Source organism: Lasioglossum baleicum, unplaced genomic scaffold, assembly GCF_051020765.1.
Source record: "Lasioglossum baleicum unplaced genomic scaffold, iyLasBale1 scaffold0533, whole genome shotgun sequence".
Lineage (NCBI taxonomy): Eukaryota > Metazoa > Arthropoda > Insecta > Hymenoptera > Halictidae > Lasioglossum > Lasioglossum baleicum.
Window position 1 is genome coordinate 29,055 of NW_027469593.1, and position 64,173 is coordinate 93,227.

At 37.3% G+C, this 64,173-nt stretch overlaps 1 protein-coding gene across 1 annotated transcript; it reads left to right on the forward strand.

Annotated features, from left to right (window-relative positions):
* Positions 1-42,677: 42,677 nt before the first annotated feature.
* LOC143220249 (uncharacterized) lies at positions 42,678-43,324 on the forward strand. The gene is made up of 2 exons (XM_076445935.1): positions 42,678-42,738; positions 42,987-43,324. Exons 1-2 carry the CDS (start codon positions 42,678-42,680, stop codon positions 43,322-43,324), a joined length of 399 nt encoding a protein of 132 aa, XP_076302050.1.
* Positions 43,325-64,173: the final 20,849 nt, after the last annotated feature.

The following is a 64,173-nucleotide window of genomic DNA, read 5'->3' on the forward strand; positions in this document are numbered from 1 at the left end:
TGTACTTTGCCAGCAATATTGCCAATAATGTACAGGGCAACTACTCCCGGAATACATGGTTTGGCGCTCCAAATCGCAGGATAGGTGAAGCTACTGACATAAGTGTGCGATTCTCTCCGAAGGTGGTAATGTTCTGGAACGGTTCTCCACTCGATCTGCTTAATCATTAATGATATTAAGGTGCCCGTCACAACAATGTAGACTAATTTGTGTCTCCGAACATGAAGTTATACTCTCGATACAGCGGGTTAGTTTTTCGGAGTGTAATTCATTCTGTAAGAAGTTTGAACCTACACCTATGGGTAATGATCTACAACGGCATCACGGCCTGCTTCAATTTTCAATCCGTGAATTGAGGTATTTATTCCCAATTCTGTACAGTTCATTTGCTCCTGAAATAACTGGTATCATTTTCGGAATAACAGGATATGTGAAGCTATTGACTCAGTCGTTCGACTATCATATAAGGATGTAACGATCTCGAACGGTTGGAAACGCAATCGCCTAATTCATATTTGAAAATAAGGTGTGCTTCTGCTATAATGTCTACTCAATTGTATGAGTGAGCCCTAAGCATGACGCTCGCAACAACTGAAATTATTCTAGGTTTTTCTACGTGAAGCGATTCATATGTTGTACATAAGGCCGAAATTCATGTACTCTTCTCGGGTATTGTAATGCACTTGTTACTAGTTTTCATGGGCACAAATGTTCGGTGATCTATCAAGAATATAGCCGTGCTTCATTTCGATTTACATACATTTTCTTCTTTGCCGTATCGTACCGGTTGATTATTTCTACAAGCTAATCCTATACTGGTGGTTTTACATAGTGTTCGCAATTGCTCGTTGTCCATTGTTATGTGTGCGGATGTTCGTATTAGCGCATATACGTGGTTCAGAATTGGGACCATGAATATTTCTCCTTATTTTGTGGTTGCAGCGTAGTATTTTGCATGTTTCCATGGTTCTCTTTCTAATATTGGAGTTTTAATTAGGTATATCAAAGTGTCTTCTTTCGTAGCTAGAACTAATTCGCTAATTTCGATTATTGATTGAAAGTTGGATATGGTTGGTTCTATGAATTGATAATGGAAAGTAGTTAATTTCAACATTGTACTTATAAATGTATCTGTAGGTATGAATATTATGTCTATTACACCCTTTTTGTGTTATGAACATAAGGTAAAAGTCATCGATTCTATTAACTAGGTCTACAATATTATATGTATAAATAATGATGTATCAATTAAATGATCTTTATTTTCTATTTGTCCTATCCTAGTATCTCCTAGATACTAGATGAATAAGTGTTGTAATGCTTCATCATGAATGAAACTTATGATCAATGATGCTTGGTTTTGTATTATTTGGGAGAATGTATTCGGTTGTTCTGAGAGTTTGTCCAGATTTTCATTCACAAGTTTGAGGTCAGTTCCGTCCAATGATCCAAATAATGATTTGGATACTCTACCTCTGACATGCAGTCACATGTATGTCCACTTTTTGGTCTAAGGTGTAGCAGTATTCGTAGTTTGTCTAATTGTCGATGGGGACTATTAACTTTTGTCTTCATAGTTTGATAGTCTGTAGTTTCATAGTCTCTTTCTTGATGTTTTAAGTATTCTTTTAGGTTGCTTTGATGGTGTATATTTGTTCCATAGCGTCTGGTAATTCTTTTATAATAAATATTAGTGTAATTTTTGTTTCTGTGTGATATGAGTACACAGTTTTAATTTCTACCGTTATTATTTGGCTGTTTTCTACCTCTTGAATTATTAGGTCTTTCCCTTTGATTAGTTGGATCTGGAGTAATATGGTTTGATTCTATACCCGTGTACTGTAACTAGTTTATCATATATAAGTATAACATAATTAGGGGTTTTGAGTTCAAATATCTCGTACGGTCCTAACCATTCCTGAGCCAGTTTATTAGCTTTACCTTGAATATGCAAAATTACTAAGTCTCCTTTCTTGTATATACTTTTAAGTTTGATACTACTATCTTGTGTAGCTTTGTATTTCGTTTCATTTTTTTCAGTTATTGTTTCCGCGTGTTCTATGTATTCTAGATGTCTTTGTGTCGAAAGATCTGCCAAAGTGTCTTTAGATAAATTAGGGGTAATTGTTATAGTGGTAGGCAGTTTGCTTCGTCTTCAAAACGTTAATTGAAAATGTGAGTAACCTGTTCTCCTGCTTGAATCGTGGTCGTATAAGCTAGGCTATCGTTTTCTAGCTTTTAATTCCAATCATTTTGTTTTGGACCAATATTAGATCTCAGCATGTCCATTATCATTGCATGAGCCCTTTCGAGACTACCATTTGACTGTGGATGAGAGCTGGTGGTTTTTATATGCTTTATGTTAAACAAGTTTTCAAACTCTGTCATTAATTTATATATGAAGTTCTGTCCACTGTCGGTTAGTATGTTTTTTGAGGAGGAAAATATGTATATGCAATGATCTACGAGGGAGTTGATTATTGATGAAGCTTGTTGGTCCTTTAATGGTATCAGCATTAGGCATTCTGTTAAACAATCTTGTATTGAGAATATAAACTGGTTTCGTGATTTGTTTTTTGGTAACGGTCCAATTATGACGGGTCCCACTTTGTCGTTTGGGTTTTCTGGTGTATTCGTGTTGATTGCCTCATCTCTTGGTCTTACCCTTGTAAGTTTGTTGGGCTGACAGGTTTTGCAACTTCTTATGTGTTCCGTTACATCTTTTTCTAAGCTTTCCAATAACATTTGCTTTTGATTAGTTCAATCGTGCGGTTTTCTGCTATATGTTCTTATAGGACGACGGGTTCCTTTAGGATTTGCATGATTTCTTCTTGATTAAATTCCTGTATACGTTCTGTTGCAAATTATAGATTCTTACCTTCTTAATCGTTCATTAAGTATCTAAATATTAGTTGCATACTGATCAACTTCAGTCCCTTTATGTCTCGACTGCCGAATTTTGTGTTCCACTGGCATTGATGCACACCTACGAGTGCATGTAATTTGAGTAACCTATCTTTTTCGTTAGATGGTCCTAGGAGGTCGTAACATACTTGGGTCCAATGTGGTTTGTTAGCTTCCAGTTTGATTGGGGTATTCTTGCCTGGCGATATCATCCAATCTTCATACGCTACGAGCAGTTCATCTTCTTCATCTATGTTCGTCATGGTTGATGGACTTCCTCGTTCGTCTGGTAGGGAATCCTCTATTTCATATGGGTTTATTATTGGCAATTTGATGTTTACTTTTTCGTCTTTCACTACCCGCGCAGGGAATAAGTGTGATAATCCGTCTACTACTACGTTATCGTTTCCTTTCTTATATTCGATCTGATAGTCATATTCTTCTAGCCTCAATCTCCATGCCATTAGTCTCGATTAAGGATTGCTGATACTATGTAACCACTTCAATGCGTGATGATCCGTTTTTATTATGAAGTGCCTTCCGAGTAAGTATTGAAGTAACCTTCTGATCGCCCAAACTATATCCTATAGCTCTTTCTCCGTGGTAGTATAATTTCTATCTGCGGAATTCAGGGTACGTGTGATGAAACTGCATGGAGGTCCGTCCTGTGAGAGCACAGTTCCTAACCCTTCGTTGGTGGAATCCATAGTCAGTACAAATGTCTTGGTAAAACCCGGGTATTGCAGCATAGGTTTCTCGAATAGTTTATTTTCCAAAGTGTTAAATTTTTGAGTGCTGTTCTTCTTTCTAATGAATGGGAGTTTCCTTTTCAGTTAAAATTATTAGGGGTTTCGCGATATTGTCGATGCTTTTAGTGAATTTACGATAGTATCTAACTAATACAAGAAATAATTTTACTTTTGTTATGTTTGTAGGATTACTGAAGTTTTTCACTGATTCTCTCTATTTGGGATATGGTTCAATTCCGTCTTTAGTGATGGTATGCCCTAGGTATTCGAGTTCGGGTTTCAGGAATTCACACTTGTCAGGCTGTATCTTCAATTCAACTTACGTCAATCTGTTAAAAACTATTGCTAGGTTGCGATTGTGTTCCTCTATATTGTTTCCATATATTACTATATCGTCTGAATATACAAAACAGTACTTGTCAATCAGTCCTCGTAATGCGTTGTCCATCATTCTTTGGAATGTGTCTGGCAAATTCTTGAGACCGAAAGGCATTCTTTTGTAATGAAAATGTCCGTCCGTCTTGCTGAAGGCAGTGTACTTTTCGTGGTTAGTGTTCATAGGTGTTTGATGGAAGCCTGAAGAGATGTCCAGCGCACTGGAGAATATGTCATTTCCTAGGTGGGCAAATATGTCATCGGCTTGCGGAAGTGGATATGCATCCTGATCGGTGATTTCATTTAACTTCCGATAATCAATCACAATTCTCCATTTCTGTTTGCCAGACGCATCCAGTTTTCTGGGCACTACCTGGACTGGTGCATTATGAGGTGAATCTGTATCTTCTATTATACCTTTGTCCATCATTTCTGTAATTTGTCTTTGGATCTCTTTTTTGTGGCATTTCGGAGCTTTGTATGTTTTATTATTGACGGGCCTGTCTGCTTTTGCGAATATGTAGTGTTCGGTTACTGTCGTACAGGGTAAAGGTTCATTGTCAGTTGAAAAGATATGACAGAAGCATATAATTTTCTTAATCGGTTCTCTTGAAGCTTCTTCTATGTGATCGAGTATAACCTTGCTCAATATTTCTGTGATTTTGGGATTATCTGATTCTATCTAGGTGTGATTCTCAATGTGAATATCATGTTCACCATTATTAACACTTTACCGGCCGCCCGTGGTTGAGGCTGCAACTCACTATGTACCGGCTAAGTGGCACGCACATTTACTCCCAGTTCCGGCTAATTTTTCGCTACTTGTTGTGCTGTACTTTTACCTTCTGTTTCAACGGAATGTATTTATATTAATGTTTATACTTTAATTTGCTTTTATCATATATAATAAATGGGTTTGTAAACTAACATTCATAAAATAAATTCAAGTTAATAGTAATTAAATTCTTTAATAATTCTGTAGGGTGTGATATCTTTCTTAACAGTCACTCTTGTGTATCGGAATATTACAAAATTTACATGCGAAATAGTTCGACTTCGTATCATTTTCGAAGCACATACTGTTCATTGTCTTTAGGGTATACTGCATTTGCAACTAGTCACTCTTCCTTTTGTCAAGACCAACAACAATCCACTGTACGAAAACCGTCGATAGCTAAAAGCCGATTAATAGGCTACCCGTCGATAATCCGTTACAATCGAGAAGCCGATTAATGAGCTTGCGGTCAATATGCGCTGGCAATCGAAAAGCCGATTAATTGGCCAGCGGTCGATAAGGTGTTAAGGAAACAAACACGAACAGGTTCATCGTCTAGCATAACTACGTGGGTAACTGATCGTCTGCTGGGGACTCTCTGGGTTGTCGGAGTCGTCTGTAATTCATGGACATCGTTATTGAGATGGAGTTGCTTTTTACTGATTGTTTATTGATATTTTTCTAGAAAGGGTAATCCTATTATTCCGTTATTTGTCAATGGGAAGTTGTCCACTGCTATTCGTAATTCGTGTGTCAACTGTCTATCCTTTGCCGATGTGTTGCTCGAGATTTTGTATTTCGTGGAACCTAATTGCATTATTTTATCGTGTTTCAACTATATCGGTTTTCTGACCAATCCTCTTTCGATGAGATTGGCTCCTGCTTCGGTGTCAATGAGAAATCTTCCTCGTCGGTGGGTTCCCGGGAATCGTGTTTCAATGCATCGTAGCTCGCTTGAATTGTAGGGTAATTTTCTAATCCCAGGTTATTAGCTTATTATTCACGGTATATGCTTTGGGTCGCGGATTTCTCCTGTATGCTAGGTTTGGTCTTATCATGGGTCTTGATGATGATGGAAGTCAAGGTACATTCTGGTTTCGTTTTGATTCTTTAAGCAATGTTTCTGTGTTTCGTCCTTCTGGTTCGGCTTCACTGATTGATCCGGGATTGAAAGGAAGTACTATCTGGGCTATTTCTACACGCAGGTTGCAAATGAAGTGTCTCATAGCCTCATGTGTCTCCACCTCCGATGCTATGTTCATAGCAGTCGGGTTATAATGCGTATCTTGAATGGCGTACTCCAGTTCTCATAGACTCTGACGAAAGCGATTTGCATAAGACAGCACGCTTTCGGTCTGTCCTTGCTTCGTCTGTTGCATTCTACTCCGGCTTCCGCTTATGGTAGATGGTGTCGAAAGTTGTGATCGTAATGCTTCGTATAAATCTTCGTAGGTATTTATCTGACAGAAACTGATGGCCTTCTTTGCCTGACCGACCATTTCTTTCTGCTATTATCATCCGTAGCAGCATTGGTTGTTCGAATGTTCTGTTTCTCGCGAAGCTTACTGTTCTGTTGAACTCATCTGTCCCGTTATCGTCCTCATCGTTATGGTTTTTCGCGCTTCGTAAAGCTTTGGTCTTGTGCATCAGTACTGGTTCGTGCGCTGTGTTTCTCGTTGGTTGGTGTTCTGTAGGTAGGGCGGATGGGAATGGTTCGCTTGTTTCATACCCAGTTATGGCGGTCGATGTTGTTTCCTCGTCAGTGATACTTGGTCCAGTCCGGAGTATGCTGTCCCGCGCGAAGATCCTCATAGTGCTTGCGATTCCCAGTATTACCTGAGGTTGGGCTTGGAACTTTACATCTAACTTCTTTATTGCTTCTCTCAGGTTTGATATCGCGGAGTTGAGAGATATAGTTCGCTTAGCGTTAGCCTCTGGTCGTGCCACTGTACCTCGTATTGATTCTTGCATTCTTCCCAGTTGTTTAAGCATGGTCTCTTTGATCGCGAGTATATTATCAAATGATCTTTCGGTTATATCATCTTTGGACATGGTTGAAAGTTTTTTTACCTCGGTTCTCTGCATGTTCCCTCAAGGTGCGACCTTGGTTCGGTTTTCTTCTTGCTCCGTGGAGAAAGTTTTTTCGTTGCACCTCAGGTGGATTTGCTGGAGTGATATATCCTATCCTCGCAGGATAAAATATATACCAATTTTGTCACGGGGAAATAAGTGGCAACTATTAAAATAAAACATAAATTGGCGGGTCTTCAACCTTTGTGGACGAGACCCATTTCAAGAAGAAACTAGATCTTATATTAATACCTATTCCGAAAAATAAGTGTAATACGGATATTGAATAGTTTCAAATATTTAACGTAAGTTTTCAGGATAGGTATACGAATGCAGAAACGTTCTGATTGAGGTATAATGTGGATCTGCTTTATTCGTTTGTGCTCGGATTATGTATTACAATTTTCTGGTTGTGTAGGCGGTATCTAGTCATGTGTTGTCTGGTTTTGGCTGATTTTGCTGCGGTTTCTCTCTGGGGGATGCGTCTGGTAATGCGTTGGCTGGAATTTGGCTGGCGTCAGAACGTCATCATCTTAAGCTTATTGTTATTTTACACGATTGTCTGTGTGCGCACCTTCGCTTCCGGATCGACACGGCTGGAGTGATCTTGTAGTTGCGTACGGCAGATAGGAGCGGAACTACTGAATGGTCTACGTTACTTTCGTTAACCTTGATTTGTACTGTCTGCATTGTTGTCCTAATTAGTCCATTTATTTATTCATTCTGTAATTTACAGTAATGGTATTTGCAATTTCATTTGCATAATTTTCAATTTTTATTCTAAGGAATTGTATTATGCAGTATAAATACCTTTGGAAATAGATGAGTGTATGCTTATGACAATATCTTCTCAGGTTTGTTGTTATTTTATATAACTGCCTGCATGTGTACCTACGCTTCCGAACGGCAGGACTGTCAAGGTCTTGCATTTGCGTACGGCTGATCGGAACGACATTACTCTATAGTCTTCGCGAATTTCATTAAACTTGATTTCGAAACGTATGCATTTGTCCTCAGTTTTGCATTTATTTATACATACTGTAATTTACTGTTGCAGCTGTTTCCATTTTTTTGATAATTATCAGTTTTGAGTATAAGAAATTGTATTTTTCAGTAAAAGTGACCTTGGAATTAGGCGAGTGTACGTTTAAGACAATATTTTGTTAATCATATTGTTATTATACATGATTGCCTGTACACGTGCCAACGCTGCCGGGGCGACGCGACTGTTTAGGATTTGTCGTTGCGTATGGTCGAGCTGAGTGGTACAACTGGATGGTCATCGATAATTTCTTTAACCTTGATTTTATCCCGTTTGCATTTTCTCCATGTTTTGTACTGATATATACATACTATAATTAATTGTTATATTTTCCATTAATTTCAAAATATTCAATATTCAGTTTATAAAATTGAAGTTCTTAGCAAAAGTGTCATTGGAATTAATTGAGGGTACGCCTATGACAATAGTTTGTTAAACTTATTGCTATTTTATATAATTGTCTGTATACGTACTATCCCAGCCGGATAGATGCATTGTCGTAGTTTTGCAGTTTCATGCTTCAGATAGGTGTGACACAACTGCTGAATGGTCTTTGTTAATTTCCATAATCATAATTATGTACCGTATGCATTTTATCCCAGTCTTCCATTAAGTTATATATACTGTAATTTAATATAGAGATACCTTCGATTTTTTTCATAATTTGCAGTTTCTAATTTCAAAATATGTATTTTTTCTCATAAGTGCCCTTGGAATTAGTTGAGTGTACGTATAAGACAATATTCTCTTCATCTTAATGTTATTTTATAGAATTGCCTCTATACGTACCTGCGCTGCCGGAGCGACACAACTGGAGTGGAATAGTAGTTGGTTACGGTATATAGAATAGACAGTATACAGTACTTGACCGAATGCGTAGCGGCGCATATGTGCGACACGACCGGAGTCGACTTGAAGTTGCGTACGGTACTTCGAAGAGACACTCCTGGATGGTGTTCGTTAATTTCTTTAATCTGGATATAGTACCGTACGCATTTTTCCCACATTTATATTTATTTATACATAGTGCAATTTACTGGTATGATATTTTATATTTTTATCAATATTTTCAATTTTTAGTTTAAGGAACCGTGTGTACGCATTTTTTCGCAGTTTTATATTTATCTCTATATACTGCAATTTATTCTTCTGATATTTTCTATTTTCATCAATATTTCTAATTTTTAATTTCGAAAACGGTATTTTCTTGTAAAAGTATCTGGAATTATTTCTGTGTACGTTTATGACAATATTGTGATATATTCGTTGCTATATTTTTCGATTCCCTTTATGCCCACCTTCGCTTGTGAGGTGACACGGCTGGATTGGACTTGTAGTTCCGAACGGCAGATCGGGGAGGTATACGGGACCGCCTTTGTTAATTTCTTGAACCATGATTTTGACCCGCATGCATTTTTTCCCAATTTTTAGATTTTCTTGTACATACCATAATTTACTGCTATGACATTTTCCATTTTTTATATAATTATTAATTATTAGTTCAAATGATTGTATCTCATTGTAAAAGTCTTTGCAATTATTTAACTGTATGTGCATGACGATAATTTGTTAAGGGTATTGTTATTTTATATGAATGTCTCTATACGTACCTACGTTACCATACGCGACACGACTGGCGTTTGCCTTGTAGTTGCTTCCTGTATATCGCAGTTCTTACTTCTATGATATTTTTCATTCTTTTTCATAATTTTCAATTTTTAGTTTTCAATAATTGTATTTCTTAGCAGGAGTGCCATTGCAACCAATTGAGTGTACGTTTATCACATTTTTTTCTGTTAAACTTACTGTTATTTTATGTGATTGCCGGTATGCGTCCCTACGCTTTCGGAGCGATAGGCCTGGAGTAGTCTTGTAGTTGCGTATGCCAAATCGGAGCAGCATACTGTATGGGCTTCGTTGAATAGTTTAACCATAGTACTGTACAGTACGCATTCTTTCCATTTATTTACAAATATTGTAATTTACTGTTGTGATTATGATATTTTCCAGTTTCATCAAAATTTTCAATTTTTATTTTATATGATTGTAATTCTTAGTAAAAGTATCTTTGGAATTAGTTGAGTGTACATTTTTGAAGTTATTGTGTTAAACTTATTGTTATTTTATATGATTGTATCTATACGTACCACCGCTTCCAGAGTGACGCTACTGGAGTGGTCCTGCAGTGGCATATGCTATATCGGAGCGGAACTACTAGATGACCATCGCTAATTCGTTGACCTTGCTTCGGTACCGTATCCATATTCTCCCTGTTTTCCATTTATTAATACAAACTATAATTTACTGTTCTGATATTTTTCATTTCTCTCAAAATTTCTAATTTTTATTTTCAAAGAATGTATTCCTTAGGAGTGTGCCTTTGGAATTAGTTGAGTGTACGTTTAAGACAATATTTGGTCTCGCTTGTTGTTACTTTATATGATTGTCTGTATGCGTACCTACGTTGTCCGAGCGATACGACGTTCGAGGATTCGTAGTTGCGTACACCAGAATGGAGCTGCACTACTTGATGATCTTCCATATTTTCTTGAACCTGGACATTGTACCGTATGCATTCTATCGCAATTTTCTATTTCTCTCTACATACTGTAGTCCACGGTTATATCTTCGATTTTCTTAAAACTTTACAATTTTTAATTTGAAAAGAAATGTAGTTCTTAAGGAACGTACATTGCAATTAATTGAGTGTACGGTAAGTACACTATTTTGATAAACTTAATGTTATTTTGTACGGCTGTCAGTATACGTGCCTACGCTGCCAGAGCGACACGTCTGGTGTCTTCTTGTAGTTGCGTTCGGTAGAAAGGAGCGACACCACTATAAGGTCCTCGTTAATTTCTTTAACCTTGATTTTGTACCGTATGCATTCTCCCGGCCTTCCAATTTATTTATGCATACTGATATTTACTGTGTGATATTTTCGATTTTTGTAGAAATTTACATTCTATTGTTGAAAAAAATTGTTTATCATAGTAACAGTGTCTTTGGAATTAGTTGAGTGTGCGATTGAGACATTATTTTCATAAAGATACTATTATTTTATACCATTGTCTGCACATGTACCCACCGTTTCTGAGCGATAGGGCTGCAATGGCCTTGCAGTGGAGTACGGTATATCGGAGCGACAATATTGTATCATATACGTCCATTTCCTTAACCTTGATATTGTATCGTATGCATCATTTCGCAATTTTCTATTTATGTCTACATACTGTAACTTTCTGTTGTGATATTTTCTATTTGCTTGAAGTTTCCAATTTTCATTGTAAAAAAATGTATTTTTTAGGAAATGTGCCTCTGGAATTAATTGATTGTACGTTTATGACACCATTTTGTTAAACTTATTGTTATTTTATATGATTGTCCGCATACGCAAATACGTTACCCTGCGCGACACGACTGAAGTTTGCCTTGTCGTTGCTTTCTGTAGATCGGCGCGCCACTACTCGATGGACTCCGTTAATTTGTTGAATTCATAACTTCGTATCTTATGCGTTTCTTCCAGTATTCCATTTACTTATATATACTGTAATTTACTTCTATGATGTTTTTAATTTCCTTTAAAATTTTCCGTTCTTTGTTTTAAAAAATTGTATTTTTTAGTAAAAGTGTGATTGGAATTATTTGAACGCACGCGATTGACACTCTTTTGTTAAACTTATTGTTATTTTACACGATTTCCCGTATGCGCACCTGCGCATCCGAGGCGAATCTGCTGGAGTGGTCTTGCAGTTGCGTTTGGTACATCGGATCCTCACTACTGTATTATCTTCGTTAATTTCTCCAACCCTGATATTGTACCGTCTGGATTTCTTCCCAGTCGACCATATAGTTATACATACTGTAATTTAACAAGTTGACTCTGGCCTGACTCGCCGGTGGCCGATGCTTGTCTGTTCCCTGCGGCGGCATGAACCACCGGTGTTCCATGCTAGATTGTTCCGTGGGGCGGCAGTACACATTATACACTAACATTTCTACCTTGTAATCAAACATTTAACACAGAACACATAAGTTATAGTTTAATTTATACATTAAATATAACAAAATATAACGAATAATGTTACCGATGCAATTTTTTAAAACATTTCAAACAAAGTCCCGGCTTATCCGAACAACTGCTACAAAAGGTCATTACTGTTTTTGATTTGTTTGTAGCGTACTGTGTACATGCTAATTTTGTTAAGCGTTTGTAGCACTTTTCACATCTTTTCCTCACCTTCCTCGCCTGTTCTTGCTGTGAAATTAATGAATGTTTTTTCCGTCTACTTCCTATTAGCTCTTTACCAGTGGGATTCTCAATACTCTTCAATACATAATCAATAATTTTCTCTCTAAATTATATATTTGGTGACGCTCGGCTCCCCACTGTTTGTGGATGTACCATGCATTTACTAAACAGGTCCCGAATATTAACTCCATGACAACTTTTCTATACCATTTTACCGTTTTCCGTAAACATTTACAATAGGAACAAATTTGATCTGATATATCAACTCCCTTCTTCGCACTATTGTAAGAAGAAACGGTGTCTGATTTTAATATATCATCTTTGCCACGAAAAATGGCGCAATTGTGAGATCTTGAAGTGGTTAACATACAGAGGGGTCTTTTGTCTATCCACTTTAAGAATCTCACGCCGCTACGACTATCAAGAGATATAATGTCTCCCCGTTTCTGTTTCTGCTTTGCCAGTGGCTGTAGATACTTTCTATTCATTTCGACTGTATAGCAAATATATGTTTTTTTGGTGAGAAGATCTTCGGCTAAAGGAATACTTGTATAAAAGCTGACGGTAAATAAAATCCGGCCCTTGAATAATAAATCTCGTATCAATGTCATGACTACATCATAAGAATGTGCTGTTAGAATTCTAGTTCCTTTATTACCGGAATAAATATGCACATTATATGTACATCCGTCCGGACGGCAGAGTATGTACAGTTTTATTCCGTACTTGTGCCGCATACCTGGTATATATTGACGAACGCTAAGGCGTCTTTTCCACTGAACCACACTTTCGTCGATTAGTATATTTTATCTGGGTTTTACTGCACCTTGGAACGCAAGAAGTATTTTATCCACTACATTTCGGATTTTGTGTAACCGATCCTCGGTTCTAGCCGTAGCATTACCAGAAAAGTGCTAGCACTTCAATATAGCTATGAATCGATCGCGTTTCATTGCTGTTATTATACGCGCATTCGCATACATCGCGTTTTTGGCCCAATATCATCGAATTTCAGTGCCTGCACTACACCTATAACAAGCAGGATATCAATAAAGGTATTTAATTCACTCTTTGTGATGGGGTTCTGTGCTTGTTGATGTTTTCTCCTGCCACACGGTGCATTCACTATGCACTGAACAGCGTATCTATTGGTCTCTTCAACGATGATCTCCAATATCTCGTCCATGATGAATAATTTATATAATGCAACAAGATCATCGCAGTCCGTCTCCTTGATCAGTAGCTCTACTTCTCCTGAATACTCTTCCTCTGACGCAAATTTTTCTGCTATTTTCCGCCATTCCGCATCATCATCTTGATCCCCAGCACCAGAATACGAAACTTCTTCCTCCGTGGTATTCCTATCTGTTGCCGTGACCGACGATGATGATGAAAGTATTCCATTTCAACGTCCCTTTCGCATGACTCCTGATACAGATTCATCAGTCGAATTACTGAATTCCATATCTAATGTTTAGATGGGCAAAAATGAAAAATGAGAAATGTTATCCGCCTTTTTAGTAGGAAAGAAACTTTTTACTATCTTTATACTTACTGGAAGAAATGTGTACTCGGCAAACTTTCAGAATTATACTGGCCTCGCGCCTAATAAAATCTTCGCACAAACCAGAATACACACAACGCACGCTATCTAAACTCTTCGTCACTTGCCGTCAGCTCTATGCTCTCCGTGAACCTCGTGACGCTGTCTAAACTCTCAATTTTACTAGGTCACACATTATATAAGTAGTGTCAGCTGGGTGGTAATCGTTCCCTCAGAAATCTCTGATTTCCCTCATTACAAGCGGGTGGTCCTAAACGTCTAGTTGAGCCGCCGATGGCCCAGAGACTGGTCAAAGTTAGCATACCTCAAGCTCATCCCTAGGACCGCTATCGGCCATGGGAAAGAGAAATTTTCTGGAAAATCGCACAATGGTGCTTGGCCACTTTGTCCGGCAATATAATTTCTTTGGCGATACTGAAAACAAAAGTCTAGTGCGAAGCCCCAAAGACCTTTTGCATGTTACAAGTTGCCAGGCCGGCTGGATATCGTCAGTCGGGGCTTCGACGAAATTGCAGCTCGCACACCATATAATTTACGCATAAAACTTACACTACGTCTTAGAACTATTTCCGTCGTGTACGACAATATGTCGCAGTGTTTCTAGAGAATTCTTGCGCTTGAAAGGGTCCTATTAATTCTGTTCTAAACTTCTCGTGGTCCGAAACACGAGAAGCAAAAACCCTGCTTGACCGAAATTAGGCTCTGGCACCGATAACTTGGCTGACAATGGGTCAGTGGGAGAGCCACGTGCTCTACACTCGTGGACGTTCCCTAGCGCCGAGTACTAAGTATCGAGTGTCCTCAAAAATGGAAAATTCTCCGGTCACCGCGCTTGGGTTACATGTAATTTATATGTATTACATGCCAGAAGTATAGGCACTTCACCTTGTAGGAGAGGATTCTCGCCACCATCCCCTCGCGAGAGAGGACTTTTCCTCCCTCAAGATGTATCATACGAAGATCAAGGGAACATCCTTGGTCCCAAAACTCCAATAAGGGACGATTTCCCCTGTTTGTCCGTCCCCACAATTTTTCAAAACGCATCATGGAAAATTGTGGAGAAAGTATAAAACATCCATTAAAACGGTAAAAAAGTCTTCGAAACGTCGAATTGTGCAATTAAATCTTCGAAACGTAGAAGAGTCAAGGTCGAAGTTAGTTTCCTCCTAACGTGCTAGTGGGAATTATGGCGCAGGCATTGAACAGTATAATTTGGTGCCGCGCCACCCCATGGAACGAACCGTTAGTTGAAGCGCGGCGCATGAAACAGACACCGAATATCCGCGCCGGCGTCAGCGTGTTAATGTTATGACATTTACGATTAGGTTTAAAAATTTCCAAATTTTAATTTAAAAAATTGTATTTCATAGTAAAAGTGTCTTTGTATTAGTTAAGTCTTCGATTATGACAATATTTTGTTGAATTTGTTGCTGTATTGTGTAACTGTATACAATCCTACGCTCCTGGAGCGACACGAATGGGTTGGCCTTGTAGTTGCCTTCGGTAAGTCGAAGCTACACGTCTGTACGTTCTTTGACAATTTCAATAACTCCTATATTGTACCGCAAGCATTCCTTAGCAGTTTTATATTTATTTTTGTATACGGTAAATTACCGTTACGATATATTCAATTCCATTCTAAATTGTCAAACTTTCAATTAGGAAAATTGAATTTTTTACGAAAAGTGTCTTTTGAATAATGTGAGATTACGTATATGACAATATTTTGTTAAGCCTGATGTTCTTTTATATGATTGTCTGTTTACGTACCTACGTTTCCGGAGCGACACGGCTGGAGTGGCCATGTAGTTGCGTTCGGTAGATCGGAGCGACACTACTGTATGCTCTTCGTTAATTGATGCAACATTGATATTGTTCCGCCTGCATTTTTTCCCAGCCTCCTATCTATATGTACATAGTGTTATTCACTGTTACGATATATTCGATTTTTTTCAAAATGTTCGGTTTTTAATTTAAAAAATTGAAATCCTTAGTAAATGTGCCTTTGATTTAGCTGAGCTTACGGTTGTGACAATAATCTGTTAAACCTATTTTATTTTATATGATTGTCTATATACGTACCTACGCGGTCGTAGCGACACCACTGTCGAGGCCTTCTAGTGGTGTATCGCAGACCGGAGCTGCTCTACTGGATGGTCTTTGTTAATTTCAGTATCCTGTATTTTGTGTCGTATGCATTTTCCCCAATTTTTCCAGATACATATAACTACTGTAATTTGCAGTTATGATATTTTAGATGTTCTCTAAAATTTTCAATCTTTGTTTCATAAAATTGTATTTCATAGTATAAGTTTCATTGGAAATAGTTGAGCGAACTTCTATGACAATATTTTGTTCAATTCTTGGTTATTTTGAATGATAGTCTGCATGCGTACCTACATTGACGGAGCAACGCGTATTGGCAGGTCTTGTTGTTGCGATCGGTAGATCGGCGCGACACTGCTGCATGGTCTTTGATTATTTCATTAATCATAATATTGCATCGTGTGCATTCCGGCGCAGTTTTTTATTTATCTTACATATTGTACCTTGTTGTTATGATATTTTCAATTTTTTTCTGATTTCCCAATTTATGTCTAATAAAATTTAATTTTCTTCCAAAAGTGTCCTTGTCATTCGTTAACTGTACGTTCACGGCAATATTTTGTTAAACTTAGTGATATTTTATATGATAGTCTCTATATGTACTAACGTTGCGGGAAGACACGGCTGGACTGGACTTGTAGGTGCGTACGGTAGATCCGAGCGGTATACTGAATGATCTTCGTTAATTTCTTTAGCCATGATTTTACACCGTATGCATTTTTTCCTAATTTTTCTATTTATTTATACATTTTGTTATTTACTGTTACGATATTTTCGACCTTTTTTCGTAATTTTCAATTTTAAGATTAAAAAATTCTATTTCCTAGTAAAAGTGTCTTTGAAATCGGTCGTGTGTACGTTTATGACAATATTATGTTATATTCTTTCCATTTTATATGATACATTGTATACTTACCTTCGCTTCCAGAACGACACGACTGGAGTGGTCTTGCATTTTCGTTCGTTAGATCGGAGCGAAGCTGTTGTATGGTCTTCGTTAATTTCTTTGACTATGATATAGTGCGATATGCATTTTTTCCCAGTCTTCCATTTAGTTATGCACACAGCAATTTAGAGTTATGATATATTCGGTTTTTCAAAATTCAAAATTTTTAGTTTAAAAAACTGTTTATCGCAGGAAAAGTGTCGTTGGAATTAGTTTAGTGTACGTTCATGACAGTAGCTTGTTATACTTATTGAAATTTTATACGATGTTTTTAACTTCAGATATTGAATTTCGTAGTAAAAGTGTCTTTGCAGTTATTCGAGCGAATGTATGTGGTGATATTTTGTTAAACATACTGTTAATTTATATGAGTGTCTGTATACGTACCTACGCTGTATGAGTTGTCCGACTAGCGATGTTTTGTAGATGCGTACGGCAGATCGGTGCGACGCTTCTGTATGATCTTCGTTAATTTCTATAACCTTCATGTTGTACCGCATGCATTCATTTCCAGTCCTCCATTTATTTATTCAAGTGGCTATTAACTATTGTGATAGTTCCGATTGTTTTCAAAATTTTCAATCCTTATTTAAAAAATTTGACTTCTAAGTGATAGTGTCTTTGGATGTAGTTGCGTATTCGTTTGGGTCATTATTCTGTTAAACTTATTGTTATTTTATATGATTGTCTGCAAATACGCTTCCGCACCGTCACGACTGGAGTCGTCCTGTAGTTGCGTTCTCTAGATCGGAGCGACACTGCTATAAGGTTTTTGTTCATTTCTATAATCCTGATAATGTACCGTAGGTATTTTTTCCGGGTCGTTTATTTATTTATACATACTGTACGTTTCTGCTATGATATTTCCGATTGCTTTCCAAATTTTCAATTCGTATTTTAAAAAATTTGTCTTCTAAGTGATAGTGTTTTTGTATGCAGTTGTGTATTCGTTTGAGACATTATTCAGTTAAACTTATTGTTATTTTATATGATTGTCTGTATACGTACCTGCGGTGTTAGAGCGACACGCCTGGTGAATTCTAGCAGTTGCGGACGGCAGATCGAAGCAGAACCACTGGATGGACTTCGTTAATCCCTTTAACCATATTATTGTCCTGTACGCATTCTTTAGTCGTTCTCGATGTACTTCTACATACTGAAATTTACTGCTATCGTATTTTCGACATTTTTCGAAGTTTTCAATTTTTACTTTAAGAAATTGTATTCCATGGTAAAAGTGCCTTGGAATTAGATGAGTGTACGCATGTGACATTTTTTTCTGAAATTATTTATTATTTTTTATGATGGTCTGTATACGTACCAACGCTGTATGAGCTACACGACTAGCTAGGTCTCGTAGCTGCATTCGGCAGGTATGAGCGACTTTACTCTAAGATCCTCGGTAATTTCTCCAACCTTGATATTGTACCGCACGCATATTTTTCCTGTTTTCCATTTACTTATACATACCGTCAGTTACTGTTATGATATTTTCTATTTTTTACATAATTGTCAATTTTTAGTTCAAACGATTGTACTTCCATGTAAGAGTGTCTTTGGAATTAGTTGATTGTACGTTCATGACGTTATTTCGTATGATTGTCTGTGTACGTACACACACATCCAGAGCGACGTGGCTAGCGTGGTGTTGCAGTTACGTTCGGCATATCTGAGCGGCACTGCTGTCTGATATTCGTGTATTTCACGAACCTTGATATTCAGCCGTATGCACTTTTTCACAGTCGGACATTTATATATGATATTTATTTATATGATATTTATATGATATTTTCGATCTTTTCCAAACTTTCTATTTTTAGCATAAACGATTGTATTCCTTAGTAGTTGTGTTATTAGAATTAGTTGAGTGTACGTTTATGACAATGTTTTGTTAAATCCACTGTTATATTACACGATTGTCTGTATACGTACCTACGCTTCCAGTGCGACCCGCCTGGTATGACCTCGTAGTTGTGTTCGGCAGATCGGTGCGATGCTACTGTATGATCTTCGTTAACTTTTTTACCGTGGGTACTATACTGTAGAGACTTTTTGCAGCCTTGCTTGTATTTTAGCGTAATGTAATTTACTGATATGATATATTAAGTGTTTCTCAATATTTTCAATTTTTAGTTTAAAGGATTATATATCTTAGGAGCTGTGTCTTTGGCATTTGATGCGAGTACGTATATGTCAATAATTTGTTAAACTTATTCTTTTGTTATACGTTGGTCTGTATACGTATCTATGCTTTCAGAACGTCACGGATGGAGTGGCCTTGCCGTTATATTCGGTTGAGCTGAGCGACAATACTCTATGAGCATTGTCAATTTCTATATCCTTAATATTGTACCGTAAGAATTCAATTGCAGTTTTCTACTTATTTGTACATGCAGTGATGTAATGTTACAGTATCATCGATTTTTCAAAATATTCAATTGTTAGTTTAAAAAACTGTATTTCTCAGTAAAAGTTCCTTTTGAATAAGTTAAGACTACGTCTATAACAATATTATCTTGAATTTGATGCTGTGCTGAATGATTGTCAGCATACATAGCGACGCTTCCGGAGCGACACAAATGAAGTGGTCTTGTAGTGGCGTCAGGTAGGTTGAAGCGACTCGACTGTACGGTCTTCTTTAATTTCATTAACCGCAATATTGTACCGTAAGCATTCTATTGCAGTCTTCTATTTATTTCTATATACTGTAACTTACTTTGTTGGTAGAACTGCTTCTGAATCAGGTGAGATTACGTGCATAACAATATTTGGTAAAGCTTGTTGTTATTTTATATAATTGTCTGCATAAGTACCTACGCTGTCGGAGCGAGAGGGCTTAAGTGGTCCTATAGTTGCTTTCGGTGTTTCGCAGCGTCACTGCTGTATGGTTTCGGTTAATTCCTTATCCTTGATTGTGTACCATATTCAAACTGTCGCAGTTTTCTATTTATTTCTTCGTACTGTAATATACGGTTATGGTACTATTGATTTATCCAAAGTTTTCTATTTTTAGTATAATGAATCTAGTATATAGAATATCTTACTCAGCGTGCCTTTTGAATTGGTTGAGTGTACGTTTATAACAGCGCGACGCCAGCCAAAATCCAGCCAACGTATCACCGGAGGCATCACGCAGACAGCAACCGTAGCAAAACCAGCCAAAGCCAGACAACAGATGACTAGAAACCGCTTAGTCAATCAGAAAATTATAGTACAAAAACCGAGCACAAACGAATAATGCAGTTCTATATTATACCTGAATAGGAACTTTTCTACATTTGTATACCTATCCTGAAAACATATGTTATACGGTTAAAACTACTCAATATCTGTATTACACTTACTTTACGGAATAAGTATTATTATACGAAACCTAGTTTCTTCTAGAAGGGGGCTCTTCCACCATAGTTGAAGACCCGCACGTTTATATTTTATTTTAATACTTGGCACGCATTTCCCCGTGACAAAATTGGTTTATATTTTATTTCAATACTTGCCACATATTTCCCCGTGACAACAGCATTATGGTAAACATATTGATATTTTGTACGATTGTCTGTATACGTACCTACGCCGCAGGAGAGACACAACTGGCGAAGTCTAGTAGTTGCGTACGGCAGATAGGACGGACATACTGGATGATCTTGGATCAATTCTTTAATCATTATATCGCACCGTATGCATTCTTTCGCAGGTGACCATTTGTATATTATACTGTAATTTACTCGCATGGTATTTTCGATTTCTATCAAAATTCACAAATTTTATTTTAAAACATTGTTTCTTAGTAATGTTGCCGTTGGAATTAGTTGATTTTACGTTTATGACATTACTCTGTTAAAATTCTTGATATTTTATATGTCTGTCTGTACATGTACCAACGCTGCCAGCACAAAAAAGACTGTCGATGTCTTATAGTAGCGTACGGCAGATCCGAGCGGTATACTGCAAGGTCTCCGTTAATTTCCACAACCATAATGTTGTACCGTACGCATTCTTTCGCAGTCTTCTCTTTATTTCTACTACTGCAATTTACAGTTATGATATTTTGAATTGTCTTCAAAATTTCCAATTTTTTATCTGAAGAATTGCATTTCCTAGTATATGATTCTTTGCAATTATTTGTGTGTACGTTTATGTAAATATGATAACAAATTCTTTGTTATATTATATGATTGTCTGTTAACTACCTACGCTGTTTGAGCGACACGTCTGGCGATGTCTTGTTGTTGCGTACGGCCTGATCGGAGGTGCATACTGGATGGCCTATGTTAATTGCATTAACCATAATATTGAACAGTATTCATTCCTTCGCAGTTTACCATTTATTTATTCAAACCGTAATTTAGTCATATGATATTTACGCTTTTTTCCTCAAAAGTTTGAATTTTTAATTTTAGAAATTGTATGTCTTCATAAAAGTGCTTTTTGAATTAGATGAGTGTACGATTATGACATTACTTTGAAAAATTAATTCTTAATTTGTATGATTGTCTGTATACGTACCTATGCTGTTTGAGCGACAAGGCAGGAGATTTCTTGTTGTTGCGTGCGGACGATCGGAGCAACACTAGTGTAGGATCTTCGTTAACATCTGTATTCCTGATATTATGGCGTATGCATTTTGCCCCGTTTTCGATTTATTTATACATTCTGTAATTTTCTGTTTTGATGTTTGCGATTTTTTATCAAAATTAACAACTTTGGCTACAAAAAATTGTATCTCAATTAATATTGCCATTGATATCATTTGAGTCTACGTTTATCGCTATATTTTGCTAAACTTATTGCTGTATTATATGATTGTCAATATTCGTACCTACGCTATCGGAGCGACACGATTGGCGAAGTGGTGAAGTTGCTTACGGCAGAAAGGAGCGGCACGACTAGATGGTATTCGATAATGTCTTTATCCTTATTTTCTGGCGTATGCATTTACTCAGTTTTTGATTTATTTATACATGCTGTAATTTACTGTTATGATATTTTCCATTTTTCAGATCGTTATCAATTTTAAGTTTAAAAGATTGTATTTCATCGTAAAAGTGTCATTGGATTATGTTCAGTGTACGTGTGTGACATAATCCTGTTTAACATATTCTTATTTTATACGGTTGTCCGTATACATATATAACCTGCCAGAGCAGCACGACTGTCTACTCCTTCTAGTTGCATACAGCAGATCGGAGCCCGCACTACTGAGTGGTCTCCGTTAATTTCTTTATCACTGATAATGTACTGTTGGCATACTTTCGCAGTCTTCAATTTATTTATACGTAGTGTAATTTACTATTATGGCACTGTGTTTATCTTTTCAAAATTTCAAATTTTTTAGTTCAAAAGAGTATCTCACATGAAAAGTGACATTGGAATTATTTGAATGTGTGTTTATGACGTTATTTTGTTAAACTTATTGTCATTTTATATGTCTGCCCGCATATGTTCCCGCGCTGCCGGAGCAACACGTCTGTCCAGATCTTCCAGTTGCTTACGGCAGATCGGAGCGACACTAGTCTATGGTCTTCATTAATTTTTTTAACCTCAATATAGTACCGTATGCATTTTTCCCCACTGTTCCATTTATTTACAAGTACTGCAATTTACAGTTATGGCATTTTGGTTACTTTCCAGAATATCAAATTTATAATTTCAAAAATGTATGTTATATGAAAAGTGCAAGTGGAATCATTTGAGTGTACGTTTATGAGACTATATTGCGAAATTCATTGTTGTTTTATATGATAGTCTCCATGTGCACCTACGCTCACGGAGCGACACGACTGAAGCCGTGTTGCATTTGCGGTCGATAGATTGGAGCGACACTACTGTATGATCCTCGTAAATTTCTTTAACCATGATATTGTACCGTATGCACTATGTAGCAGGTTTCTATTTATTTCTCAATTCGGTTATTTACAGTTGTGGTATTTTCGATTATATTCTAAATTTTCAATTTAGATTTTTCAATTTCATTTTAAAAAATTGTACTGCTTAGGAAAAGAGACTTTGGAATTTGTTCAGTGTACGCGTATGACATTATTTTGTATGATTGTCTGTATACGTACTTACGCTATTTGATCGACACGACTGGCGAGGTCTTGTAGTAGCGTTCACTTGATCGGAGCGACAGTGCCGTTAGGTCCTTGTCAATTCCTTTGACCTTGATATTGTACCGTTTGCATGTTTTCCCTGTTTTCTCTTTATTCTTACATACTGTAATTTACAGTTACGATATACCGGATTTGTTTCGAAATTTTTAGTTTTTAGTTTAAAAAATTGTATTTCTCCATAAAGGTGCCTCTGGAATTATATGAGTGCACGTTTAAGACATTATTTTATTGTCTATTTTATTGTTATTCCATATGAATGTCACCAAATGTACCTACACTATTGGGGCGGCCTACTGAATGGTCTTCGTTAATTTCTATAACCATAATTTTGATCCACATCAATTTTTTTCCACTTTTTCAATTTATTTATATATTCTGTAATTTACTGTTATGAAATTTCTGATTATTTTCGAAATAGTCATTTTTTATTATAAAAATGGTATTCCTTAGTAAAAGTGAGTTTGGGATTTTTTGAGTGTACGTTTATGGCAATATTTTGTTCTGCTTGTTGGTACCTTACATGACTCTCTCTATTCATACCTACGCTGTCGCAGCAACACGACTGGCGAGGTCTTGTATTTGCATTTCTGCAGAACGCAGAGGCACTACTGGATGGTCTTAGATATTGTCTTTAAACTTGATTTTGTATCGTATGCAAACTGTCGCAGTGTTCTATTTATTCCTTCATACTGTAGTTTACTGTTATACTATTTTCAATTTTTTTTCAAAATTCCCAACGTTTAATTTCAAACATTGTATTTTTTACGAAATGGGTTGCTGGAACTGTTTTAGCGTACGTTTATGACTATATTTTGTTGAATTTATTGTTGTATTATGTGATTGTCTGTACAGGAACATACGCTCATGGAGCGACACGATAGTGTGGCCGTGTAGTTGCGTTCGGTAGGTCGGACCCACTCGACAGCGTGATCGTTGTTAATTTCACGTTACTCAATATTGTACCGTAAGCATTCTTTCACAATTTTCACTATATTTACACTTACTGAAACTTACTGTTGTAATATTTCCAATTCTTTTTTCAAAATTTTTAATTTTTAGTTCAAACAATCGTATTTCTCAGTAAAAGTGCCATTCGAATTATTTAAGTGTACGTTTATGACAATATTTTGTTGAATTCATTGTTGTATTATTGTATTGCCTGTATACTTACCTACGATGCCGGAGCTACAGGACTGGAGTATACTTGTAGTTGCGAATGGTACATTGGAGCAACGCAAATGGGTGGTTTACGTTAATTTCATTAATCTTGAATTTGTACCATTTGCATGTTCTCCCAGGTTTCTCTTTATTTCTACATATTGTCATTTATTGCTTTGATTTCTTTGACTTTTTTCTGAATTTTTATTTATTAATTTTATTAATTCTATTTTTTATTATGAGCGCCGTTGGAACTAGTTCAATCTACGTTAAAAAACCATACCCTGAAATGCATGTTGATACAATATATGATTGTGTCTATACGTACCTACGCTCCCGGTACGACACGACGGGAGCAGAATGTTAGTTGCTTACAGTATATCGGATTGTCGCGATTCGGTACTTCACCGTATACGTATAAGCGCACTGGTGCGATACGACCGGAGTGGACCTGTAGTTGCATATGATACATCGAAAGGTCACTACTGGACGATTTTCCTTGATTACCTTAATCTGGAAGTCGTACCGTATGCAATTTTTCGCAGATTTCTATACGTTTCGGCATACTGTAATTTACTGTTATGATATTTGCGAGTTTTCTCAAAATTTTTTATGTAAAAAATTGTATTTCTTTGCAAAATTGACATTGGTGTTAGTTGAGTGTTTGTTTACCACATCACTATGTGAATCATATTGTCGATTTATATGATCCTCTCTATACGTACCTACGCAGAGTTGCGAATCCACAGGTGAGGTTTTGTAGTTGCGTGCGGAAAATCTGAGCTGCAGTACTGAATGGTCTTCGTTAGTTTGTTTATCCTTGACTTTGTACCGTATGCATTTTCTCCCGGTCTATATTAAGGTTAATCAAATTAAGAAAGACCATCCAGCAGTGACGCTACGATCTGCGGTAGGCAACTGTAAGACATCGCCAGTCGTGTCGCTCCTGCAGCGTTGGTACGAATGCAGGCGATCATATAAAATAACAAGGAGTATACAAAATACTGCCATAAACGTCCACTAAGCTAATTCGAAAGGCGCTTTTACTAAGAAATACAATTTCCTCAATTAAAATCAGGAAACTATGAGAACATCGAGAGTACCGTCACAGTCAATTACAAGATGTATAAAATAATGGTAGACTGCGACTACGCGGCTGCAAGACCTACACAGTCGTGTCGCTTAAACAGTATAGGTACGTATACAGCCAATCGTATATAATAACAATTTGTTTAACACAATAAGTCATTAGCGTACAATCATCTAATTCCAAAGACACTGTTAGTATAGAATCCTATTTTTAAAAATAAATTTGAAAATTGCGAAGAAAATCGAAAATATCATAACAGTAAAATACAGTTTGTAGGAATACATAGAAAACTGCGAAAGGTGCGTACGGTACAATATCAAGGTTAAGGAAATCATCCAGCACCATACAGTAGGGTCGTTCATGCCTGCCGAACGCAATGCATGACCACCCTACTCGTGTCGCTCCGGCACCGCATGTACGAATAGGGATTATTATATAAAATGACAAAGAACTAAACAAAATATTGTAATAAACGTACATACAACCAATTCCAAGCATACCTTTACTAATAATAGCTATATTTAAAATTAAAAATAGGAAATATTGAAAAGAATCGGATATATCAGAACAATAAATTACCATATGTAGTATTACACAGAAAAGCTAACAAAATGCAGACGTTACAATACCATGATTAAGGAAATTAACGAAGATTAGCCAGTATTGTCGTTCCGATCAGCCGAACGCAACTACAAGTCCACTCTTGTCGTGTCGCTCCGGATGCGTAGGTACATGTACAGATAATCATATAATGTAACAATGAGATTAACGAAATAAAGTCATAATTGTACACACAACAAATTGCAAACACACTTTTCCTAAGAAATACAAATTTTGTAAATTAAAAATTGGAAATTTTGAAAAATGGATATTACCATAACAGCAAATTACAGTATGTGGAAACAAATATAAAATAGGAGAAGGATGCATACTTTAGAACACAAGGTTGTGACGCCAGCCAAACTCCAGCCGACGCATCACTAGACGCATCGCCCAGACAGCAACCGTATCAAAATCAGCCAAAACCAGACGACACGTGGCTAGAAATCGGTTATTCGACCAGAAAATTGTAGTATAAAAACCGATCACTAACGAATAAAACAGTTCTATATTATACCTCAAATGGAACGTTTCCGCATTCGTATACCTATCCTGAAAACTGACGTTAAATATTTAAATTATTCAACATCGGTATTACACATATTTTACGAAATATGTATTTATATAAGAAACATAGTTTCTTTTAGAAAGGGGGCTCTTCTACCAAGGTTGAAGAGCCGCGCGTGTATATTTTATCTTGATACTTGTTACGTATTTCCCGTGGCAACATCATAAACGTACACTCAACTAATTCCGTATACACTTTTACTAAGAATTACAGATCTTGAAACAGGAAATTTATAATTTTGAAGAAATGGAACATGCCATAACAAGTAAATAAGAGTATATGAAAGTAAATAGATGACTATGAAAGAATGCATACGGTATAATATTAAGGTTAAAAACACTATAAAAGACCATATAACGGTGTGACTCCGTGCACCGAACGCAAATACAAGACCAGCTAATCCCACTGCTACTTTTTCAGAGAAATAAAATTTATTAAACTATGAATTGAAAATTTTGAAAAAAATTGAAAATATCGAAATAGTAAATTACATTATTTATTAATAGATTGAAAACTGCGAAAGAATATATGCAGTAGAATATTATGGTTCGAGGAATTAACGATGACCATCCAGGAGTGCCTCTCCGATCGGGAGTACGCAAGTACAAGGCCCCGCCAGTAGTGTGGCTCCGACAGCGCATGCATGTATACTCACAGTCATATAGAATAACCATAAGCTTAACAAAATTGTGTCACAAACATATACTCACCTAATTGCGAAGCCACTTTTACTAAGGAATATAATTTTTTAATAAAAGAATTGAAAATTTCGAAGAAAATCGAAAATATCACAACAGTAAATTACCGTGTTTATCAATAAATGGAAACTGCGAGAGAATGCATACGCTACAAGATCAAGGATAAAGAAATTAACGTAGACCTCCCATTAGCGTTGCTCCAATGCACCATACGCAACTACAAATCTACTTCAGTCATGTCGCTCCGGCAACGTACATACATATGCAGGCAATCATATAAAATAACAATAAGTTTGTCATAATATTTTCATAAACGTTCACTCGACTTATTGAAAAGACACTTTTAAAGACAAATACAATATTTTGTAACTACAAATTGATAACTGTGAAAAAAGTGGAAAATACCTTAACAGTAATTTCCAGTATGTATAAATAAATGGAAAACTTGGAAAAAACATACGGCACAAAATTATGGTTATGGAAACAAACGGTAACCATGCAGTAGTGTATAATACGATCGCTCGACAGCAAGTTTAACACCACCGCGGGCGTGTCACCCAGGAAGCATATGTACGTATGCATTCAATCATAGGAAATACCAAAGGATTCTACATAATATAGTCATAATCGTACACACAACAAATTCCAAATGCGCTTTGCTCGGAACTAAAGTTTTTTATGATAAAAATGGAAAATTTCGAGTAAAATCGGAAACACCATGACGATCAATTACAGCATGTATTAATAAACATACAAGTAGGGAAAAATGCACAAGGATCAAAATCATGGTTAAAGAAATTATCGAAGGCCATCCAGTATGTCGCTCAGATATACCAGGAGACACCTAAATTCACGGTTTGAATGTTAAATATACAGCGTCAAACCCTTTGAGAGCGTTACCAATTGGTATGAAGTCAAACGTATTACCGAATACCTTACCTTCCAAGAACCTAACCCGTAGTAGCGAGTATCATGCTTAGTGCGCACGGAAACAAATTGGTACACATTTCATAAGACGGACAGCTTTTTTTCATGTATGAATAGCAAAATCGAGAGTCAAATCATTGGAGAACGATACCACCATCCTTGAATGTCGCGCATATTCCTCAATAGCTCCATATTTCCTATAATTGCGAGAGTCTGACCACGTATTCTAGAAGCATACGCGCAGAACAATATTGGCAACAGACACCCTAATTCACGTCATGAATATTATAGTTGAGTGTCAATCCGTCGGAGAAAAATGACAATTGGTATAAAATCATTCTTTTCAATCTATACCACCCAATCCAAGAACTCAAGCCGCCGTAGCGATTGTGCTGCTTCGGGTTCGCGGAAACAAATTAGTAGACATTTCAGCAGACGGGCTCCATAACTGTATGTATGAAGTAGAATGTCGAGGGTCAAACCGTTCGCGAATGTTACAACCTTCTTTGTGAATCGAACACCTAAGTCAGTAGCTTCACCCAACCGGTGATCCCTGGAGCCAAACCGGGTATTCCTGGAGTAAATCCGCCGTACACCATTGGCATTAGCCACCCTATTTCAGGCAATAGATACTAAGGTACAGAGTCCAACCGATATGGAACGTTATCAATTCTCCTGTCCCTTTGTATCGTGAGCATAGCTTCGCGTTCACAGATAGAAAGTAGCAGTAGTATTTTTGACACGGACACCCCTATTTCATGTATGAATTAGATGACCGACAGTGAATCCGTTCGAGCGCGTTACAACCACATTCGAAAGTAGAACGTATAAGCCAATAGCTCCACTTATGCTGTGATTCCGAGAGTCAAACCAGGTAATCTGAGAGTATATCCCCTGAGCATTACGACAATATTCTGTTTAGTTCTTTGCCATTTCATATAATTATCCCTATACGTACCTATGGTGCCGGAGCGGCATGACTGGAGTGGCCTTGTGGTTGCGTTCTGCAGTTCTGAGCGACGCTACAGTATGGTCTTCCTTAATTTCTTTAACAATAATATAATGCCGTATGCATTCTTTCCTGGTTTTCTATTTACTTCAATATAGTGTAATTTACAGCTATGATATGTCCGATTTTATCAAAATTATCAGTTTTTAGTTTATATAACTGTATTCCCTAGTAAAAGTGTCATTGGAATCAGTTGAGTGTTTGATAATGACGTTATTTTGTTTAACTTATTGTTATTTTATATAATGGTCTGTAGACGAACATACGCTGCCAAAGCAACACGGCTGTCGTATTATGTAACAACGTACGTCATGTCGGAGCGCCGTTATTGGATGGCCTTCGTTAATTTCGTTAACCTTGATTTTGTGACGTATGCATTTCTACCCAGTATTCTACCTGTATATACGTTCTGTAATTTACTGTAATGATATTTCCGAAATTTTTCAAAATTGTCAATTTTTAGTTTATATAACTGTATTCCCTAATAAAAGTGTCTAGTTGCCGCACAACTGCAGTGGTCTTGTAATTGCTTTCGGTAGATCGGAGCGGCATTACTGGTTGGTCTTTTTTGACATTTGTAACCATGATTTTGTACCGTATGTAGATTTTCACATTCAAGCATTTATATATACAAACTGCAATGTAATGCTATGACAATTTCGATTTGTTTTAAAATTTTCTGATGTTTAATTTGAATGATTGTATTACTTAGTAAAAGTGTCTATTGAATTAGTTGAGCTTACAATTATGGCAATATTATGTTAACCTTACTGTTATTTCATATTTATTTTCTGGATATGCACCTACTCCTCCGGAGCGACGCGGCTGGAGTGGATTTGTTGTTGCGTACGGTACCTCGGAGAGACAATACTGCAATGGTTTCGTTAATTTCATTAGTCTTGATATTTCTGATTTTCTTCGAAATTTTCATTTTCTATTTTAAGAAATTGTGTTTCATTTTAAAAGTGCCATTTGAATTATTTGAGTGCACGGTAATGACATTATTTTGATGATCTAATTGTTATTTTATATGATTGTCTGTATACGTTCCTACGCTGTTTGAGCGACACGACCGGTAAAGTCTCGAGGTTGCGTACGGCGGAACGGAGCGACACTGCTGTATGGTCTTCGATATTGTGCTCAATCTACATTCCGCAAGGTATGCATTTTTTCCCAGTTTTCCATTTAATTATACTTACTGTCATTCACTGTTATGATATTTTCGCTCATTTTCAAAATTGTCAATTTTCAATTTGAAGCGTTATATTTTTTGGAAAACGTGTCATTGGAATTAGTTAAGTGTACCTATACACAGATATTTTGTTGAATTCCTTGTTGTATTATATGATTGCCTGTACACGGACAGACGCTGCCACATCGACACGACTGGAGAGTTATTGTATTTGCGTACGGTAGGCCGCAGCGACTACACTCTATGGTCATTGTTAATTTCATTAACCATAATACAGTGCCGTAAGAATTCATCCTCAACTTTCCATTTATTTCTTCATAATGTAACTTATAGTTATAATATTTTCGATCTTCTTCATAATTTCATTATTTTACTTATAAAAATTGTACTTATAAGGAAACGTGACTATTGAATTAGTTGAGGGTAGGTTTATGACATCATTTTATTATAATTATAGTTATTGTACATGATTGTCTATATACTTACCTACGCTGCTGAAGCGACACAACTGGCGATGTCTTGTAGTTGCGACCTTCAGATCGGAGGGGCACCACTGGATGGTCTGCGTTAATTTCGTTAACCATGACCTTGTACATTATGCATTCCTTTATTTCTACAAACTGTGATTTACTGTTATAATATTTTCGATTTCTATCAGAATTCCCCATTTCTGATTTCAAAAATTCTAGTTCTTAGGAGATGTGCGTTTGAAATTCGTTGAGTGTACGCTTATGACAGTATCTTGTCAATTTTGTTGTTATTTTATATAGTTGCTTCTATAAGTACGTACGCTTTCGAGCGACGAGTGAATGGAGTGGTGTTGTAGTACCGTTAGGTAGATTGGACTGACACTGCTCTCTGGTCTTTGTCCATTTTATTAAGCTTAATGTTGTACCGTATTCATTCATTTACAGTTTTCCATCTATTTCAATATACTCAAACTTACTGTTGTAATATTTTCGATATTTTCATAATTTCCCATTTTTATCGTGAGAAGTTGTATTTGTTAAGAAATGTGACATTGGAATTAGTTTCGTGCACGTTTATGACAATATGTTGTTGAATTTGTTTTTGTTTTATATGATTGTCTGTATTGATACCAACGCATCCGGATCGAAATGCCTAAATGGAATTATTAACTGCTAATAATAAATTCAATAAATCAGCTTGTATTGGCCTGCTTTGTAACGCCCGGGTTTGTTTTTCAGCATAGTTCGATTGTGTTCTCGAGTTTGGGTTAGGTTTCCGGGTTCGGACGTGGTCCTCGGAAACACAAGTTTCGGACATGCAACAATTAAGCGAAAACAGGAAATTGATAAATCAAACTGCAAACTGAGAATAACAAGTAGATTAAATGGGCGAGTGGAATGGTCTGCCTTGTAACGGGTGTTATAGGTTTTGGGTAGGTTACGGTTATGTTCTCGTGTTTTATCTTGGTTCATGGACATACACGATGCGGAAATGAAAAATTAGTAAAAAGGTGGGAAATAACTGAACATAATTATTACATGCCAGTTGTAAACACAATTAACACGTCTGTTGGTTGGCCTGGGTTCCAACACTCTGATTAGGTTTTGGTTAGGTTTCGGAATATTCCTTCGTGCGACTTCGAGATGTGCGGACGTGTTTCGTGACGCTGCGCGGATTCGATTTTCAGAGGCGAATATGTTGTGTTCCTAGTGAAGAGATGAGTGATGTGCGTGCGTGTGTGTTGCAGAGTGCTCATTAGAGCGCTGTAATTGTGGTTCACGTCACTCTGAAAGCATAAGTGAACGATAAGTGGTGAAATCACTGTTATCTAACGCCTCACTTCAACAATGTGAGCACGTGCCTGCAGACGGCCTGGGTGATGGCCCGGAATATAGTTTAATACTAGGATACGAAATATATTCCCCGTGGGCTGAAAGAAGAGAAGAATCAAATGATTTCACGCCAAGGCGAATAGTTTCTCTGGGGTGTGCGCGAAAATATGTTCCTTCGATACGAAATCAAAGCGTGTGTCGCATATTTTCGTGTCATTTCGATCCCAATGCAAACTCGTAATTCACTTGCGATAAATGACTCAGCCGTGAAACTTCAACGTTTCAGAGTCATTAATACGCCTAATTATTGGTTGATCGGAAAGCAATAGTGCGAAGAAGGGAGTTGATATATCAGATCAAATGTGTTCCTATTGTAAATATTTACGGAAAACGGTAAAATGGTATAGAAAAGTTGTCATGGAGTTAATATTCGGGACCTCTTTAGTAAATGCATGGTATATCCACAAGCAGTGGGGAAACGAGCGTTACCAAATATAAAATTTAGAGGGAAAATTATTGATTATTTATTGAAGAGTGTTGAGAATCTCCCTAGTGAAGAGCTAATAGGAAGTAGATGGAAAATACATTTTTTACGTTCACACCAAGAACCCGCGAGGAAGATGAGGAAAAGATGTAAAGAGTGCTACAAACGCTTAACAAAATTAACATGTACACAGTACGAGACAAACAAAACAAAAACAGTAATGACCATTTGTAGCAGTCGTTCGGATAAGCCGGGACTTTGTTTAAAATGTTTTAAAAATTTACATCGGTAACATTAGTCGTTATATTTTGTTATATTTAATGTATTAATTAAAATGTTAATGTATAATGTGTAATGACGCCCCACGGAACAATCTAGCAGGGACCACCGGTCGTTCATGCCGCCGCAGGGCACAGACAAGCATCGGGCACCGGTGAGTCAGGCCAGAGTCAACTTGTTAAATTACAGTATGTATAAGTATACGGACGAATGGGAAGAAATGCGTACGGTTCAATATCAAGGTTGGAGAAATTAACGAAGATAATACAATATTGTCGATCCGATATACCAAACGCAACTGCAAGACCACACCAGCAGTGTCGCTCCAGGCTGCGTAGGTACGAATACAGACAATAATATAACATAACAAAGAATTTAATATAATATTGACATAAACGTACACTCAGCTAATACCGTAGGCACTTCTCTTATGGTATACAATTGCTTAAACTGAAAATTGATTATTATATAAGAAATCGATAATATCATAACAGTCAATAAGAGTATGTATAAATAAATGGAAAGCTGGGAAATGTCGCAGACAAAGTATAATATACCAATCATATAAAGTGGCAAAAAGTTTAACAAAATATGGCTATAAATGTACATTCAATTAATTTCAAAGAAGTTTTTCCAACGAAGTGCAATTTTTAAAATTACAAATAGGACATTTTGTAATAAATCGAAAATGTCATAAGAATAAATTACATTATGTAGAAACAAGTGGAAAATAAAACAAAAATGCATACGTTAAAATATCAGGGCTAATAAAATTAAAGAAACCATTCCAGTACTGTCGCTCCGAGGTACTACGCAGCTACAAGTCCATTTCCGTCGTGTCGCCCCGTGGCAACAATGCGCATACGTTGACGGATACAGTCGAGTCGCACCGAGATACCGTACGCAACGACAAGTCCACTCCAGACGCGATGTTCCGTCAGTGTAGGTACGTATACAGACAATCACATAAAGGAACTATAAGTTTACAAAGATATTGTCATAAACCATTACTGAACTTATTCCAAAGACACCTTTCTAAAGAATACAATTTTTGAATATCAAAATTGGAAATTATGAACAGAATCGAAAATTTATAAACAGTAAATTACTGCATGTAGAAATAAACAGAAAACTGCGAAAGAACTGTTGCGGTACAATAACCAGCTCATGGAAATAGACAAAGAGCATAGAGTATTGTCGCCCCCATCAACCGAAAGCAGCTACATGACAACGCCAGTCGTGTACAGCCGGATGCGCAGATACGTAAACAGACAATCATACAACATAACAAGGAACAAAACATAATATTGTCCTTAACGTTTAGTCAACAAATTCGAAAGTCACTTTTACTAAGAAATAATATTTTTTCAAATAACAATTGAAAACTCCGATGAACATCGAAAATATCAAAGTAGTATATTACTGTATTCGTAAATCAATAGAAAACTGAGAAGGAATGCACACGGTACAATATTATGCATAATGAAATTAACGAAGACCATGCAGTATGCATCTCGGATCTGCCATACGCTACTATAAGACATCGACAGTCGTTTTTGTTCTGGCAGCGTTGGTACATGTACAGACAGACATATAAAATATCAAGAATTTTAACAAAGTAATATTATAAACGTAAAATCAACTAATTTCAACTGAAACATTACTAAGAAACAATGTTTTAAAATAAAATTTGTGAATTTTGATAGAAATCGAAAATACCATACGAGTAAATTACAGTATAATAAACAAATGAACACCTGCGAAAGAATGCATGCGGTGCAATATAATGATTCAAGAAATTATGCAATATCATCCAGTATGTCCGTCCGATGTGCCGTACGCAACTACAAGACTTCGCCAGTTGTGTCTCTCCGGCGGCGTAGGCACGTATACAGACAATCGTACAAAATATCAATATGTTTACCATAATGCTGTTGTCACGGGGAAATATGTGGCAAGTATTGAAATAAAATATAAACCAATTTTGTCACGGGGAAATACGTGCCAAGTATTAAAATAAAATATAAACGTGCGGGTCTTCAACTATGGTGGAAGAGCCCCCTTCCAGAAAAAACTAGGTTTCGTATAATAATACTTATTCCGTAAAGTAAGTGTATTACAGATATTGAGTAGTTTTAACCATATAACGTAGGTTTTCAGGATAGGTATACAAATGTAGAAAAGTTCCTATTCAGGTATAATATAGAACTGCATTATTGGTTTGTGCTCGGTTTTTGTACTTTAATTTTCTGATTGACTAAGCGGTTTCTAGTCATCTGTTGTCTGGCTTTGGCTGGTTTTGCTACGGTTGCTGTCTGGGTGATGCGTCCGGTGATGCGTTGGCTAGATTTTGGCTGGCGTCACACTGTTATAAACGTACACTCAACCAATTCAAAAGGCACGCTGAGTAAGATACTCTATATACTAAATTCTCTATACTAAAAATAGAAAACTTCGGAAAAATCGATAGTACCATAACCGTATATTACAGTATGTAGAAATAAATAGAAAACTGCGACAGATTGTATATGGTACACAATCAAGGTTAAGGATTTAACCGAAACCGTACAGCAGTGGCGCTGCGAAATACCGAACGCAACTACAGGACCACTTGAGCCCTCTCGCTCCGACAGCGTAGGTACTCATACAGGCAATTATATAAAATATTAACAAGCTTTATGAAATATTGTCATACACGTAATCGCACCAGATTCATAAGTACTTCTACCAACAAAAGCAATTTTTGAATTTAAAAGTTGAAAATTTTGATGGGAATCGAAAATATCACAACAGTAAATTGCAGTACGTGGACATAGATACTAAAATGAGACAGAATGTATACAGTCCAAAATTAAGGTTAAAGAAATTAACGAAGGTTATCCTGTGTGCCGCTCCGATGTGCCGAACGCGACTACAAGACCTCGTCAGTCGTGTCCCTCCGGCTGCGAACGAGCGTATACAGACAATCATCTAAGATGACGACAAGTTAAACAAAATATTGTCATAAACCTGATCTCAACTAATTCAAAAGAATCATTAACCAAGATATCAAATTTGATAAAATAAGAATTGTGAATTTTGCATTAAACCGACGATATCATAACCGTACATTACAATATGTATAAACAAATGCAAGACTGTGAAAAAATTTATGCGGTTAAATATCAAGGATGACAAAATTGTAGAACACCATCCAGTAGTGCCCCTCCGATCTGCCATACGCAGCTACAAGACATCGCCAGTCGTGTCGCTCCGACAACGGAGATACGCATACAGACAATCATATGAAATAACAATAAGTTTAACAAAATATTGTCATAATCGTGCACTTCACGAATACGAAGGAACTTTTCCTATAAAATACATGTTTTGAAATTAAAAAATGGAAAATTTGAAAAAGTCGAAAATATCATAACAGCAAATTACTGTTGTTATATGTAACTGGAAAAATTGGGGAAAATGCATACGACACAAAATACAGGATACTGTAATTAACAAAGACCAATCAGTCGTGCCTTCCGATCTGCCATACGCGACTACGAAATATCGATAGTCGTGTCACTCCGGAAGTGTAGGTACGTATACAAACAATCATGTGAAATAAAAGAAACTTGAGAAAATAATGTCGTATGTACCCTGAACTAATTTCAAAGACACTTTTACTAAGAAATACAAATTTTTAAAATAAAAAATGGAAACATTGTAGAAAATGGAAGCTATCACAACAGTAAATGACAGTACTTATACATAAATAGAAAACAGCGAATGAATGCATACGGTACAACAATAGAGTGATAGAAAATAACGAAGACCATCCAGTTGTGCCGCAACGATCAGCTGGATGCTACTACAAGACCTCGCCAGCCGTGTTGCTATGACATTGTTGGCACGTATACAGACAATTACATAAAATAACACCAAGCTTAATATAATATTGACATAAACGTATGCTCAAATAATTCAAAGGACACTTTTACATGGAAATACAATTTCTTATATTCGGAACCGAAAGGGTTGAAACAAATCGAAACTGTCATAGCAGTAAATTACGGTATTCATATATAAATGGAATACTGTAATAAAGTGCATTAGGTACAAAATCAAGGTAGAAGAAATTAAAGAAGTCCGGTCAGAATTCCGTTCAGTTCACACGTACACAATTACAAGGCCTCGCCAGGTCTGTCGACCCGGCAGCGTCGGTTCATATTGAGACAATCATATAAAACAACAGACAATTTAACAAAATGTTGCCATAAACGTACACTCAACTAATTCCAAAGAACCTTTTCCTATAAAATACAATTTTTGAAGTTAAAAATTGGTTAATTCGAAGAAAATCGAAAATACCATAAATCATAAAAGTTAATTACAATATCTGTAAATAAAGAAAGAACTGCTAAAGGAAGCATACGTTACGATATCATGGTTAAACATATTGAAGAAGCCCGTACAGTCTGCCGCCCCGATATGGTATACGCAACTGCAAAAACAACTCCAGACCTGTCGCTCCGGAAGCGTAGGGGCGCATTCACGCAATCACATAGAAGAACAATAAGTATAACAGAACAGTGTCTCATGCGTGTACACAACTAACTCCGAAGACACGTTTATTAAGAAATACAATTTTTTAAATCAAAAAATGAAAATTTCGAATAGAATCGATAACATCGAAACAATAAATTACAGTATGTATATATAAATCAAAATCTGGGAGAAGTGCAATCGGTACAATATTAATGTTAATGAAATTAACAAAAACCATACTCTGGTGTCGCTCCGATCTCCCGAAAACAACAACAAGACCACGACAATCGTGTCTCTCCGGAAGCGTAGGTTCGTATAAAGGCAGTTACATAAAATAACAATGTGTTTTAGAAGATACTGTGATAAATATACACTCAAATAATTCCAACGGCGCTTTTCAAAAAATTCAATTTTCCAAATTAAGAATTGGAAATTATGACAAAAATCTAAAATATAAGTGCAGTTAATCGCAGTATGTATAAATAAATGGAAAATTTCGAAAGAATTCATATGGTACAATATTTAGGTTAATGAAATTAGCGGAGATCATACAGCAGTGTCGCTGAGATCAGCCGAACGCAGCAACAAGCCACACCAACCATGTACCACCGGAAGCGTAGTTACAAATACAAGCAATGGTACAAAATAACAGTTAGTATTACAAAGTAATGTCACAGACGTACACTCAACTAGTTCCAAAGGCACTTTTACGAAGAGATACACATTTTTAGACTAAAAATTGATGAATCTGCAGAAAATTGAGAATATCATAGCAGTAAATTTCAGTGTGCATATATATGTGGACGACTGGGAAAAAATGCATACGGTACAATATCAAGGTTAAGGCAATTAACGAAAACCATCAGGTAGTGTTGCTCCGATCTACCGGACACAAATATAAGACGTCGTGGGTCGAATCGCTCCTCCAGCCTAGGTACGTATACTGAAAATCATATAAAGTAAGAATAATTTTAACAAAATAATTTCATAAACGTACACTCAACTAATTCCAAAGATACGTTTACTGAGAAATACAATTTCTCAAACAAAAAGAAAATTTTGAAAAACATCCAAAATATCATAACAGTAAATAACAGAATGTATAAATAAATGGAAAAATTGGTAAAGAAATTTCATGCGGTGTAAAATCTTGTTTACAGAAATTAACGAAGACCATCCCGTTTGCCGCTCGGATCTACTGTACGCACCTACAAGTCCAGTCCAGACGTGTCCCTCCCGCAACGTAAGTACATATAGAGACTGTCATATAAAATTTCACTAAGCTTAACAAAATAATGTAGTGAACGTACAGTTAACGAATGACAAAGACACTTTTAGAAGAAAATTAAATTTTTGAAGATATAAATTTGGAATTCCGAAGAGGATTGAAAATATTATAACAGCAAGGTACAGTATGTAGTAATAAATAAAAAACTGCGCAGGAATGCACACGGTGCAATATTATGATTGATGGAATATTCAAAGACCATCCAGCAGTGTCGAGCCGATCGACCGATCGCAACAACAACACCTGCCAATACGTGTTGCTCCATCAATGTAGGTACGCATGCAGACTGTCATTCAAAATAACCAAGAATTTAACAAAATATTGTCATAAACGTACACTCAACTAATTCCAATGAAACTTTTACAATGAAATACAATTTTATGAAGCAAAGATTGAAAATTTTAAGGAACATCTAAAATATCATAACAGCAAATTACAGTATTTATATGTAACTGGAAAAATTGGGGAAAATGCATACGACACAAAATACAGGATACTGGAATTATCAAAGACCAATCAGTCGTTCCTTCCGATCTGCCATACGCGACAACGAGACATCGACAGTGGTGTCGCTACGACCGAGTAGGTACGTATATAGACAATCATATAAAATAAAAACAGGTTTAACAGATTAATGTCACAACCGTAAGCTCAGCTAATTCAAAGGCACATTTACTAAGGAATTCAATTTTTTCAATTAAAAACCGAACATTTTGAAAAAAAATCGAAAATATCATAACAGTGAATAACACTATGTACATATAGATAGGAGGCTGGGAAAAAATGCAGGCGGAACAATATCAATGTTGCATCAATTAACGAAGAGCATACAGTAGTGTCGCTCCGATCTACCGAACGCAACTACATGGCCACTCCAGCCGTGTCGCTCCGGAAACGTAGGTACGTAAACAGACAATCATATAAAAGAACATCAGGCTTAACAAAATATTGTCATATACGTAATCTCACATTATTCAAAAGACACTTTTCGTAAAAAATTCAATTTTCCTAATTGAAAGTTTGACAATTTAGAATGGAATTGAATATATCGTAACGGTAATTTACCGTATACAAAAATAAATATAAAACTGCTAAGGAATGCTTGCGGTACAATATAGGAGTTATTGAAATTGTCAAAGAACGTACAGACGTGTAGCTTCGACTTACCGAAGGCAACTACAAGGCCAACCCATTCGTGTCGCTCCAGGAGCGTAGGATTGTATACAGTTACACAATACAGCAACAAATTCAACAAAATATTGTCATAATCGAAGACTTAACTAATACAAAGACACTTTTACTATGAAATACAATTTTTTAAATTAAAATTTGGAAATTGCGAAAGAAACCGAAAATATCATAACAGTAAATTACCGTATGCGTAAATAAATCGAAATCTCGATGGAATACATACGGTATAATATCAAGGTTAGAGAAATTAACGAAGATGATACAGTAGAGTCGGTCTTGTATACCGTACGCAACTACAAGACAACACCCACCGCGTCGTTCAGACAGCGTAGGAATGTTTAGAGACAATCATATAAAATAACATCAAGTTTAATAAGATATTGTCGTATACGTAATCTCAAAGGCACTTTCACTAGGGAATGAAATTTATTAAAGTAAAAATAGAAAATTTCGAGGAAAGTCGAAAATATCATAACAGTAAATTGCATTATATAGAAATACACTGAAAATTGCGAAAGAATGCATACGGGACAATAACAGGGCTACCGAAATTAACCAAGATCATACAATATCCTCGGTCCGATTTACCGTACGCGACTACTCGCCCGCTCCAGACGTGTCGCTGCTAAAGCGTAGGTACGTATAGACACAATCCTATAAAATGCCCAAGAATTAAACAGAACATTGTCATAAACGTACACTCTACTAATACGAATGTATGTTTCCTGAACGATACCATTTTTATAACTAAGAATTGGAAGTTTGGAGAAAAATCGAATATACCGTTACAGTAAATTACAATATGTATAAATAAATGTATGTCTGGGAAAAAAACAATACGGTACAAAATCAAGGTTCAAGAAATCAACTATGACCATCCATAGTGCTGCTCAGATATACCGTACGCAGCTACAAGACCATTTCAGACGGCACGCTCCAACAACCTAGTTGTGTATAGAGAGAATCACACGAAGGAACAACATGTTTATGAAAATAATGTCATGTACGAGAACTCAAGCCATTCCAAATACACGTTTCTACAGAATACAATTTTTGCATATAAAAATAGGAAATTATGAACAATATCGAAAATTTATTATCAGTAAATTACAGTATGCAGAAATAAACAGAAAACAGAGAAAGAAACTTTCGGTAAAATATCAGGCTTAAGGAAATATGCAAGGAGCATAAGGTATTGCCGACCCCATCATCCGTACGCAACTACAGGACAACGCTAGTCGTGTACTGCCGATTGCGTAGGTACCTATAGAGACAATTATATAACATAACAAATAATTTGACATCATATTCTCATAAACGTGGACTCAGCTAGTACCAAAGATACTTTTACCATAGTATACAACTTCTTAAACTAACAATAAAAATATTGATATATATTGATCATATTCTCATAAACGTGGACTCAGCTAGTACCAAAGATACTTTTACCATAGTATACAACTTCTTAAACTAACAATAAAAATATTGATAGACACCGAAAATGTAATAACAGTAAATTACAGTATGTATGAATATATGGAAAACTGTTGAAAAATGCATACGGAACAAAATCAAGGAAGAAGAAATTAACGTAGTCCATGCTGTAGTGCCGCTTCTCTCTGCCGTGCGCAATTACAAGACCTCGCCAGTCTTGTCTCTCCGACAGCGTAGGTACGTATACAGACAATCCTATAAAATAACAATGAATTTAATAAAATCGCGTAATTAATGTACAATGAAAGAATTCCAACGGCACTTTCCCTCGGATACAATTCTTGAAATTAAAATTTGGAAATTTTTAAACCTAATCGTAAATGTCACAACATTAACTCGTTGACGCCGGCGCGGATATTCGGTTTCTGTTTCGTGCGGAGCGCTTCAACTAACGGTCCGTTCCATGGGGTGGCGCGGCACCAAATTATACTGTTCAATGCCGGCGCCCTAATTCCCACTAGCACGTTAGGAGGAAACTAACTTCCACCTTGACTCTTTGACGTTTCGAAGATTTATTTGCACCCATCGACGTTTCGAAGACTTTTTTTACCGTTTTAGTGGAAGCTTTATACTTTCTCCACAATTTTCCATGACGCGTTTTGAAAAAGGAGACGGCCAAACATGGGAAATCGACCCTTATTGGAGTTTTGGGACCTAGGATGATCCCTTGATCTTCGTATGAAACATCTTGACGGAGGAAAAGTCCTCCCACGCAGGAGGGTGGTGGCGAGAATACTCTCCTACAAGGTGTAGTGCCTATACGTCTGGCACGAAATACATATAAATTACATGTCACCCAAGCGCGGTGACCGGACAATTTTCCATTTTTGAGGACACTTGATATTTAGTACCCGGCGCTAGGGAACGTCCACGAGTGTAGAGCACGTGGCAATCCCACTGACCCATTGTCAGCCAAGTTATCGGTGCCAGAGCCTAATTTCGGTCAAGCAGGGTTGTTGCTTCTCGTGTTTAGGACCACGAGAAGTTTAGAACAGAATTAATAGGACACTTTCAAGCGCAAGGATTCTCTAGAAACACTGCGACCGATTGTCGTACACGACGAAAATAGTTCTAAGACGTAGTGTAAGTTTTATGCGTAAATTATGTGGAGTGCGAGCTGCAATTTCGACGAAGTCCCGACTGACGATTTCCAGGCGGCCTGGCACCTTGTAACATGCAATGGGTCTTTGGGGCTCCGCACTAGAGTTTTGTTTCCAGGATCGCCAAAGAAAGTTATATTGCCGGACAAATTGGCCAAGCACCATTGTGCGATTTTCCAGAAAAATCCCCTTTCCCATGGCCGATAGCGGGCCTACGGATGATCTTGATGTAAGCGAACTTTGATCAGTCTCTGGGCCATCGGCGGCCCAATTAGACGTTTAGGACCACCCGCATGTAATGAGGGAAATCAGAGATTTCTGGGGGAACGAATACTACCCAGCTGACACTACTTATATAAAGTGTGACCTAGTAACTGGGGATGATTATTGAGAGTTTAGACAGCGACACGAGGTTCACGGAGAGTTTAGAGTTGACGGCAAGTGACGAAGAGTTTAGATAGTGTGCGTTGTGTGTACTCTGGTTTGCGCGAAGTTTTTATGTGGCGCGACGTCAGTAGAGTTCTGAAAGATTGCCGAGTAGACATTTCTTCCAGTAAGTATAAAGATAGTAAAAAGTTTCTTTCCTACTAAACAGGCGACTAACATTTTTCATTTTTCATTTTTGCCCATCTAAATATTAGATACAATGGATATTGAATTCAGTAATTCGTCTGATGAATCTGTATCAGGAGTCATGCGAAAGGAAGGAAGAAAAAGAATACTTTCATCATCATCATTGGTCACGGCAACAGATAGGAATGCCACGGAGGAAGAAGTTTCGGAGTCTGGTGTTGGGGATCAAGATGCGGAATGGCGGAAAATTGTCGAAAAATTTGCCTCAGAAGAGGAGTATTCAGGAGAAGAAGAGCTACTGATCAACGAGACGGACTGCGTCGATCCTGTTGTATTATATAAATCACTCTTCTCGGACGTGATATTGGAGATCATCGTTGAAGGGACGAATAGATACACTGTTCAGTGTATAGTGAATGCAGCATATGGCAGGAGACAACATCAACAAGCATAGAACCCCATTACAAAGAGTGAATTAAATACCTTTATTGATATCTTGCTTGTTATGGGTGTAGTGGAGATACTCGAAATTCGATTATATTGGAACAAAAAGGCTATGTATGCGTATGCGCGTATAATGATAGCAATGAAACGCGATCGATTCTTAGCTATATTGAAGTACTAGCTCTTTTCAGGTAATGCTACGGCTAGAACCGAGGATCGGTTACACGAAATCCGAAATGTAGTGGATCAAATAATTCGTGCATTCCAAGGTGCAGTAAAACCCGGAAAAAAAAATAGTAATTGACGAAAGTGTGGTTCAGTGGAAAGGACGCCCTAGCGTTCGTCGATATGTACCAGGTAAGCAGCACAAGTACGGAATAAAACTGTAAAAACTCTGCCATCCGGATGGATATACATACAATGTGCATATTTATTGCGGAAAAAATGAAACGAGAATTCTAAAAGCACATTCTTATGATGTAGTCATGACATTGATACGAGATTTATTATTCAAGGGCCGGATTTTATTTACCGACAGCTTTCATACATGTATTCCTTTAGCCGGAGATCTTCTCACCAAAGAAACATATATTTGCGATACAGTCGAAATGAATAGAACGTATCTACCGCCACAGGCGAAGCAGAAACAGAAACAGAAACGGGGCGACATTACATCTCTTGGAAATCGTAGCGGCGTGAGATTTTTAAAGTGGACAGACAAAAGACCCCTCTGTATGTTAACCACTTCAAGATCTCACAATTGCGCCATTTTTCGTGGCAAAGATGATAAATTAAAATCAGACAACGTTTCTTCTTACAATAGTGCGCAGAAGGGAGTTGATACATCACTTCAAATGTGTTCCTATTGTAAATGTTTACGGAGAACGGTAAAATGGTATAGAAAAGTTGTCATGGAGTTAATATTCGGGACCTGTTTAGTAAATGCATGGTGCATCCACAAACAGTGGGGAAACGAGCGTTACCAAATATAAAATTTAGAGGGAAAATTATTGATTATTTATTGAAGAGTGTCAATAACCTAACATTTTGTACTACGTATTTTTTGATTGACAAGCGTGGCCCATCTGAGATGCATACCGCCCCACGGAATGATCTAGCATGGGCCACCAGTGGTTCATGCCGCCGCAGGGAACAGATAAGCATGGGTCACCGGTGAGTGTGGCCGGTGTCAAGGTGTTAAATTACAGTATGCATAAGTATATGGACGACTGGGAAAAATGCATACGGTACAAAATCAAGGTTAAAGAAATTAACAAAGGCGGTCCCGTATACCTCCCCGATCTGCCGTTCGGAACTACAAGTCCAATCCAGCCGTGTCACCTCACAAGCGAAGGTGGGCATAAAGGGAATCGAAAAATATAGCAACGAATATATCACAATATTGTCATAAACGTACACAGAAATAATTCCAGATACTTTTACAAGAAAATACTGCTTTCGAAATTAAAAATTGGAAATTTTGAAGAAAATAGAAAATATCAGAAGAATAAATTGCAGTATATAGAGATAAATATAAAACAGCGAAAAAATGGGTACACACGGTTCCTTAGACTAAAAATTGAAAATATCGATAGGAATAGAAAATATCATACCAGTAAATTGCACTATGTATAAATAAACATAAATCTGGGCAAAATGCATACGATACTATATCTAGATTAAAGAAATTAACGAAAACCATCCAGGAGTGTCTCTTCTAAGTACCATACGCAACTACAAGTCGACTCCGGTCGTGTCGCACATATGCGCCGCTACGCATTCGGTCAAGTACTGTATACTGTCTATTCTATATACCGTAGCCAACTACTATTCTACTCCAGTTGTGTCGCTCCGGCAGCGTAGATTCGTATAGAGGCAATTCTATAAAATAACAATAAGATGAACAGAATATTGTCTTAAACGTCCACTCAACTAATTCCAAGGGCACTTATGAGAAATAATACATATTTTGAAATTAGAATCTGGAAATTATGAACAAAATCGAAAGTATCTTTATATTAAATAACAGTATATATAAATTAATGGAAGACTGGGATAAAATGCATACGGTACATAATTATGGTTAAGGAAATTAACAAAGACCATTCAGCAGTTGAGTCACTCCTATCTGCAGCATGAAACTGCAAAACTATGACAATGCATCTATCCGGCTGGGATAGTACGTATACAGACAATAATATAAAATAGCAATAAGTTTAACAAACTATTGTCATAAGCGTACACTCAATTAATTCCAAAGACACATTTACTAAGAACTTCAATTTTATAAACTGAAAACTGAATATTTTGAAAAAAAATTGAAAATATAACAGTTAATTGTAGTATGTATATATAAGTAGAAAACATGGAGAAAATGCATACGGGATAAAATCGAGGTTAAAGAAATTAACGATGACCATCCAGTTGTACCACTCCGCCCTACCGTACGCAACGACAAATCCTAAACAGTCGCGTCGCACCGTCAGCGTTGGCACGTATGCAGGCAATAAAGTATAACAACAATAATGATTAACAAAATTATTGTCTTAAACGTACACTCGCCCAATTCCAAGGGCACTTATGAGAAATAATACATATTTTGAAATTAGAATCTGGAAATTATGAACAAAATCGAAAGTATCTTTATATTAAATAACAGTATATATAAATTAATGGAAGACTGGGATAAAATGCATACGGTACAAAATCAAGTTTAATGAAATTAACAAAGACCATAGAGAAATGTCGTTCCGATCAGCCGTACGCAAATGCAAGACCTTGACAGTCCTGTCGCTTGGAAGCGTAGGTACACTTGCAGGCAATCATATAAAATAGCAACAAACCTGAGAAGATATTGACATAAGCGTACACTCAACTATTTCCAAAGGCATTTATACTGCATAATACAATTCCTTAGAATAAAAATTTAAAATTATGCAAATGGAATCGCAAATATCATTACAGTAAATTACAGGATGGATAAATAAATGGACTAATTAGGACAACAATGCAGACAGTACAAATCATGGTTAACGAAAGTAATGTAGAACATTCAGTAGTGCCGCTCCTATCTATAGAACGCAACCACTAGAAAAGACCAGTCATGACAATCCAGCAGCGTATGTACGTCTGCACACAATCATATAAAATAACAAGTTTGGCAAAATATTGTTATAAACGTAAACTCAATTATTTCAAAAGATACTTTTAATAAGAAATACCATTTTCAAATTAAAAATTATTAATTTGGAAAAAAAGCGTAAATATCACAACACCAAATTACGGTTTGCATAAATAAATGGTTTACTGCGAAGGAATGAATACGGAACAATATTATAGATAAAGAAATTAATGTAGAACATACAGTAGCTTCGATCCGATATGCCTTACGCAACTACATGACAACGCCAGTCGTGTCGTTACGAAATTGTAGGTGCGTATGCAGACAATCATATACAATAACTATAAGTTTAATAAAATAATGTCAAAAGCGAACATTCATCTAATTCCAAAGACACTCTTACTTATAAATACAATTTCATAAAAATTAAAATTCAAAACTTTGAACAAGAAATCGAATATATCGTGACTGTAAACTGCAGTATAGTGGAATAAAAAGAATGTTACGAAAGCATGCAGACTGTACAATATCGTGGTTAATAAAATTAACAAAGACCATCCATTACGCCGCTTCGATCTGCGATACACAGCTACGAGGCACGTCCAGTCGTATCGCACTGGATGCGTAGATACGTACACAGACAAAGGTGTAATATGACAAAGAATTTAACAAAATATTGTCGTAAACGTACACTCAACTATTTCCAAAGACACTTTTCGTTTGAAACCCAATTCTTTAAATTAAAAATAGGATATTTGGAAAATAATCGAAAAATCATAACAGTAAATTGGAGTATGTAGAAATAAGTAGAAAACTGCAAAAGAATGCATACAGTAAGATATAAAGGTTAATGAAATTAACAAGGACCATCCAGTAGTGCCGCTCCGTTTGCCGAAGTCAACTACAAGACATCGACAGTCGTGTCGTTCCGACAGCGTAGGTACGTGTAGAGATAATAATTTAAAATACCAATAGGTTTAACAAAATATTGGCATAAATGTACACTCAGCTAATTCCAGAGACACTTTTAATAAGATATACAATTTTTTGAAACAAGAATTGAAAATTTAGGAAAAATCTGAAATATGTGAACAGCAAATTACAGTAGGTATAAATGAAGGAAAAACTGGGAAAAATTGCATACGGTACAAAATCATTGTTAATGAGTTATCAAAGAACATCCAGTAGCGCCGCTCCGTTTGCCGAAGGCAACTACATGGCACCGACAGTCGTGTCGCTCCGTCAGCGTAGGTACGTGTAGAGTAAACAATTTAAAATACCAATATGTTTAACAAAATATTGCCATAAATGTACGCTCAATTAATTCCAAAGGCACTTTTACCAAGGAACACAATTTTTTAAACTTAAAATTAAAAATTCCGACGAAAATCGAAAATATCATAACAGTAAGAAACAGCATGCATAAATACATGTAAGACTGGAAAAAAATGCAAGGGGTACAGTATCAAGGTTACTGAAATTAACGATTATAATACACAAGTTTCGCTCCGGACTGCCGTACACAACGACAAGACCTCGCCAGTCGTATTTTTGTGGCAGCGTAGGTACGTATAGAGATAGCATAAGATATGATATCAATAGGTTTGACAGGGTGATGTCATAAACATACACTAAAATAATTCAATCGACAATTTCTCTAAGAAGTACAATTTATGTAATTAACAACTGGAAATTATAAAAAAAATCGGAAATATCAAAGCAATAAGTTAAAGTTTGTAGAAGTAAATGGAAAACCTGGAAATAATTCTTCCGGTACAGTATTATGGTCGGAGAAATTAAACAAAATCATCCAGTAGTGCCACTCAGATCTGCCATACGCAACTACAAGACGTTTCCAGTCGTGTCGCTCCGGCAGCGCGAGTACGTAAACAGAAAATCATGTAGAACAACAATCATTTCAGCAGAATATTGCCATAAGCATACACACAACTAATTACAAAGGCACTTTCACTACTTTCACTAAGAAATACAATTTTTTAAACTAAGAATTAAAAATTTTCAAGGTATTGAAAATGTGGTAACAGTAATTTACAGTAAGCAGAAGTATACAGAAAACTGCGTAAGAGTGCATACGTATCAATATGAAGGTTATAGAAATTAACGGCAGACCAAGTAGCAGTGCCGATCAGATCTACCAATCGGAAATACAAAACCACTCCAGTCTTGTCACTATGGAACCGTAGGTATGTCAACAGACAATCATATAAAATAACAATAAGTTTAACACGCGTACAGACAATTAAATAATACGCCTACAAATTCTACAAAATAACGTGATAAGCGTACACCGATATAATTCCAACAACAATTTTAATAAGAAATACATTTCTCTGTCCCAGAAATTGAAGATTTTAAAGAACATCGAAAATGTCGTTACATAAAATTGCGTTATGTATAAATACATAAAAAACTGGGAACGAATGCATATGGTACAATATTATGGTTAAAGAAATTAACGAAAGCCATACTGGAGTGCCGCTCCGATATCCCGTTCGCAACATGGGAAGTGGACTATTGCGGTACCTGCGTGAACAATTATACCAAGGAAATCACAAGGATAACTTCGAAACACCGAGAGTCGAACATTTTTCCTTGAGATGCAAGATTTATGAAAAAGAATTTGTTACGACGTAGAATGGACTTTTGCCGAAGCAGCGTGAGCAGATAGATCCAGATAAACAGAAGGGCAACATAGCAGAACCCAGAACCGGTTATTTTTTCTTGCGCTTACAACTTCAGGAAAAAATTTGTTACAAAATTGGTCTTTTGCTATATCAGTGTGAGCAATTAGATGAAGATAAATACGGCGGTAGAGTCAATATGAGCAAAATCGGTGACTGTTTCTCGGGCTGTCTACTGTACAAAATAATTTTTTTTCCGTTGAAAAATGGACATTTACGGTTGGAACGAGAAATAAATGTTCGGGATAAACAAGAGGATAACGACGAAATAGCCAGATCGGTGGCTTTATCTCATGCTGCCAACTTCACTGAAAACATGAAAAGTATTTTTGGTTGAGAAATGGACTATTTCGTTAGCAGCGTGAACAATTAGATCGATATAAGCACGACGGTAACGGCGAAACATGTAGGTCTGGTGATTTTTTCTCCAGCTGCCACGATTACACACAAAAAAGATAAAAATGTTTCTTAGAAAAATGGACTTTCGCGGTATCAGCGTGAGCAGACAGACAGAGATGAACACGAAGGTAAGGTCGAAACACCCAGAATCGTTTGTTTCATCTCGAGCTTCCAAATTCACAAAGAAGAGAGAATATTATTTTTGTTCGAAAAATGGTTGCAGCGGCAAAAAATAAATCGATATAAACACGACGTAAGCTCCGAAACACCGGTAATAGGTGCCTTTTCATGGAGTGTCAATTTTGCAACTGAAAAAATTTGATAAGTTGGAGAAATGACTTTTGCGGTATCACCGTGAACAATTAAATCGAAACAAACGCGACTGTAACTCCTAAATGCACGGAATCGGTGATGTTGTCACGGAGTGCCAGCTTTCCAAAATAGAGGGAAAAAATTTTTTGTCAAAAAAGGACCATGGCGGTGGCAGTATGAAAAGATAGATCGAAATAAGCATAACGGTACCGCCGAAACACCCCATATAGGAAATCTCTTCTCGATATGCCACCCTTCCGATAAAAAAGCAAAATTTTTGTTTGATGAATAGCCTCATGTGGTATCACAGTGAAAAATTTGATCGCGATGAACACTACGAGAACCACGAAACACACAGAATAGATGATTTACTCTCGAGTTACCAACTTTACATACATAGAAACAGAAATTTTGATTCGAGAAATGGACATCTACGGTTTCAGCGGGAACGACCACATCGACAAATCTCGACGGAAACGCCGAAACACGCAGAATCGCAGATTTATTATCGAACTGCCAAATTTATGATGAAAAAAATCAAATAATAATCTCTGTTCTAAAAATGGCCTTTTGCGGTATCAGCGTGAACAGTTTTATCAAAATAAACACGACGGTAACGCATAAACACGCACATACGGCAATTTTGTCAGGAGCTGCCAACTTTGCAAAAGGAATAATAATTTTCGTATGAAAAATGGGCGTATGCGGTGTCAGTATGAATAATTACACCGAGATATAGTCGATAACTCCGAAACACTCAAAATCGATGTCATCTTCTCGAGCTACCAACATTACAAAAACATAAAAATTTAGGTTTGAAAAATGGCCTTTTGCGGTGTCAGCGTGAACAATTGGATCGAATTAAAGTCGACGGTAGCGCCGAAGCACCCAGAATCGCTTATTTTTCTCGAGCACCAAACTTCACAAAGATGAAGAATAACATTCGTTCGTATAATGGACTTTTGCGGCATCAGAGTGAGTAACTAGATAAAGGTGATCACGACGCTAACGCTGAAACACCCAGAATCGGTGATTTCTTCTCGAGGTGCCAACTATAAAGATTAAAAATTTTTGTTGAAAAATGGACTTGTGCGATATTATAGTGAGTAATTAGATCGAAGTAAAGTCGACGGTAGCGCCGGCACACTCGGAATCGGTGGTTCTTTCTGGAGCGGACAACATTACACACAAAAGGAAAACAAAAGCATTTAATTTAAAAATGGCCACTTGCGGTATCTTCGTGAACATTTAGATCGAGAGAAACACGTCAGTAACGCCGAAGCACCCAGAATGGATCATTTTTTCTCAAGCTGACAAAATTAGAGAGTAAAGTAAAAATGTTTGTTTGGAAAATGGACTTTTGCGATATCAGCGTGAAGTATTACACCGAGAAAAAAGCGACGAGAGCGGTGAACCACCCAGAGTCGGAGATTTTTTCACGAGCTGCTAACATTCCAGAATGCGACAAAAATATGTTTGAAATATGGACATGACGGGAGCAGCGAGAGAAACCAGATGGCGATAAACACGACGTTAGCGCCGAACAACAGGGATCGGTGATTTCTTCGAGAGGTGGCAACTTAAAGAGAATAAATTTTCTTTATATAGGCTTCCGCGGCACCATCTTGAACAAACAGGTCCAGATAAACATAACGGTAGCGCCGAAAGATACAGAATCATAGATTTGTCCTCGAGTAGCCAACTACCCCAAAAGAAGAAAAAAAATTTGTTTTACCTATGGTCCTTTGCGGTATCAGCGTGAGCGATTAGATCGAAATGAGCACAACGGTGGCGCCGAAACTCCTAGAATCGGTACATCATTCGCAAGTTGCCAACCTCACAAAAATATATTCCTGTTTGAAAAATGGACTTCCTCTGTACCATCGTGAACAATTACGTCGAGAAAACGCGACAGTAACGCTGCAGGATCCAGAATTCATGACTTTTCCTCGAGCTGCCAACCTTACACCCAAAAAAACAATAATTCTTGATTGGAAAGTAGTCCTTTGCGGAATCTGCGTGAACAATTATATAGAGACAGAACAACAGTTATATTCTCAGTAAACCCCTCATTTTTCTATGCATACTGAAATTTACGGTTCTGATATTTTGGATTTTTTTTACATAGTTTTATATTTCTAGTTTATAAAACTGTATTTCTTAACAAAAGTGCCTTTGGAATTATTTGTGTGTACGTTTATGGCATTGTCTTGGTAAGAATATTGATATTTGATACTACAGAAGCGACACGACTGGTGAGGAATTTTAGTAGTGTACGGACTGACGGAGCGGCACCAGTAACTCGTCTTCGTTAATCTCTGCCTTAACCATGATTTTGAACAGTATGCATGTTTTCCCATTCTACGATTTATTTGTACATATTGTAATTTATTATCATGATATTGTCGATCCTTTTCACAGCTTGGAATTCTTTTCTTTCAAAAATTGTGTTTTTTAGTAAACGTGTCTTTGGAGTTAGTTGAGTGTACGTGTATGACAGTATTTCGTTAAACATATTGCTATACCATTGACTTAGCCGTTCGACTTTCGGAGCAGGTTGTATCGTTCTGGAACAGTGTGCCCCTCTATTTTGATATTCATATATGATATTATGGTTTTCGTCGCTAAAATGTCTACTAATTTGTTTCGGTGGACACCAAGCGAGACACTCCGTAAAGAGGGTTAGATTCTGGGAGTGTAAGTTGTTCGGTGAAAGGAATGACATTGTAAATATTGGTAATGTTCTCCGTCGGTTTGACTCTCTACCTCAATATTTATACGGAGAATTAAGGTGTCTGTTGCCTATAATGTTTGTCTCTCGGAATCGCAGGATGGATGATCCTATTGACTAAGATATGCGACTATCAAAAAAGATCGTAACGATCTCAAACGCTATGACTCCCTTACTTCCTATTCACACTGTAACTAATGTGCCACTCATTACAATGAATACAAGTTTGTTTCTCTGAACCCGATGTTATACTCTCGATACAGCGTGTTAGGTTTTCAGAGGGTACGGTCTTCGTTTAAACCGTCGACTTTGTATCAATTGGTAATGCAGTCAAGCGGTTTGACGCTTTACCTTAATATTTAAATCGTGAATAAAGTTGTCCATTGTCAATACTGTTCAGCGGATTTAACCCGGAGTACCTGGTTTGACACTAGGAATCACAAGATAGGTGAAGCTAATGACTAAGCTGAGTGACACTCAAAGACGGTGGTAACGTTCTGGAACGGATCGACCAACGATCTTCATATTCATACACGAAATTCGGGTGCAATTTACTGTTATGACATTTTCGAGATTTTTCAGAATTATCAATCTCTAATTTAAGAAAATTGTATTTCTCAAGAAAAGTGCCTTTAGTATTAATTGAGCGTGCGTATATGACAATATATTGTTTAATTCGTTTTTATGTTATATGACTGTCTGTGTACCTGCCTACGCTGCCGAAGCGACAGGACCATAGTGATCTTGAAATTGCGTACAGTATATGGAAGCGATTTGACTCTGTTCATCACCGTATGTGCATCGGCGCAACGCAGCGACACGTCGGGAGTGGAGATGTAGCTGCGTACGGTACATCGGAGCAGCACTACTGGATTGTCTTTCTTAATTTCTTTCACGTTACCATTGCAGCGTACTGATTTTTCCTATTTATTTCTACGTACTGTAAGTTGTTCTTGTGATATTCTCAGTTTTTTTACAAAATTTCCAATTTTTAATTTTGAAAATTGTACGTTTTTATTAAATCGTCCTTGGAATTACTATATCTTTTGGATGACTATATCTTTCCAGAAAGATTTCGTTAAACTTGTTATTGTATATGATCTTCTGTACACGTTCCTACCTACGTCCCCGGTGGTTCGCAACTGGAGTTGACTTCCAGTTGCGCACGGTACAACGGAGCGACTCCACTCTTTTCGTCACCGCATGTGCATCGGCGCAGGGGAGCTATACGAACGGAGCGTCGTTGTAGTAGAGTACGGTAGATCGGTGCGCACACTACTGGTTAGTGCTCCTTAATTTCTATAACCTTGATATTGTAACGTATGCATTTTTCCAGCTTTCCATTTGTTTTTACATATTATACTTTATTGTTCTGATATTTCGAATTTTTCACAACATTTTCTTTTTCTAATTTAAAAAATTGTACCTTTCAGTAAAGGTGTCATTGAAATTAGCTGAGTGTACGTTTAAGACAATATCAGCTTAAATTTGTTGTAACTTTGTGTGATTGTCTGTTTGGTCAAGATTGATTAAGAGTTATTATTTTTTGTGTGTGCAAAGTTGGCAGCACGAGAGAAAATCACTGATTCTGCGTGTTTCGGCGATGCTGACGTGATTTGACGATCTGCGCGTTCAGGCTGAAACCGCTAAACTCCATTTTTTAAATCATTATTATTATATCTTTGTATGTAAATTTGGAAGCTCAAGAAAAAGTCACCGATTCCGTGTGTTTCGCCGCAAACGTCGTCTTTATATCGATCTGTTTCTTCACGCAGAGACCACAAAAGGCTATATTCGGATCAAAAAGGTTTTTTTTCCTGGTAGAGTTAGAAGCTCGAGGAAACATCCCCTATTCTGGGTATTCTGGCGATACGGTAGTGTTTTTCTCGATCTAGCTGTACACGCTGACACCACAAACGACCCTTCCTGAAAGAAAAATTATTTCCTTCTTTTTTGGAAAGTTGTCAGCTCGAAAAGAACTCTGGAGTGTGCGTGTCTCGGCGTTTCGGTCGTGCATATCTTGATTTAATTGCATACGCTGATAATGCAAAAGTTCATTTTTCAACCAAAAATATTTATTTTTTTTTTAAGTTGGCAGCACGAGGTAGTATTCCCGATTCTGGGCATTTCGGCGCAGCGGTGGTGTTTACTTCGGTCTGATTGTTCACGCTAATACCGCAAAAGGACATTTTTCAAAGAAAAACTTTTTCCTTGTTTCTTGTGAAGTTGAAAGCTCGAGAAAATTCCACGGATCTGGTAGTTTCGGCATTACAGTCGTGTTTATCTCAATCTAGGTTTTCACGCAGATACCGCGAAAGTCCATTTTTCAAACAAAAAAGATTTATCTTGGTAAAGATGGCAGCTCGAGAGAAAATCACCCATTCTGTGTGTTTCGGCACTACCGTCGTGTTTAAGTAGATCTAGTTGGACACTGTGATATCGCAAAAGTCCATTTTTCGAACAAAAAATTTTTTTCCTACTGATACAGGTTGCTCGAGAAAGAATCTCCGATTCTGTGTGCTTCGGCGTGACCGTCATTTTTATCTCGATCCGATTGATTGCGCAGGTACAGAAAAGGACCATTCGACAAACAAAGATATATTTTTTCTTTTCTTCTATAGTTGGTAGCTCGAGAGAAAAATAACGATTCTGCGTGTTTCGCCGATACTGCCATGCTTATCTCGATCTAGTTGTTCACGCAGATACCGCAAAAGACCGTTTCTAAGACCGAAAACAGTTTTTTGTTGAGTTGGCAGCTCGCGAAAAAATCACCAATTCAGGGTGTTTTCGCACTACCGTCGTGTTTATATCGACCTAATTCCCACGATGATACGGCAAAAGTCCATTTGCAAACAAAATTTTTTTTCTTTGTTTACCTAAAGCTGGCTGCCCGAGGAGAAATCACCGATTCTGGGTGTTTTGGCGCTATTGTTGCTTTTATCTCGACCTGTTTATTCACACTGCTACCGCAAAAGTCCATTTTTTAGCCAAACAAATTTTTGTCTTTGTAATGTCGGTAGTTCGAGATGAAATAACCGATTCTGCGGGTTTCAGCGTTACCGTACAGCTTATCTCGATCTGTTTGTTCACGATGCTAGTGCAAAAGTACATTTTCCAAACAAAAATTTTTATGTTGTTTTGTGTTTGTGTGTGTAATGTTGGCAGCTCGAGAAATGGTCTGCAATTTTGGGTGTTTCTGTGCTACCGACGTGTTGACCTCTAGCTGTTTGTTCACGCTACTACCCCAATCGTCCATTTTTCTACCTAAAATATATATTCCTTCCTTCCGGAAGATTGTCAGCTCAAGATAAAATTGCCGATTCTGCCTGTTTCGGAGTAACCCTTGTGTTTATCTCTCTGTAATTGTTCACGCAGATATCGCAAGAGTTCATTTTTCCAAATATTATTTTCTTGCTGTTTGTGAAGTTGGCAGCACGTGAAGAATCCACCACTCTGGATGTCTCGGCGTTTGCTTCGTATTAATTGCGACCTAGTTGTTCATGCTGACGCATCAAAAGTCTGTTTCATAAACGAAAAATTTTTTTCCGACAGTTTGGCAGCTCCAGAAAAAATCACCGGTTTGGTGACTTTCAGAGCTACTGTCGTGATTATTTCGTTCTGGGTGTTCACGCTGATATCAGCAAAGTACATTCTTCAAGCAAAAATGTTTTCCTGTTTGTTGCGAAGTAGGCAGTTCGAGAAAAAGCCACCGATCAGACTGTTTCCACGTTACCGTCGTGTTTGTTCCTACGTAATTGTTAACCCTGGTAACGCAGTAATCCATTTTTTTCTACGAAATCTTTTTTATGAAGTTCGCCCCACGAGAAGAAATCACCAATTTTGGCTCTATGCGCCCTACCAGTGTGTATATCTCGTCCTAGTTGTTTAGGCAGATACCGCAAAAGGCCGTTATTCGAACAGGAAATGTTTTTTTTTCTATAGTTGGCAGCTGGAGAAAACGTCACCGATTCTGGTGTTTCAGCGCTGCCGTCGTGTTTAAATCAAATCTGTTTGATCACGCTGCCACACAATAAGTGCATTTTTCAACGAAAAATATTTATTCGTAATGTTGGCATCTTCCGACGGAATGACGGATTCTCGGTGTTTCGGCGTTACTGTCGTGTTTATCTCGACCTAATTGCTCAAGTTGATACCGCAAAATTTCTTTTTCCAAATAAACATTTTTTTTCATTATGTAAAGATGGCAGCGTGAAAAAGAATCACCGGTTCTGGATGATTCGGCGATACCGTTGCGTGCATCTCTATCTAATTGTTCATGCGGATACAGCAAAAGATCATTTTCCGAGCAAAAACATTTTATTTTAAAGATGGTAGCTGGTGAGGAAATCACCGATTATAGGTGTTTCGGCGCAACCGAAACTAACTGAACAAGCTGCTACGGCAAGAATCAAATTTTTGAGCAAAAATGCTTTGCCCTTTAAGCTTCGCACCTCGAGGAAAAATCACCGATTCTGTGGGTTTCGGCGGTGCCGTCGTCTTTATTTCGATGTTGTTGTTCAAGCTGATACCGCGAAAGATCATGGTTCTATAAAAAAAATTTTCCCTTCAATTTGGCGCCTCGAGAAAGTATCACTGATTCCGGGTGTTTCGGCGGTACCGTCCTGTTAATATAGATCTATCTGCCCACGGTAATATCGCGGAAGGCGATTTGTCAATCACAATTTATTTTCATTTTTGGAAAGTTGGCATATCGAGAAAAAACACCGATTCTGGGTGATTCGGAGTTATCGTCCTGTGTTTCCCTACGCAGTTTTTCATGCTGATACTCCAAAAGTCCATTTTTTCAACAACAATTTTTCCTACTTAATGTTGGCACCTCGAGAAAGAATAACCGATTCAGGATTTTTCGGCGTTACCGTCATATTTATGTAGATCTGCTAGTTCACGGATATGCCGCGAAAGGCTATTCTTCGAACAAAAATGTATATTTGTCTCTTTTTGTGTGAAATTGGCAGATCGACAAACAGCACCGTTTCTGCTTCTTTCGGTGTTGCCGTTGTGTTTATCTCGATATGTTTCTTCACGCCACTACCTCAAAGGTCGATTTCTCAACCAGATATATTTTCTCGTATATTTGGCAACTCGCGAAAAAATAATCTATCCTGGGTGATTCGACGATACCGTCGTGTTTATCTCGATCTGTTTGTTCACGCTGCTACGGAAAAAGTACATTTCTCATACCGACATTTATCGCATAGATGGCAGATAGGGAAAGAATAACCGATTCTGAGTGCATTGGCATTACTGTCTTGTTTATATCGATCTAATTTTTCACGTTGCTACCGCAAATGGACACTTTCCAACCCAAAGAAATTTTGTTTATAAGTAAATTAGGCAGCTGGTGAGAAAGTGACTGATTATGTGTGATTCGGTGTTAACGTCGTGTATATCTCAATCTGACTGTTCACGCAGATACCGCACAATGCCACACCTCAAACAAAATTTTTTTCGTTACTTTCCGAAGGTTGTAGGCTCGGGGCAAAAATCAGCGATTCGGAATGTCTCGGTGTTACCGTCGTGTTTAACGCGATCTAATGCTACTCGGCGATACAGCAAAATTCCATTTATCAATCAAGGATATATGTATTTATTCATCAAATTTGGCAGATCGAGAAAAATCAACGTTTCTGCGTGTATAGGCGTTACTGTCGTGTGTATCCCTATCTAATTGTTCACGCAGATACCGCAGAAGACCATTTATCAAAGAAGAAGATTTATTTGCGTTTGCTGTGTTCAGTTGACAGCTCGAGAAGAAGTCACCGATTCTGTGTTTTCCAGCGATAACAGTGTGTTTAGCTCCATCTGATTGTTCACGATGCTACGTCAGTAGTCCATTTTTCCATCAAAAATATATATTCTTTTAAGAAAACAGGCAGCTCGAGTAAAAATTACCGATTGTGCTTGCTTTGGGGTAACCGTTGTGTCAACCTCGATACAATCATTCAAGTTGATACCACAAAAGTCCATTTTTCAGACACAAATTTTTATTTTGTGTTTGTGTGTGTGTGCGTAAAGTTGGCAGCTCGAGGAAAAATAACCGATTCAGCGTGTTTCTGCGCCACCCTCGTCTTTATTTCGATATAACTGTTTCCGTACATACGCAGAATGCCGATTCTTCAAACAATAATTTGTTTCCTTTTTTGGAAAATCAGCCTTTATCGACTAAATCACCGATTTTGTATTTCGGCGCTACCATCGAGTTTCTCTCGACCCAGTTGTTCACGCTGATGCAGCAAATATATTCAACCCAAAATATATGTCCCATTTCGGTGTAAAGGAGCAGCTCGAGAAAAAATCACCGATTCTGGGTGTTTTGGCGTTACCGTCGTGTTGATCTCCGTTTACTTGTTCACGCAGGTACCGCAAAGGACCATTTTTGAAACAGATTTTTTTTGAAAATTGGGGGCTCGAGAAAAAATAACCGATTTTTTCTTGTTTCGGCCTCACCGTCGTGTTAATTTCGATCTAGCTGTTCACGCTGACACCGCAAAAGCCCACTTTCAAACAAAAGTGGTTACTTCCTTTTTAAGTTGGTTCCTCGCAAAGAAATAGCCGATTCCGGGGGTATTCCGTGCTTCTGAGGTGTATATCTGGATCTAGTGCTCACGCTAGTACCGCAAAGGTGCATTTTTGCATCAAATTTTTTTTCCGTACGTTGGCAGCTCGGGAAACAATCACGGATTCTGGGTATTTCGGCGCAACAGGCGTGTTCATCTCGGTCTGCTTGATCACGCTGCCTCCACAGAAGTCCATTCTTCAGCCATGAAAATCCTTTATTTTGAGAAGTTGACGGCTGGAGAAGACATCACCGATTCTTGATGCTTTGGCGTTACCGTCTTGCATACATGTATCTAGTTGTACTTGGTGATACATCAAACGTACATTCTTCCGACAGAATTTTTCTTCCTTCCTTATCTACAGCTGGCAGCCCGAGAAAAAATCACCGATTCTTGGCGTTTTGTCGCTACCGTGGATTTTATCTCGACCTGTTTATTCTCGTTACTACAGCCGAAGTCAATTTTCAAACAAAAGAATTTGTTTTGCTTTGTAATATCGGCAGCTTGAGAAGAAATAATCGATTGTGCGTGTTTCCGCGGTATCGTACTGTATATCTCGATTTGTTTCTTCACGCTGCTACCGGAAACGGTCACATTTCGAACAAAATTTTTTTCTCATTCTTTGAAAAGTTGGCACCTGGAGAAGATATCACCGATTCTGTGTGTCTCGGCATTACTGTCGTGATTTTATAGATCTGTTTGTTCACGCTGAAACCGCAGAAGTCCACCTTTCAAACAAAAATATTTCCTTTTTGTTGTACAGTTAGTATATCGAGAAGGAATTGCCGATTCTTGGTATTTCGGCATTACTGTCTTGTTTTCCTCGATCTGTTTGCTCTCCCAGCTACCGCAAACGTCCCTTATGCAAACAAAAATTTTTATTTTTTGCGCATGTAAAGTTGGCATCTCTTAGAGAATATCTCTGATTCTGGGTCTTTAGGCGTTACCGTCCTGCTTATCTCGATATAATTGTTGACGCTGATAATACCAATGTCCATTTTTTTAACAAAAATTTCTGTTTGCGTGTAGGTAATGTTGGCAGCTCGTGAAAAAATCAGCTATTCTGGATATTTCGGCGTTAACGTCGCGTTTTCCTCGATGTAATTGTTCACGCTGATACCGCAGATGTTAATTTTTCGACCAACATTCTTTTTTGCTTTCGTTCCTAATGTTGGCACATCGAGAAAGAATGACCCATTCCTGGTGCTTCGGCGTTACTGTCTTCTTTATCACGATACAATTACTCACTCTGATACCGAAAATGTTCATATTTTAAACGAAAAATATTACTTTATTATTTCGTAAGGTGGGCAGCTCGAAAGAAATCGCCGATTCTATGTATTACAGCGATATCGCCGTATTTATCTCGATCTAATTGTTCAAGCTCATATTGCGAAAGTCGATTTTGCGATAAAAAAAGTTTAACTTTTTTTGGAAATTTGGGAGATTGAAAGGAAATTTCCGATTCTGGGTGTTTCAGCGTTACCGTCATGTTTATATCGATCTAGATACTCACGCTGATACCACAAAACTGCATACTTGAAGCAAAAATTTGTATTCCTTTTGTATGTAAAATTGGCACCTCGAGAAGAAATCACCGATTCAGCGTCTTTCGGCGCTACCGCCGTGTTTCCATCCATCTAACTGTTCACGCTCATATCGTCATATTCAATTTTTCCATCAATAAGTTGTTTTCTCTTAAGTTGGCGCATCGAGAAACATCGCCGATTCCGGGTGTTTCGGCGTAGCCATCGTCTTTACATAGATCTAATTGCTCACGCTGATACTGCAGAAGTCTATTTATCAAACAACCATTTTTTCTCTCTGTCATGTTAGCTGCACCAGAAAAAAATCATCAACTGTGAGCGTTCCGGCGTTACCATCGTGTTTATATCGACCTAGTTGCTCTGGCAGATATCACAAGAGTCCATCCTTCAAGCTCTAATTTTAATTTTTTTTTTTTCTTTGTTGTAATATTGGCAGCTCTAGAAAAATCACCTGCACTGTCTGTTTTGATGTTACGGCTCTGTGTGTCTCTATCTAATTGTTCACGTAGACACCGCAAACGACCATTTTCCACAAAGTAATTTTTACCTTCTAAGTGTGTAAAGTTGGTAGCTATAGAAGAAGTCACTGATTCTGTTGTTTCGGCGTTACCGGGGAGATTTCTTGATCCGTTTGATCACGTTGTTACCACAAAAGGTCATTTTTCATGCAAAGATATATATCCTTTTCTTGGCAAGTCGGCAGCTCCTGGCAAAATTACCGATTCTGGCTGTTTCTGCGCTACAGTCGTGTTTACCTCACTCTGTTTGATTGCGCAGATTCCGCAAGGGACCCTTCTTCAAACAAAATTCTTTTCCATTTTGAAGTAGGCACATCGAGAAAAAATCCCCGATTTTGGTTGTTTCGATCAGCAAATGTCCATTTTCCGGACAAACATTTTTTTTCTGTGAAGTTGGCTGCTTTAGACTGAGTCCCCAATTCTTGTGATTCGGCGTTACAGTCTTGTTTACATCAATCTAACTGTTCACGTTGCTACCGCAAAAGTCGAATTGTCAACCAAAAATATGTTTTTTATGTAAATTTGGCCGCTTAGGAAGATATCACCGTTTCTGGGTGTTCCGGTGCTACCGTTTGAGCCGATGTCGACTTGTTCTTTCACCCACATACCGCAAAAGGCAATTTTTCAATCAATAATCTTTCTCTCCTTTCTGTGTAAAGCAGGCAGCATCCGAAAAAATTACCGATTCTGCGTGTATCTCTGTCGTATTTAGCTGCATTTTGATGACCACGCTGCTACACTCAACTAATTCAAAAGACAATGTTGCTAAAGAATTAAATTTTTTAACGTAAAAAATGAAAATTTTGAAGAAATCGGAAACATCATTGTCGTAAGTTACGACTATCCATTAGTGCCTATCCGCCCCGCCGTACGCCAATGCAGGGCCTCGCAAGTCGTGTCCCTCAGGCAGCGTGGGTATGTGTACAGACAATCATATAAAATAACAATAAATTCGTCATAATATTGTCATAAACGTACACTTGACTAATTGAGAAGATACTTTTAATAAGAAATACAATTTCTTAAAACTAAAAATTGCTAATTATGAACAAAATGGAAAATACCTTAACAGTAAATTACAGTATGTATAAATGAATGGCAAACTTGGAAAAAATGCATACGGTAGAATATTATGGTAATAGAAATAAACGACGACCATACAGTATGCGGTTCCGACATACCATGCGCGACTACAAGACCACCCCAGCTGTGACGCTCCGGTAGCTTAGGTTCGCATACAGGCAATTATGTAAAATAACAATAGGTAAAGGAAAATATTGTCATATGCGTGCGTTCAACTAATTCTAAAGCACTTTTACTGAAAAAATATAATTTTGAAAAAAATAAACTGAGAATTTCGAAGAAAATTGAAAATATCATATATACTAAATTACAGTATGTAGAACTTAATAGATAGCTGCGAAATAATGCTTACTGTACAATATAATGGTTAAAGAAATTAACGAAGACCATCCAGTATTCCTCCCCGATCTGCCGTACGCAACTACAAGACCAATCCAGCTGTGTCGATCCGGAAGCGAAGGTGCGCATACAGGCAATCATACAAAATAACAATAAGTTTACGAAAATAACGTTGTGACGCCAGCCAAAATCCAGCCAACGCATCACCAGACGCATGGCCTAGAGAGCAACCGTCGCAAAATCAGCCAAAACCGGGCAACACGTGGCTAGGAACCGCCTACTCAACCAGAAAATTATAATACAAAATCCGAACACAAACGAATAAAGCAGATCTACATCATTCCTGAAACAGAACGTTTCTGCATTCGTATACCTATCCTGAAAACTTACGTTAAATATTTGAAACTATTCAATATCCGTATTACACTTATTTTACGGAATAAGTATTAAAAATAACTTATAAATAAATAACTATATTCCCGGGAACCCACCGACGAGGATGATTTCTCATTCACACCGGAGCAGGAGCCAATCTCATTAAAAGAGGATTGGTCAGAAACACGATAAAATTAGAACACGATAAAATAATGCAATTAGGTTCCACGAAATACAAAATCTCTAGCTACACATCGGTAATGGATTGACTGTTAACACACGAATTACTAATAGTAGAGGACAACGTCACATTGATAAATGACGGAGTAATTGGATTACCCTTTCAAGAAAAATATCAATACACAATCAGTAACAACAACTCCAACTTAATAACGATGTCTTTGAATTACAGACGACTCCGACCACCTAGAGATTCCCCAGCAGATGATCAGTTACACACGTAGTTATGCTCGACGATGAACCTTTTCGTGTTTGTTTCTTTAACACCTTATCGACCGTTGGCCTATTGATCGGCTTTTCGATTGCCAGCGCTTATCGACCGCTGGCCTATTACTCGGCCTTCTGATTGCCAACGGTTATTGTCCGGTAGCCTATTCATCGGTTTCTGCTATCGACGGTTTTCGTACAGTGGATTGTTGTTGCTCTTGACAAAAAGAATAGTGACTAGTTGCAAAAGGAGTGCACCCTAAAAGCAATGAAGGGTATGTGCATCGAAAGAGATACGAAGTTGCACATATTTCCTATGTAAATTTTGTAATATTCCGATACACAAGGGTGACTGTTAAGAGAGATAACACACTCTACAGAATTATTAAAGAATTGAATTACTATTAACTTGAATTTATTTTAAGAATGTTAGTTTATAAGCCCATTTATTATATAAAATAAAAGCAAATTAAAGTATAAACATCAATAAAATTACATTCCTTTGAAACAGAAGGTAAAAGCACAGCACAACAGGTAGCGAAAAATTAGCCGGTACAGGGAGTAAATGCGGACGCTACTAAGCCGGTACTTAGTGAGTTGCAGCCTCAACCACGGGCGGTCGATATAGCGTTAATAATGGTGATCATGATATTCAAATTGAGAATCACAGCGAAATAGAGTCAGATAATCCCAAAATCACAGAAAAA

Excerpts from the sequence above, each read along its gene's own strand:
- LOC143220249 (XM_076445935.1), top strand. The coding sequence starts at position 42,678 with ATGATTATTGAGAGTTTAGACAGCGACACGAGGTTCACGGAGAGTTTA. Across the intron at positions 42,739-42,986 it reads GAGTTTAGAGTTGACGGCAA|GAGTCATGCGAAAGGAAGGA; the intron begins GTGACGAAGAGT and ends AATCTGTATCAG.